Here is a 72,089-nt window from a genome sequence, read left to right on the forward strand (position 1 = left end):
TTATAGTACGCCAAAAGGATTCAAGCTGGGGACAGTGATATAATGGTCAAGTGAAGGTAGGGTTTTCTGCATTGTTTAGTTGGGAAGATTTTTTTATACCAGCTGGTTTACAGGTCCTACATCTGAAACAGCCTCACAGGGGAACAAAGCACCAGCCCTTTGCTTAAGAAATAGTAAAATACATACAAAAAATGTCTCTACCCTTTATACTAATAATAGGTCTCATAATCATATATATTTTCTAAACATATTTTACCGTAAATTATTCCTTTTCTGTTTTTGTTGCCTTTTTAAAACGATTACATTTTTGCACCACACTAGGATTAATGTACCAAAAGTAAAAAATAAGAATTCAAATTATAGCAGGAAAGATACCAAAAATTCTATACTGAGCTGGCACAACAACACAGGTATAGGTTATTGCTCTCTGTGGTTCTATGTGTAACAGTGTTTTTTCAAGGCAATCATAACCAAACATGATTTAGTGGAGAAAACTGCAGAATCATTTTTTTGTACATTATTGATGGTAAAGATTGGCACTGTTATTTGACTCGTAGAAGAATGAAATTAATTAAAGCTCATATTTCTGAAATTGATCATATGAATGATGGTCATGATGAAGACAAGGATGCATTGTTTAGTTTAGTAAAAGAGCCAAAAATGTTCTAAAAAATGAATTTAATTATGTTCAAAGGAAGAATTTCAGTTAAACAATGTAACTAATTCCAATAAAAAGCTAGAGCTGTTTATAATTTGTAGGTTCATCTAAGCAATGACTAGTGAATCGTTTTTCTGGTGCAAGAATTGTAAAAACCTTTAATGGGCCAAAAACGATTAACATCTCTGGCTCTCAAAGTGGAATCTTGTCTTGCAAAATAAATTTATTTTGGCACAATAACACATGACTTTGTATATTCATCAAGCCAGAAAAGGCTTTCTTGGAATAATAAATTACTGCCGTTCCCAAAAGCTTTTAGATTTTTTTAATTAGTTGTTGTCATCCAATAGATATTTCTTGTAAGCATAGTGAAAAGATGCATAGGGCTGTTCTGTTAATATCATATCATGGTGCTATGTCATTTTTACATAACTTGAAAATATATTAGTAATACATTAGATTTTTGCCATTGGTTAATGGTATGGGTTCTTCAGTTGGATGCTGGTAATACAAATAAAACAATATTAAACAAAAAAGTTCTTTTGAGATAATGTTAGGGAATGTTAAATGTTAATGTTAAATTTTTCAAATGAAGCATGATGAATATATATATATACATATATATATATATATATCTGCAAAAGATATAGAATGTAACGCACTCACTTGACTGCAGTGGCGTCGCTACAGGGGGGCAAGGGGGGGCAATTGCTGTTGCCCCCCTGCCGAATTTGGAAAAAAGTCGCAGTGCGACTTTAAATCCCGTCTTTTTTTTTTTTTTTAATGCGGAGGAGAGAGAGGGGCGCCTAGCAACCGCTCGGCGCCCCCCATTCTCCTCCACGAGGCCTCCAGCTCCGTTGCGGTGCCGGCATTTCATCCTGAGCGCCGAAATATGACGTCATATTTCGGCACTCAACAGTGAAGCAGCGGCCACCGCAGCAGAGAACGAATACAGAAGCCTCGTGCTCCCGTCGCTGGACCTAAAGGTGAGCGAACTACAAAGGGGGAGGGTAGATAGTAAGTAGGGAGAGGGGGTTAGAAAGTGATAAGGGAGGGAGAGGGGGTTAGAAAGTGATAAGGCAGGGGCGTCCAACATGCGGCCCGCATGCGGCCCTCCAGCCAGTGCAACCGATCTTACGCAGGCCGCACCTCGAGCATGTACTGGCTGACTTGGCATGATAGGAGTGTGATTGCTAACAGCAATCAAAGTCCCATCATGCCTAGGTTCCAGCACTTACACATCCGACCAGTAAATGCTGGAACCTAGGCATGATGGGACTGTGATTGCTGTTAGCAATCACACTCCTATCATGCCAAGTCAGCCAGTACATGCTGAAACCTAGCTAGCTGCCCCCCTTGTGTATTGATGCTGCCAGCAGTATGGGGTCTGCACATCACTTACAGCCACCCTGTACCAGCATGTACTAGCTGACTTGGCATGATAGGAGTGTGATTGCTAAGAGCAACCACAGCGAGCACAGTCCCATCATGCCTAGGTACCAGCATTTACTGGTTGCCTGGGTATGATAGGAGTGTGATTGCAGTGTGGACGCCAGGGCTGGCTTTGGGGTGTGCAACCTGTGATCTATGCCTGTAATTTAGGGGGTTTTAAATATACCTTTTAATTACGTGTTTTTTTGTGAATTCCAATTGATCCATGTGTGTTATTCTGTAGATCCATATCTGCTATGCTATGTTTCCATACATTATTTATGTATACCTGCAAATACAGGGTTAATATGTCTTATTCGGTTGATTAATACCTGCAATGCTGTTTCCATGTATTTATTTGATCTATACCTGCAATGCTACGTTTCATATACTATTGTATACCTGCAGATACAGGATTTGTATGTCTGATTCTGTTTATTTGAGATCACAAGTTAATTTCAGTTGATCTATACATGCAAAGCTTGGTTTGTGTGTTAATGTGTTGATCTATACCTGCTATCGGCAACTGGGGCTAATATTAATATATATGGGCAGCAAGGGCATCAATACACTGGGGGCAAAAACACTAAGGGGGGTATAAACGACAATGCAGTGTGAAAAATCCATCCTGATGTAGACGTCTGTGACGTAGATTGTGTCCTGCTGTTTGTGTGTTTTTGGTTATCAGTGTTGCCTGTCCTCGGTGTGTGTCTATAGGTGTTGGTGTGGCAGAGCCTGTCCTGGTGTGTGTTTGGGTGTTGGTATGGCAGAGCCTGTCCTGGTGTGTGTGTTCGGTTATCAGTGTGTCAGAGCCTGTCCTGTTGTGTGTGTGTTTGGATGTGGGTATGGCAGAGCCTGTCCTGATGTGTGTGGGTGTCTGTGTGGCAGAGCCTGTCCTGGTGTGTGTGTGTGTGGTTGTTGGTGTGGCAGAGCCTGTCCTGGTGTGTGTGTCTGGGTGTCGGTGTGACAGAGCCTGTCCTGGTGTGTGTGTCTGGGTGTCGGTGTGACAGAGCCTGTCCTGGTGTGTGTGTCTGTGTCACAGAGCCTGTCCTGGTGTGTGTGTCTGGGTGTCGGTGTGACAGAGCCTGTCCTGTTGTGTGTGTGTCTGTGTGGTAGAGCCTGTCCTGGTGTGTGTGTATGTTTGGTTGTCGGTGTGGCAGAGCCTGTCCTGGTGTGTGTGTCTGTGTCACAGAGCCTGTCCTGGTGTGTGTGTTCAGTTGTCAGTGTGGCAGAGCCTGTCCTGGTGTGTGTGTCTGGGTGTCTGTGTGGCAGAGCCTGTCCTGGTGTGTGTGTTCAGTTGTCAGTGTGGCAGAGCCTGTCCTGGTGTGTGTGTTTGGTTGTCGGTGTGGCAGAGCCTGTCCTGGTGTGTGTGTCTGGGCGTCGGTGTGACAGAGCCTGTGTTGGTGTGTGAGTTTGGTCATCTGTTTCCTGGCACTTAACTTACAGTAGGAATTATTTAATTTATATTTATCCAGAGATAAAATGCCCTCCTGAAGTTGTAGTGACTTCAGGGGACAAAACGTTCAAGGCCCTGAAATCATTTAGTGGAAAAGTAATTTATTGTGTTATAATATTTATTTCAAGGATTAGTCGCACTCAATTGTGGCTTCAGGCTTCCGATGTTGAATGATCAAGTATTATTTTAGCCCAATAACAAAAGTATAATTCCATAGCACATTACTTTTGGAAATTATTAATGCCCCCCCAGTTTGACTGTGGTATCTTGTGTGCCCCCCCTATATATTGTTTCTAGAGTCACCACTGCTTGACTGGAAGCAGTTGTAATATGCCCGGGTGCTAACAATCCTAAAAGTATGTACAGCAAATAAAGTTGATGCACTCAGCATATAAAGTTTATTAGCTTGGTGAAGGTCCAACGTTTCGGCTCACAATGAGCCTATTTCTCAAGAATTTATATATATATCTTGGTCTCTGCTACATGGAGCCATAGTTTTATGTTTTATTTTTTATGAATGTGTAAGATTACAATAATTACCAATGATATCCCCATTCACATCAATTAAAGATGAGCACAGAAAAGCAGCATGTCTAATTTCAACCAATTTTTTAGGAAATGTAAAAAAAAAATTTGAATTAAAATAAATAAATATATAAACAATACTGTGAGCTCAGTGATGTCAGTGTGACATCACTGGCATACATAAGATTTACGAGAGATCCCTGAAGGGATCCCTATCCATATTGCACTGATAAGAGTGCCATAATAATAATAAAATACAGTATTTTTCAAAAGCCCTTCCATCCCATTGCCCTTCACAAAACCCAAATGACTAAAGCCAGACGTATAAAAAAAACCTACCTTACTATGTAAGGTGTGGATGTGGCCCTCTAGAACATTATGTGGGGTGTATCTATAATTAGGGGATGTTGCTGAACATATTTTGGGTCATTGTTAATCAGTGGCACCTACAATGTAGAAGAAATTCTAAAAAAAATTGCAAAAAAAATGTAGTTTTAATTTTCAGAGAAAAAGGATGTATAATTTGTGTGGGTACATCAAACACAGAAAAATGTGAATCTTCATTACATCCACTTAGGGTAAAAAATGGCAAAAAAAAAATATTGGTGAATGATATCTAATCCTAACATGGTTATATTGCTTACAATGGAGCTAAATCAGTGGCACACCATTGCTTTGTAACTCATTGATACATAGTTGCCAATATTTGAAAAACATTTCCAGGGACACTTTGCAGCACAGCTATTACTTACTTGAACATTTACCACACCCACTGCTCAAAAGCTCCACCCACTCTAGTTATTATGGTGCAGATTCCCACCAACACTACCAAACATCCTTTGTATGGTGACACTGTCAGTATAAGTACAAATATAGTAAGATCTTGTGTAGGTGTGCTTCAGTCAGGGAGCTGTGTCTACACTATAGAACAAACATTACTTCTCAAAAATTATTATATTGGGGACAGGATTGACCAAAAATGGCACTCACAAGCTGTTTTGAGGTGAATATAGCACTGATAAGCTGTTTGGGGACAAATGTGGCATAGACAAGCTGTTCGAGGGCTCAAAGATAGTATTGACAAGCAGTTTTGGCACTGCTAGGCACTGACTAACTGTTTTGAGCACAAAGATGGCATTGATAACTTGTTTGGGGATAAGAATGGAGCTGATAAGCTGTTTGGAGGCGAAGGTGGCCCTGGCAATCTGTTTGTGGCACAGACAAGCCGTTTGGGACCTTAAAGATGGTACCAACAAGCTGTTAGGGCTTCAAAGATGGTACTGACAAGCTCCTTGGGGCTTGAAGATGGTACTGACAAGCTGTTTGAAGATAAAGATGACACTGACAAGCTGTTCGAGCACAAAATGGCACTGACAAGGAACTGGCAAATTTTTTGGGAAAGATAGTATTTGATGGGATTTGTCATCTAGAAGCAGCACATTATATTGATTTGTCTAATAATACTGAAAACAAAGAAGTTCCTCTATTGCTGAGAAGTCTCACGAAGTTAATGTATTTCACTAGTATACCTGTGAAGGAGATCCTGAAAGCCTCCCTTATAGGCTGGATTGGTGATTTCTTAAATACAAGACAACCAAACGTCTCTTACTGATCTTTGTTCTCTGTCAAGCTCACCCTAAAAGGAGTGAGTAGTGACAAAAATAATTTTAGGAAAGGGATATTTGCATCCACTGCACTGTATGTATATGAAACATCATTCAAAAAGCTGGTAAGATTTATATATAGAATCCAAACTTTATAAATATTTTACTGTTCAGTGAATACACAAAAATAAACCACCTTAAAATAGTATAGTACTTCACAACAGACATAATAAAAATGAAACACTGGTGTTGTTTGATGGCGCACCCCTGGATTTCCAAAAATATTTTTACTTACGTTTATATACCTTGTTTCTAATTATACGTTCATAAGTATGTAAGATATTTAAAATTGAGATCTGAGCAACTGTTTCTATAAACAAAACTGTAATAAGAAATCTCATCATCATTGGCCTGGAACAGGTGCTTTGTTAAAATATATATATATATATAAAAAAAACTGAATTCACTAGTGTGTTTTGTAACGCCAGTTTTAGTGTATATAATGCAATTAGATCTAAATAAGGAAGATGACATTCTTTGAGGACTATATTGCATAAACAGAAACCAAGCTTTTATAGTGTGCAGATTAGTTTTTTTTTTTTTTGTCATAAGCATAGACTGGAAAACAAGTAAATTTGAATACGAAAAGGGCTTGAATGCAACAAAAAAAACAAAACCGCAACATTTCACAAGAAAAGATTCCTTTGCATTGTTTTTTCACGCACTTAAAGACACTGATATATAAGCACTGCATTTTTCCTTTCACTGCCTTTTACGCACAGTAGGTATTTTCCACGAACACACTGTATTTAATTCCATGTTTTAGATAAAAATTCCAAATTTAGCAATGGTTTTATTATGAAATGTCATTTTACATTTTACGGACCGAAACCATCAGAACTGTGGTTAAGTGTGGAAAAAAAACATATCAAATATAACATTCAAATCAATATATATGTGTGATCAAATATATATGATGCTAACAAAAGATCATTCCTGGGATAGACTTGTCTGAGGATAGAAATATACTATGAAACCCGCATTCAAAACGAAACTGTTGATTCTATATTTGTAGAAAATTCTACTACTCGACATGACTGATACCAGTGATGGCAGACTAACTATTGTAGAAGATGTTCCAGTGCTTCTTTAACCCCTTCGTGACAAAGGCTGATTTTACTTTTTGTACCCTTCGTGACAATGGCCGTTTTAACATTTCTGCGCTGCTCGTGTTTAGCTGTAATTTTCTTCTTTCCCGTTTACTGAACCCACACATATTAGATATTATTTTTTTCAGGACAAGAAGGGCTTTCTTTAGATGACATTGTTTTGATTGTATCATATTATTTACTATTAAAAAAAGTATAAAATATGGTGAAACATTTAGAAAACAATGACTGTTTCTAACTTTTAGTTGAAAAATCTTTTACTCATCTATAAAAGGTAATAAAAAAAACCTGCTAAATAGATTCTACTATTTGTCCTGAGTTTAGAAATACCCAATGTTTTTATGTTTTTTTGCTTTTTTCTGCACGTTATGGAGCAATAAGTACAGGTAGCGTTTTGCTATTTCAAAGCCATTTTTTCCAAATCTGGTAATTCTTCCCCCCATGTGCCATTTCGGGTATCTTTGAACCCGGCCAATGCAATTTACCCCATCAAATCATATATTTTTGAAAACTAGACAGCCCAGGGTATTCCAAATGCTGGTATTTTAACCCTTTCCAAGCACTTATTCTACCATCAGCCTTTGTCAAACTTTATGGTAGTAATTTTTTTGCATTTGTTTTTTCACACACATTTTACTTTAGGTATGAATAAACAGGTTCTGGTATATGTCACTATCATAAAACACCCCAATATGTGTTTAGCAACATCTCCTGAGTACAGCGATACCTCACATGAATGATTTTGCCTGGTTGTTTGGGGGCAAAAGGGCCACATTTGGGGCATGCACATTTTTCAATGTTGAAATTTGGCATTTGGGGATCCACTGCCCATGCCCTATTTGGTACATCTTTGAGCCGGGCCATTTCAGTGTGCCCAATAAACCCATATATTTTTGAAAACTAGACACCCCAGGGTATTTCAAATGCTAGTATTTTAACTCTTTCCATGCACCATATCTACCACCAGTCATTGTCAAACTTTGTGGTAGTCATTTTTTTGCATTTGTTTTGTCACACACATTTTACTTCAGGTATGAATTAAAAATTTCTCGTATATGTCACTATCACAAAACACCCCAATATGGGTTCAGCAACATCTCCTGAGCGCAGTGATACCCCACATGAATGATTTTGCCTGGCTGTTCGGGGGCAAAAGGGCCACATTTGGGGCATGCACATTTTTCAATGTTGAACTTTGGCATTTGGGGATCCACTGCCCATCCCCTATTTGGTACATCTTTGAGCCGGGCCATTTCAGTGTGCCCAACAAAACCATATATTTTTGAAAACTAGACTCCACAGGGTATTTTAAATGCTGGTATTTTAACTCTTTGCATGCACACATTTTACCACCAGCATTTTTTCAAAGTTTGCAGTAGTATTTTTGTGTGTGTATTTTTCCCACACACACCTACTTTATGTATGAATTTACAGCTCCTGGTATATGCCGCTGTCACACGACACCCCAATATGTGTTCAGCAACATCTCCTGAGTACAGTGATACCCCACATGCATGGGTTTGTCATTTTTGGGGGGAACTAAAAGGCCACATTTGGTACGTGTGCATTTTTCTAATTGGAAATTAGATGTGTGGTCATCCTTCCCCCCGTGTTAATTGGGACCTTGTTGAACCTGCCCAATTCAATTTACCCCATCAAATCATACATTTTTTAAAAGTAGACACCCCATAGGCATTTAATATGCCAGTATTTTAACTCTTTCCATGCGAGAATTGTTTTAAGCTAATATGCTAATTTAGGACTTGCTCACAAAAATATATTTTTTATATATATATATATTTTTTTTGATCGTTGATTGCCTCCTAAACGCTTTTAAAATGGGCGTCCGCCGCCATACAAAGTATGGCGGATGTTGACGCCCCGGGGAGGCGTGCCGATAATGGCGTTGCTGAATGCCTCGAGGTCGAGGCATTAGAGCAACGCCGTTTCGGTGCAGAAAGCAAAAATAGATCGCTTTCTGCGCCCGTTTAAAGACGTGCCGGTCCTGGCACGTCTTTGTGGTTATCGACTTGAATTTCCGTGACGTGCCCGGACCGGCAATTGTCATCAAGGGGTTAAATAACTTTATTTTTTTTGCATTATTGTTATTGTGTTTTTTAGATTGCACAAGATGTACTTGATTTACATTTCAAAATTAGAGAAATTTGTGTTTTTATTTTTTTTTTATTTTTTAATGAGCTGTTTTTTTCCCTTAACCCCTTAAGGACCGGGGGTTAAGACATGGCCCCCAATGCCGATCTCAGCCTTGCTGAATGCCTCGACATCGAGGCATTACAGTAACGCCGTTTAAGTGAAGAAAGTGATCGTTGATCACTTTCTAAGCTTATTTAATTTTTTGACGGTTCAGGACCGTCAAAGGTCATTAAGTGACCGTTTTTCCATGACGGTCCTGAACCGGCAAAGGTCGTTAAGGGGTTAAAAAGAATGATGCTTAAAATGATTCTGTATTACCCCAAATTATTGCTGCGCTATAACACTCACCACGAGTTTTCATTCCATGGAAATTATGATATGTATAAACAGGAGGATTAAGGTTTTGAAAGGCTTGAGTCAATAAAAATGCTTCCATTTACAATATGCTTTTACATGTAATCTTATATTGGAAATTTCCTCCAGGCATGTTCAACATGTTTCAAGTTTTCTATCCCAGGTTGGAAAAAAGGTAAGGTCAGAAAGTGCTTTTTATAACTTGGATTTGTATTGCAAACTGCAAAAGTGGTAACAGAACCCCAAAATATAATTTGAGATTATTACAATATCTGCAATGTAGTGTGCAGTAGATAGCAACAGAACCAGATAGGATTTCTTTAGAATTTCTAAGTTCAAAGTTACAATTTATTACTGAAACATAAATAGTGCAATTGTTATAAAATACGGTTACAGTTATAACTTGATATACTCAGAGTCTTTTCAATTTTATATCATTACTTGAATATTTTACCACGTAACTTTAATTATTTGCAACATGTTTTAAAGCATCTACTCCAGAGTTTGTATGTCAACGTAATGACTGACTGTCTAAATATTTAGACATCTTTAAGGAGGAATACTATGACCCTTGGCAGTAGCGTACCAAGCGGGCGGCGGGGGGGTGCGGTCCGCACCGGGTGCCACTCATCAGGGGGGTGCCAACTCGCTGGCACCCCTCCAGAGACGGACAGTAATATCCGCCGCTGGAGGAGCAGGCTCGCAAGGAAGCGGTATGTGAGGTTTTTAACAGACCCCTGGCTCCCTTGAGTGATTTTAAGCCGGTTCAAGGATCTCCCTGTTTTTCCTGCTAAAATCTCAGGGTTGTGTAGCAAAGCACACATACAATATATATATATATATTTGGTCTAATATGAAAAATGGCTGTATAAATAGTTGCTGTTAGATTTGTGCACTTGTATTCCTATGGATTGCAAATTGAATGAAATTTGCATATTTTGTCAATTCATATGAATCTCTAAAATGAGCCAACCCCCCCCCCAAAATGAACTAAAATGAAGCAAAAAGCTCAGAATTTTCATTTGAAATTTGTGGGTTCATTCACTCCCACTCCCATACTCTCATTCATGTACACTCACATTCTCATTTACTCTCTCTTTCATGCTCTCTCAATGTCTACCTAAATGCTCTGCCGACCGCTTACGTGTCCCGCAACTCTGTTTCTCCTCTAGCATCTTCTTCATCTTCTTGTTCTTCCCACTTCTGTTGTGTTTCTTAATCCGCATTTCTGCATACAGGAAGTACTAGTCAACTTTCACAAAAAAGTGGTTCTTCCGGTGACACCTTCACCCTCTGATTGGATGATCCCGGGAAGCTCTGTCATTTTCATTGAAAAAGGCCTCCTGTGAGCTCTGCCGCAAAAATGATTTTTTAATCTGGTGGCATGCTCTCCCCCGATTGGAGGATGTTACCGCAAGCTCCAGCATTTTTGCGAAATTTCAGATGAATCTTTTATTTTGCTTTTGTCCTTTTATTTTCAGACAAGTTTTGTTTCCTTCCTTTTTTGTTTCGGAGGAAATTTAGAGGGCTTTTTCCATTTGGGTGTCACTCACCCTCACTCACTCTCTCTCTCTCACACGCTCTTACACATTCTCTCAATATCCCCCTACCTTCTCTGCCAACCGCAGTGTACACAAAAGCATAACTAGAAATAGTACTCCCAAACAGTTATGAGGGCCACCTCTGCCCCAAAAGAGTGTATCAGTGTGTCAGGACTCGGGTGATCAGGTCAGGTAGGAGCCCATGCGCAGGGGATACTTGGGGTTCAGTATGTAACCCACGGTGCATGATTATGCAAACAAAGACACCACAAACAGAAATCCAGGTAATGCAGTGTATTTCATGTATATAACAGGACCAGCAAATAAGGGTAATATAGTCTAAGCAAGTAACCAGACTTATGGCAAAATAAAATACAGGTAATAAGTCTTTTGGCAGGGAGCCCGCTTGGAAGGGCGCGACAGACAGAGAGCCCGCTTGGAAGGGCGCGACAGACAGAGAGCCCGCTTGGAAGGGCACGACAGACAGAGAGCCCGCTTGGAAGGGCACGACAGACAGAGAGCCCGCTTGGAAGGGCACGAAAGGCACACAGCCCACTTGGAAGGACACAAAGCACACAGTCCACTTGGAAGGACACAAAGCAGGGAGTCCACTTGGAAGGACACAAAGCAGGGAGTCCACTTGGAAGGACACAATAGCAGGGAGTCCACTTGGAAGGACACAATAGCAGGGAGTCCACTTGGAAGGACACAATAGCAGGGAGTCCACTTGGAAGGACACAATAGCAGGGAGTCCACTTGGAAGGACACAATAGCAGGGAGTCCACTTGGAAGGACACAATAGCAGGGAGTCCACTTGGAAGGACACAATAGCAGGGAGTCCACTTGGAAGGACACAAAGCAGGGAGTCCACTTGGAAGGACACAAAGCAGGGAGTCCACTTGGAAGGACACAATAGCAGGGAGTCCACTTGGAAGGACACAATAGCAGGGAGTCCACTTGGAAGGACACAATAGCAGGGAACCAGGAACAGTACAGGTGCAGAGCCAACGCAGGAAGGTCCATAGACTCCAATACAAAGGCCCTGACTGAAGGGCAGGGCAGGTTCATAAAGGCAGGGTAATCCAGGTAACAAGGCCCAGCTGGATGTAGACTAGGGCTCAACCCAGGTAACAAGGCACACCTGAGTTCTGAGTGCTCCAGAGGGCGGAGGGTGGCCACTAGTGGTCGCAGATGTAAACACCACAGGTATAAAAAAGCCATGGTTCAGGCAGCGAAAACAAGTGGTTCCTGACACAGTGCCATCTTAGCCCTCAGCTTGTCTGTGCCACCTTTGCCCCCAAACAGCCTGCCTATTCCATATTTGCCCCCCAAATACTTACATATCCATGCTAACACAAAATCACTTCACGTTCACACACACACAAATGCCCACACAAGCACACATACACATTCATACTCATATACTCTTACATGTATACATTGATGTTAATACACACTTATACATACATTCCGTCACAATCACCCCTTCGTTGCCGCATGCGCGCGAGCAGAAGACTGCTCACGCGCGGCGGCGGCTTGCTAGTACCCCTTCAGTGCCGCACGCGCGCATGCAGAAAACTGCTTGCGCGCGGCGGTCTTCTGGAGATCCCGTTAACCCCTCCGATGCGGGTGGTCGGGAGTCCGATCACCGGCATCGGGGACGGAAGTCCGGAGCTGGGAGTCTTGCTTCTGCCGGGCATCGTATTGCCCGACGAAGCAGTGACTCCCAGCATCTGGTACTTACCCGTGCTCGGTCTTCTGCCTTTTTTCCTGCTTGTCCTGTAGGGGGAACGGCCAGTCTGCCTCAAAGGCGGGGTTCTGGGTTTTAAATACCCCGGATATGCTTTGTCTGGTACCCTGTTGTGGTCTTTGTTGCAGTTTTGATTCCTGACGTTTGTACATTTGATATCTCTGGATTTTTGACCTTTTGCTTGCCTGACCATTCTTTGCCTGCCGATTTTGTACCGTACCCGCTCCGTTGCTGACCCGGCTTGTTGAACTACCCGCTCCGTTGCTGACCCGGCTTGTTGGACTACCCGCTCCGTTGCTGACCCGGCTTGTTGGACTACCCGCTCCGTTGCTGACCCGGCTTCTCTGATTATCTCGTCCGTTCCTATCTTGTGTTGCTGTTTTGGCTCCTTCTTCCGTATCAGCTGTTCATACCCTTGCACCCAACTCATTCCTATTATTATCCGCTTACACCTAGCCTCCTCACTGTTGGGATCATCTAAGTCCCAGCTCCCTGTCACTAAGGGTTTCCTTTGGTGATTGGGTTCCGGGCAGAATAACTCCTGCGGTGTGCGCTATCGTGTTAGTGGTCGTGACACATTCTCATTCTAACATAAACTCATGCAGCCTCTCCTCGCTTTTGCCGCTAGGTCATTTGACGCACGAATGCAGCAGGGTCACATTATGTGGTAAAAGGGAGGCTGCTCGCACAGTGTGTGAGCATCCGAGTGGTAAGCTGCGGGCCCTTGGCACTTTAAAGAGGGCAAGAAAAACTTTTTGCAATTATGTTACACAGCTGGAAATTTCCTTGGTTTTCATGAAAACACCTAAGTAACACAACATTTTTGAACAGGAGTATGTATGTACAGTATATACATGTGATATAGTGCTCTTGATCCATAACAAAGTATTTATCAAAATGTATATTATAGTATGACCCATCTCCTTATGATGAATGTCTCAAATTCATACTAGTAAATAGGTGAGGGGTTTAAGAAATTTGCAAACCCTGTTTTTTGTTTTGAAGTTCTAAAGCTTTCATTTTTGTCAAGAACTTATTTTGGCAACAGGAAAATCATTGACAAACCGAAAATACAGTATGTCACATTGTACGAAGCAATCCAGAAAAATGCAGCACAGTCTTGATACTTGCATAAATAGCCTAGAGCTATCAATTCCAGAATACAGTGTTATCAAATACTTGTTTTATAGAAAGATAACATTAATGTTAAAAAGCAGATAAAAACATGTAATCGCATTCTCTCTCTAAGTATATCTATATATATACCTTGCCTTCTAGCTCATTTAAAAAGAGGCAACGCTTCATGGCTATGATGGGTCCTAGCATTCATTCTTATGCATAACAAAATATATCCATATCAGACCACTGATGTGTTATTTTTCTAAAGCTTTTGTTGTATTCAAGAACCAAGTGTGACAGCATGAACGTCACTGTATGAATAAAACTGGAAAAATGCAGCAAATTTTAAAACTTACATAGGTAGCCTAGGGCTATAAATTCCAGAACACAATGTTATCAAGTATTTCTTTTATAACAAGATAATGTTAAATATGTAACATGAGATTAAAAAATGTAATTGTCTCTCTCTCTCTCTATATATATATATATACTGTATCAGACTTCGGACAATTTAATTAATTTTCAGACGTGTTTTGTTTCCTGCCAAAGTTTGTTGTTGCGCACTCTCTTGGAGTACTTCTGCAACAGAGCCGAGCATCCGCGAACACCACGGGGAAAGTCTATTCCCCGTTCCTCCAATCAAGGAGGGGGTTATGCGGAGGCTCCACCCTGTTGCAGAAGCACAGCGAAGAGCCAGAGGAAAAACAAGAAGCAGTGCTGAGCAAGAAGCGGAGAAGAGCTCTCTCCATGTCTTTCTTACTACTCTCTTAAGTTTCTCCCCTTTCTCTGTTGTCTACCTCTTCTCCTCTTCTCTTTTTTTTCTCTTCTCGCCTATCCTTCCTATCTACTAAACCAAACATTTTAGCTGTTGCCTATCAAACCACAACAATGGCCATGCCCTTGACCACAGCTAGACACACCCTCAGGTGCAACGATGTCTGGAAAATGCCCCACCAAAAGTGCAGATCAGTCAGATCAGGTTGAACAAAGGTATTACAGTTGCCATGAGCAAAGTTCATGACCTCTGGATGTATGAGACATCTATGAAGTCATACCTTGCTTGACACAGAAAGCATAGCATTTGTGGTCCTGAGCAAGCACTAGTCATATCCCAGTACTAGTAGGATATGATGGTCTCCGTGGTAGTTACCTGACAGCAGTGTTACTGTGATTTAATGATTGACATAAATATGGCCCAGTTCAACAGTAGCTCGTATTCTTTCTTTTGAGTGTCAAAGGTAGATAATATTTGGCTATTTGAGGTTGTTAGTAATCTCCACTCATTGGAGTGGAAGTCACATATTTCAAAAAGCAATAAATCATTTCAAGTGTGATTGTACCATTTTTTCCATTTTTATGTGAAAATGATATAATGTAATTAATAATACTATGCTGTCCTGGTATGAATCCATTTATTTAACCATGACCAGGTAGAAACAACATTTGGTAATCTAATGTTACTTATCATTGAACATACCATACCATGCAAGTTTGGTGATTCTTTACTGGAAAAAGAAACAATTGGAACACATAGTAAATATATGCAAAGATTTTCATTGCCGTATGTGAGTCTCTTCTACTTCCTTTTTGTTTTCTGCTATAAATTCCAATGGCATAAATATGTTTCAGGATGTACCGGTACATACGTGTATGCTTATGCTTTATCCTCGTGCAAGTTTAAATCCCCTCACTGTATTAAACTATATCCAGGGTAGCTGGGAAAATGTCCACTAGTTGTTTTAATCAATATATAGATCTGCCCAGGTGCTGCGCAGTACATAAATCTTAATAAAGGTCTGGTGGACAGACCGCAATGTCAATGGCTTATTTATATGAATAAACCTATGGAAAGTTCCTGAAGGCCAGTGAGTACGTGCTTTTTGTGGACTATATAATGCTATTCAATAAACTGGGATACAGGCCTTACATCCAAAAAAGCCATTTATATGGTAAATTATGTGCAGTTATGCATACAATATGTTCTTATATATACAATCATTTATGACTTTTGCCCCAATATTTTATATTGTGATTGGCAGTTCAAAAAGCATCAAAAGCAGTCAGACTCCAGAGGTGATATTTTTTTTCAGTTCAATGCAACTCAAGTCAAGTTGAATTAAGCTGACGTGATTTTGCTGAATTGCATGCACATTAAGTTTATTGATAGTGTGAGTTAGTAATACTAACTGCATTTCACTCACAAACTTGACTATAAATTGACGGAAACGTGCGTGTTAGTGCATACCCTCCAAATAATCAACATGTAACACTATACATAATAGAACCTTTTGTTGTAAATGCACAAAAAAAAAAAAAAAAAGCTCCCTAGGATGTCATAGCCTGGCATTCAGCAGAGAGGATAATAGCAGCATCCTAGGTAGGTTGTGTGTATGGCTGGGGGTGCTGCCCTAGGTCTGCCATGGAGCAGCCACCAATAACTGGATAAATCCCCTAAGTAGACAGCACATATCATTTTAAACCTACTGTAACAATAAATCATATGCTCGTGTTGACAGCTGAAATTTGCTGTGTCAACACGACAGACCTTTAAACTAGTGTGACCCCCATTGTACGTAGCATGGATGTTATGTGATATCAAGTAGTTTTCTGGGTGTAGAAAGGTACAGCTACACGTGTCTTTTAATATGTGAATCATCACCAATAAGGAGTATGTTATACCAAGAGAGTAACACAACACCAGCGGTCTATTGTCAAACACAAAAAAATCTGTTGTTTTTTTTTTTAAATAAAGAAGCAAATTAGAAGTACTCTTTTAGTACATAGAATTCTTACATAGACAACAGCGCATTGTACCTGTGCATGTTCTCGCTGATGTTGTGCACATATACACAACTAGAATGGCGGTGCCATCGTCCCTTACATCACAGCTTACAATACACATCTTACAGTTACGTGGTGTATCATTTGGAAAATTGTTTTTCCTAAGGATTATTTTCTTAGCTGCATTTATAAGTGTTTATAATAAGACCTCTCACAGCATTTAAAAGCTCTATTACTAAGCAATCATGCAGCAAAACAGGAAAAATCATACCAATGGAATAATTAAAAAAAAAATTCCATTTATATGATAAACATCAAGTAGAAAACATTGTTAAAATGTCGTTTGAATTTCTAATGTGTATTATTTTGTCATCTTGGTTCCTGTGTCATTCAACACACTTCAGTATGTCTAACAACACTTATAATGTGAATTCTCTTGTTGCAAGCACAAACTGGGCAATTGGTTTAGAGGAGATATGACATTGTATTGTTATTAAAAAAACTTAGAGTCTGAAGTTTGAGCCCAGAGTGGTGTTTAAAAAAGCCTTTTTTATTTAGCAAAATAATCCATAATGACAGATCTCTTATTACATCATCATAAACGGTTCACCACTAGGGGGATTTTCAGAAAATAATCTATTAGTAGTTATTAATCTTGCCTCCATTCTTCTTCTTGTGATAAGACCATACTAATATCTGTATAAAAAAAGTGATTAGAAAATGAAGCATGATAGTAAATGTAATAATGTGGTAAGGTGAGATAGCAAAACAAATACATCATCTAACAGGTTAATTTAAATAACCATGTGTTAATGTATCTGTTTCTATGTGGAATATAAATTTAGAAATAAATTATACACAGATAATGTTGTATATCTCCGACTACAGCAGTTAAAATAGCATTTATAATAAAATAAAAAATAAAAACATTTAAAAAGGAAGTGCCACTTTCTAGAAAACTGATTTCTATAATTACCTCACTGAGTTGGATGTTAATGTCACACTCTGATGTTCAGTAGAAAATTTGTTGAGGGCACCACCCTGCTTCAAGACCTAAGACGACATACAACCTAAATTCATCTGTGACTTTACTAGCGGTAAAAGTGTGCGGGAGCATTTATTTAACAGGTGGCCACACACTAATGTATTAAACTGGTCTTAATGGCGGGTGGGAGTTGTCATAGGCAATTGGCCTACTGGGAATTTGCCTAGGCAGTACAGGCCTGCACCAATGGCTCTACTTTGTGCCAATCCATTTTCACCATGGATAAAGGTTCACCCAACCAAGACCTGTTTGTACCGTTGGCTTTTAAGCTTGATGAACAGTCCTGTGTCATTAGCACAACTCAAATCTAGTAAAAACATAAAACAAAATAGAATTTGACAGAATATATTTTCCACAATTTTCTTTTATGTTGTGAAAGCTCAAATCTTACTTGATTCTTGCTATGTCTTCTGTTAAGAACAGTCTTACGCCTGCCACATTTATGTTTGAATTCCATCACTATATAAACCCCTACCACTTCTGCTGCAAGACAATTCCACTTACATCCTACCCTCTCAGTGAAGAAATACTCATCTTACATCTAATTTCAACATCTGAGAGACTCAATATAAAATGGAATATTTAGTTCAAAGTAAGTAAGCCTTATTTTACTAACAATTTCACAATACAAAGTCCCATTCTATAATATTTAAGATATTATCAAGATTAGTTGTTATTAATGCCTGAAAAAGAATCTGCTCAGTAATAGTACATTCTTGTTGTTTTAAAACATCATTCACCTTAAATTTCCTGTTCTTCCAGTGGTAATATTCAGCAGCAGGTGAAGCAAGAACTGTAATTATCTGAATTCATGAGAATCAGAGCTTTGCCTTGAAATTCCTTTTCTAGACATATGTTGCCTCCTTCACAAAGGGATAACCCGCCCTCTAGTGGTAGGAATACAGTAGCGCACGTTAAATGGACTAAGGGATTTCTCTTAGCCCTGCCCCTGGTTCGCGAGATGGCGTCTCCCTCTCTGATGAAGTTAGATTTCCTTTCCAGCCTAGCCTTATCTTAGTCTGCACGTTGCCTCACGGTGACTAATACCACAATAACATTGTCTAAGGATAATATAAATTGAGGGCTGTTTACAAACTCTATGGCGGTTCAATATAAAAAGGGGTTGGAAAGCTGGATGCATCACAATTACTTTGAGACCTCTCAGGACTAACAGCCCCTGAATTTCTTCTTTATTATATTGGACTTTGGATACCTGCTTCAGAGCATTTAACCTCGTTTTTCTTCTATCCAAACTGGAGAAAGTCATATGAATATTTTTAACTTTTTATTATTTTTTTTTTTAAGGAAAAAAGGGAAATAACATAGGTATTTAAAATTATTTATTGACTTTATTTTTGGATTATCGTTTTTTTTTGGTAAAGAAATATTCCAGTCTTATAATGGATCTTAAAATGGTTATTTATATCCTGGTGGTTTTACAACAAGTGACTACGGAATCAGGTACGGTATTTTTTTTTTTATATTTAAAATATTTATTTTTATTATTTCCATGTAAAATATTTGTATAATAATTATTTCAGCTTGTAGCTACATTTAGGTTTATTTGTACAGAAATGACAACGTTTCGATGTCTGCGGTATTGGACTCTTGATAGCAGTTGGCTCTGTATGTTCAGATGGTTTAGGAAAAAATCACGAGTTCCTATACATATTCCGATATATACTCATATATAAATAGAATAGATCACCTATAGAATAGCACCTGCATACTAATTCCTATGTAAGTGCTTACATGTTATTGTCCAAGGCTGGTGTGATCACAATAAATATCAGGGTATCAAAGACTGATTGATATAGAATTATTGATAAAGCCTAGAATTTACCGTTTTTTAAAAAATAATTCCTTTATTATTATCATTATTATTATCTAAAATACTGATATCTGAACCGGAATGCTATTCACTCTTGACAATAATTCTAGAATCATTGCCTGATCATTGATCTTTACAAAGAGCGAATCATATCGACATGTATATATTTTAGTTCTTTAATGTTCCTGACAAGTGTGATTTTCACTTATTTTATTAAATAGTCTATATAGTCTATATTTCTGAAGGGTAATCTGTGTGATCTGCTATTCACGATTGCAGTGTAAACGTGTGTAATTAGAAAAAAGATACCATTCCGAACAAGATGCATCATTCCAATAAAAGTCTAATTATTTAACCACGTTAATCTTCTGTTTAGAAGCGATTTATGAATGCACTTGGCAGCTTTCAGTGATCAGCTGCAGTGAGCTGTAAGCTCGTGTTTATGGGAAAGGATTCGCATTATCAGGCTGACATATAGGGAAAAAAACTTGTTCTGGGTGTTACAGCGTGATCACTACATTTATAGAGTACATGGGATCATGGAGACGGGTTGATTGAGCTGGGATTGTGCAATGCTGTGAAATGACAGGGTTTGCACACTAGATTTGCCCTGGCTTGTGTGAAATGCTCCACACAGGTATGCAGCAAGGTGTGAGAACTGTGCACTGGGGGAATCAGAGGTATCAGTGATCAGGTACCTAGCTGCACCATCAAACTTTTAAGAGTTAAGAAGTGATAAGTCATAATCATAAGGTAGGGTGAGTAGTAATTGTTTTTGTGCTGGCTCTGAAAATCCAACTATACAAAGTGCGTACACTTGTTGAAGTCAGGTTGGACAGCAACAATGGAGTGTAACTACTACTGATAGACAGTGGGTTCAAGTTTTTCCTACCTGAGCTCTGGTATGGGGCTGGTTAAGCTGCTGTAGCCCGATGTGAAGCTCAGCACAGCATAGTGCACTTGGGGACAAATAGCCTCTGGCATCCCAGATGTGGAGGACTCCCATCATGCTCATCCAAACGGGGTGATGATGGGCTTGTACCTCAGAAGTTAACATGGCTGAAGATGGGGTTTGCTATGTGTTACACATTCCTGTACATTCAGGTAGCTATTAACCCTTTGGGATACATAGCCCTTTGAAAGGCTTATATCAGTGCATCAGTTGACTCAGTTCTATGTGGAAGCAGCCTATGCATGATGAGATCCCAGATACAGCACACCACTCACCTTGTGTACACTGCTGGCACACTATTCAACCCATGAGTTCACGTTTTTAGTACTGTCTCATACACACACTATCTAGAATGTGTTGACTTGCATAATAAGGGACTCCAGCTGCACCTTACCTGCCCTAGCATATTGACTACTGTCACTATTTACACCAAACAACTCTAATTGAATGTCAGTCTCCCACACACACATTTTTAAAACTTTTTTTTTAAAACCCAGGTGTCCAGCCCAACACTGTACTAATGAATATACCACTCATTATTCTTGCTTAATCTTCTTTTCTGTTCTGGATCCTTGCGAATACATTCTGTAACAATGTGTCAGTGCATTTGGCAACATCTCAGTGACCTTCATTACTGGATACTCTGTTTCTGGTATTTACAACATTAAATTAAATTGCTTCACCCTATGTTAACATAATGTAAGATGAACCATCACTATGTGACGTGCTAAATTCATCACCACAATTTGCTCGGAGGGGTATCTAACATCCAGTTGTTGCCCCTAAAGCTCCAGCCTTGTTTTCTCAATCACTGATTTCTATTCCATTCTGTTCACCATTGTGATAGTAAAATAGTTCAACATGGTGTTAACACATTCCTTGCTTTGTTCTTTTTTTCAGTATCAGGCAGTAGTATCTCTCTACCAGAGGAAGGGACTTCAGTTGCAGAGAAAGATTCACCCCAGTCCTCTAGCGCCCCCTGGCAAAAGCGCAGATTCAAACGCTGCTCCTGCTCCTCACTCATGGACAAAGAATGTGTCTACTTCTGCCACCTGGACATTATATGGATCAATACTCCTGAGTAAGTTACTTGCCATACACTTCAGTCACTCAGCATACCTCTACAGTAGCTAAAAGCACTTGAATCTACAGGGTTCTAAATTGAGAGTACATTAAGGCTAGATATTCATGCAAGCAAGAGTAGCGTTTGTAAAATATTACAATTCCGATTAAAGTTAATATATATTATTAACAGTATTTTCTACTATTTTGTAATATATTTTTTTCTGTAGAGAAAGGATGTTGAGAGAGGTTTGTTTGCTCCAAAATATGCCCTTTTAACAACCAATATTTTAATAATCCAATAAAATAATGCGGGGTTTACATAGCTAATATAAGGTGCTGGAAGCACATTACTGTATACTGCTTAGATACAGTTAAACAGCGATAATTACAATATAATGTGTAGCAGGCATTTTATATGGGACAAAATATTGACATAATGAGATAAATGTTCCAGATTGTGCAACTCTAAACCATTTAAAAGTTGGAATTGACAGCAGATAATGACCACTCGGCACGCCCTAGTCTGCCCAATTTGTCTAAGTAAAACTAATGCTTAGCAGTTATTGTGTTTTATGGCGATTTTATAACCCCCGTGCCTATCCCAGCATTTATAACTGCTATGCTAGATTTTCAGACAGGGTACTTGCAACAACACATACACAGCTTTCTGTGGATTTCTGATGAAGAACTAGAAATTCTAATGTATGTTGCTTGCAAAACTCAAGTTATGTGTGATTTACAGAGACATGAAAAGCTGGAAAAACTAATATTATATAGGATCTATAGGGCTTAGATGTGCTACCTCTGACTCTTCAGCCATTGTGGTTTATGTCTTCCATAATGTGCCACCAGCTCAAATTTTATAATCCATGGTCTTCAACAGTATTTAGCACACCATCATGGGAATTTTGGTTTTCTGTTAGCCTAAACATCAATGTGAGTGATGGTCCTCCACCCCAATCCACCCCAAATATCTTACTCTTTCTTATCAAAAGCCAGAGCAGATTTAAAAGTAGCAAGCAAACCTTGTCTCCCCACCGACAAAACCCTATTGCAACCTTAAGATGTTAAGGTTTCAAAAGTATTTTGGTCGACTTGACAAGTGTATATAGCACCAATTGCTTAGCACTGATAGTGTATGAAACTGTAAATATTTGCCTTGCTTCTTGCCTCTTAGGCATTTACAATGATATGCTCCTTGACTGTGATTGAAGAACCATTAAGAAGTTATTAATTAAAATACAGGTCACAGCCTGTGTAAGTTACTGGTATGCCGCTGTGAAACCAAGTCTTGTAATTTACAAAATTGTATGTAATTAAATGGGAAGAAAATAAAAGCTTTCAAGCACAAAGGTTATAGCAGCGTGCGCTGTGTGGGAAGCCTTGATTTTATAACATTTGCTAAGTACGACATTAAGCCAGGTATTCAGAAATGAAATGCGTATATGTTAGAACTGATCACATGAATTGACAAACAGCTGTGCGAGCCACAGCTTGGTCAAACGTGCCAATCATAATGATATATATATATATATATATATATATATATATATCAGGTTTCTATTGCCTCTGCTTAGTTAATTGTAAGTGTTTTTGCAAAACAGTAAATGTGATCATTTTTTATTTTTTTAGGAGAACTGTCCCTTATGGTCTTGGAGGACCTCGCATGAAACGCGCAGTGCAGGACACAGACAGTGAAACAATCCTTGAGTCTACAAACCGGTGTATGTGTGCCAGAAATACAGACAAGAAATGCTTGGACTTCTGCCAAACTGCAGGAGAACTCAGGTGTGTGCAAATATTCTATCTAAAGAATTTCTAAAGCTAACTTTCTGTACACCTGTAGCAGAGGCTTTCCTTATCTGGGAAGTATGTGTTATGAAAAGGTGTTTCTACATTATGTGACACAAGTTCTTGTTTTCTTTCCTTCTTTAGAATCCAGTCTTCTCATGGAATTGGACAAAAACAGGTTCAACGGGTCACTGACTGTGGTGGTCTCCATCTTGGAGGGCTATGCATCCAGAAACTTCACAGAAACCAAAAACTAAAAAGGTGAGAGGCCAGCTTATATATTTGCTAAACTCTATAAATAGTGCTTCTTATGTACATTGACATCTCCTATGTGCATTATAAACTTAATAGGATTGTTATGCCTCTCCCAGATTAATCAACTTTGTCACATTAAGTGTTGTCTGAATCATTCGGAAACAACCCTAATGTGAAGCTGCCATGTTGGTTCTAATGGAAAATTATCATAACTTCTATTTATTTTGGGAGTCTCTGGTGCTCAAATGATTAACGTGCTAACATAAAAATGATTCATTAAAAAAAATTAGTTCCATTAATTGCCAAAAATGGTCATTTGTTCAAAAACAGAATTGTCACATTAGCCAATAAAATTGCATCACAATACAAAATGGCAAAGAAGCGTCAAATTTTACAAACTAAAATAGATCATGTGTGGTCTTACAAAATGTTACTATTGGATGAATGTGAAACTTTTTTAATTGTTGAAATTGTTTGGAGCTCTTCCTCAAATCTGCCAGACATTCATTACATTTTCTAAAAGCATGACCTTGTTTAAGGATTCACCAACTGAATTATCACCCCAATAACATACAATTATATTTGATATATTATGTAAAGATTAACAACATCTTGATATTGTTATATTGTCAGGATTATAATGTTTAAAATATCTCATAATATATTTATATTTATTTTTTTACAGATCTGAAGAAATGAAACACTCGATTAAAAGCTCATTTGCCTTTGCTAGGCTTATGAGGAAGCTTAACGAAAAGAAAGATGAAACACATCAGTGGACACACAAAAAGAGAGGAATTTGGAAACATATTAAGACAACATCATAGTAGTAAATAGATCACTGATATTTGAAAAATATGCATGGGAGGCATTGCTGTCAAAGAGCAACTTGTCCTAAATTCTACTTGATGGTCCAAAGCATGGGAAACAAAACTACACCTTGAAAGCTGGCAATAGGATTTCAAGCCTGATGAGTCTGTGTCTAATACTATAAAATAAATATTATTCTGGGGAATTTAGCGCACAACTCTCCAGATAGGAAGTACAATGTCGCTGGAACATTTGCTCGGAAGGATGGATTTTAATCAAATGTTGAGTGATCAACCAAACAAGCAGGATTTAGAAAAAAAAGACACTGACGATAAAACACTGGAGCTTCCGAAAAAAAAAATTCAAACCTTTATCTACATACAGGGATCCTCATATGAGGATTTCTCTGCATTGCTAATGGACAGTGGACATTCATGCATACGTGTCTACCTCAAATGCAAAACTCAGAAGAGCTTCCATTCTTTGCTTTAATTTGGCTGAAAAACACAACTTTTGTCTTAAAACTTTACCTTCTTTATCAAAAAAAGTCACTGGAGCTAATCAAATCCTTGACAAAGACTTCTGGTTTGTTTAGTGGCTAGTTGGTGTAGTCATGTCAAGACACAAAGAGTGGAGTTGAGTTTGGTAAATTACTTACAAACTGAAATTTGGTCAAATGTAGCAGCAGTAAAACTGCTTGCATACGAGTAATTTGCCGTTTCTTAAATAAATTTATTATTATGAATATTTTTTAAAATAAATATTTATATTATTTTTAAAGTGACTATATTTACTGTGTTAAATATACATTGGGCAGGCCATATTGGTCTATGCATGTTTACTGTATTTCTGTATGAAAAAAGAACTTTGTGCCTTGAATGGTAACTATGTTAAAATAAATATTTTATAACCCTATAGGCTGTATACTGTACTTTTTTCAGGTAATTTTCAAAGGGATACAACACATGATGACTTTGCTTGGGGTGACAAATTATTAAGGCTGTGGTGCATACATGGTTTTGATTTGGCAAGAAATACCAACTACTTCAGTCCCCTTTGGGGAAGTCTACAGTGATTTTTGGATTAATTTTGTGACAGCTGTGTCTAATGTCACAAGTCGTGTTACTGTTGTTTAGTTCACATTGACCTAATAGTAAAGACTTTATTACTCATCCAACCAAATCTACCTGGGATGTTTCAGTTAGTTTCTCCCTGTCTATCTGTAGCTCCAGGTGCATATGGCCAATCAACCTTGTTCTATGGTTCTCAATATGCCTAAAAATCTTGAAGCTATAATTGATTAAAAACTGTTTTAATAGGATTCCTTCTTCGCATTGGCTAATCCACTTCATTCCTATCACTCTCTATTCTACCTGCTGGGTATTATTATTATTTTTACTATTAAAGTAGCTATGTCTCTGGACACACCATCCGAGGATTTGCCGGAAGCTCTGCCATTTTGCGGTCACGTCCTTGACCCATTGTCCACTAACTGCCTATGAAATGTCAGCAACACTCCTTCCTTATTTCACTACAAGTTGATTTAAATGCAGTTTGCAATGAAATCACAGCACTTTAAGGTTCAGGAAAAAATATTAACTGAGATTGTTCTATCATTCTTGGCCAATTTGCTTATTGGGGCAAGAGCATCAAACCTTGAAGGTCACAAGTCTGTTCGAGAAGGAAGAGAAGTGCTAGAACAAGAGGTCATAATCTACAGCTAGATGCTTAGATGTAATGTAAGGAAGGTTTACTTTATTGAGAGGGTGGTAGATAAATAGAACAGCCTCCCATTTAAACACGCATGTGATAGATGGATAGATAGATAGATAGATAGATAGATAGATAGATAGATAGATAGATAGATGGCTATCCTGAATAAAAGACAAGATCAAGAACTGATTATGTTTTGAGTCTTTACATCACAAAAGTTAGGCAGACTATATTGGCCATATTGTTCATTTCTGCTTTATTTTATTTATCAACATGTGATTAGACTATTTAACTACAAATCATTTATGGATATTCTTGCATCCTCTTGAAAAAAATTTGAATTTTTATTCCTTGAGGCTATAAATCTATACTATTAACTTTCTTCCTAAATGTAATCTGTGTTCCCATTGCATTTTGTTGTACAAATGCATTAATAAAATGTATTGAGCAAATGTATAAACATAATTTTATATGACATGCAAAACTGTAAATAAATTCCCTGCAACTACAACAGAATTTGTGATTTCTAGAAAAATACTTAACCTTTTAAGTGCCAGAGGGCCATTCAATGCAATCTTTAATGATAGCTGCTGGCTGCATAGTTAGACCAGTTATGCACATTCTTTTCAAGTCCACCTGTATGAGCCATATGAGTCAGAGAATCACTGCCTTTTGGGCATTTTACTGTACATGCGCAAAGGCAGATCTTCAGTGTTCTACACATTCTGATATTGGCACTGCAAAATATACGGTACCAAGATCCCAGGTCATATTTTATTTCTTAACTGAAAAAGAACTTGTGATAACAATGCCTTAATTTATTCTTACGTTATATATATTACATTTAGGATGTTCATATACACTATATGGAAAAAAAGTATCAACACTGCATTTACAAATAGGCATACCTGGGAACTCTCCGGGTTTGACACAGAGATCTCCGGGTGAAGCACCACTTCTCCAAGTGGTCAATACCCGAATCCTCCGGGTCGCAGGGGTGTTTCCCGCCCCCCCCCGTCAGCGTGACTCCCACAGGAGTCAGCAGGAACTCCGACTGACGTCAGCGGGACCGCCCACCATCGTCAGCGGGACCATCCGCTGACATCAGTGGCCAGTCCTGGCCACGTCCCACAAGGAAGGCTCTTGGTAGAGTGAAGAAGTTCCTAGGCATGCAAATGAGTCGTTCTATAGAGCTCAATGAATTCAAGTTCAAGCATGGTGCTGTGACAGGATGCCACCTTTGCAATACGTCAGTTTGTGAAGTTTCATCCCTGTTATGGTTTCTATGGCCAAGGCAGCTGCATGCAAACCTCACATCACCAAGTACAATACGAAGCATCAGATCAAATGGTGTAAAGCACCACTGGACAATCTCTGTTATAATCTCTATAATTTAAGAGTCTTTAAACACACACCTGCATAATTTTGAGGGAACAGGAGAAAAATGAGCTGTCACTTTTGAAGTAAAACCCACCATTACAGTTTTACTTCTCTGGAAGTAAAAAACGATTATTGAGAAAACGACTCCCTTAATCATTATTCCAAGAGAGATACGAGCTCCACTGATGATGCCTCAGAAGACCAAGACATATGCGTGGATTTATTGTTTCTTGTAGAAGTAATTGAGATCTGGACTGTAAGTATGGACAGTTTCAGCCTGATATTATGATGGAGAATTTTCTTAGTGGCACAAGTGAACCTTAACATTTTTGAAATGCTCCTGGGTGGGGAATCACCAAAGGGCACACTATTATGATTTGACATCTCTCATCTGAGAAGCTTGCAGAAATGCTTGTATAATGTGATTGGAAACCTTCCTCTATTTCATATCTACAGCTGTTTCCTCTATGTTGTTACACCTACAGAACACTATCGCATGCAAAAACCTTCTAGAAAACATTATTTTGTGAATGTCAGTAAGACAGATTTATTGTGTCATTGGCTTTGTAAGCACAGCTGTGGAATTCTTAAGTGGCAGTCCAAGAGTATGGTTTCAAACCTCTACTTGGATTTGTTCAGTGCGTGGAAACTGGAAATATTTCTTTGTATAAAGACCTGTTACAGGTTCACACAAGTGAAAGAGCTATGGTGAACATTTAATCATTGTGCACTGTCCCAGTTTACTTTAGTAACATGCTGTATTTATGTTTGGAAAGCTTTCATTAGTCGCCACAACATGCACATCTACTATATACCCATGGAGAGCATGAGAAATAGAGGAATTTGTAGGGTGTTAAGTATTGCATACATTGTAAATGACCTCAGGTTCGAAAAGTTCCTTATTAATTTGGCCTGAACTTGTTCCACTGCTTTAGTGGGTGTTGTCCAAATGCCACAAAGCAAACAGAAAACACGCAAGGTGAAATTCTCAGTGCAGACACACCTTGGTGATGCCCTGTAGGATTTAGAGATGACTGTAATGTCTTTAGTGACATCATAAGAATTTCTTTTTTTCATAACACACAAGCATCTAATTACCAAATCCTAACATTAGCAAGGCCTCAGTTTGTGTGAAAAGGTAGGGTTTATGACTAGAAGACATGAGTTTAAGAGGAATGTATGATAAACACCTACAGTGCATATTAACCCCACTGGTGTCTGTATGATGGGAATGACGAAGATGCATTTTTAATGTTAATATGAAAGAAAAAATTACATTTTTTTTCCACATTTTTTTATAATATAACAAATATTGGTGGTTATGTACATTAAATATCATTTTGGAGTCTGAATAGCAGTCTAAACAAGTTGTTTTTGTCAGGATAAAGTCCATGATAAAAGGTAAGTGTAATCATCCAGTAGGACAGTGAGAAATGACAGAGTCAAATGGGAGTTGTATGACAGCTCAACGTGACATGGTGTTGCTGCTGTCGTTAAGAAACAGTTAGCTAACAGATGAAATCTATCATCTTTTGTTGACACCACTACAATAATCCCTTTACTCTATAGATGAAAGGTCAACCTTATCATAAAAGAAGAAATTTCAGCTGCAGACAATGTGACAGTTGCATACATTTGTTCTAATTGTACATATTTTAGATGACAAAGTCTTCTTACATTTAGTTGAAGGATATGTATTCAAATACTAATGCAGGTGAACGGCTGCCCCTCCTCACACGTAGCGTTTAGAGGGCTCCCTGCAGCTATTGTGATGAAAACATGTTCACACTTGTGACTTTGAGAGCAACATTACCTTTAGTAACACAAGACCACCAGCAACAAAAACACAATAGTTTTCTCGTGGTACATTAGATCTATATCAACAGTAAAAATATGTATAGTGTAAAATTATCTAGTTATATTAAAAAAAAAGATTATTGCTCATATTAGGCCATTTCCTTCTAGTAAAAAAATAGATACAGTGTGTGCAATGCATCATGGAACTACATGTTTTCTGCAACATGATAATGAGCCAACAATAAAAAATGCATGTAATTTATGATTCATGAATCTCCTATTTGTATGGCTAGCTCTATGTATAAATTAAAATTGTAATAAAAGGGATTTATTGCTTGCCTATATTATACATACCTTAAAAGTGTCGCTTTGGGAAGGGACACCTTCTGCGCCAGTTCTAGATAATTCTGCAGAAAGGGCAGGAAATTATATTCGTCCAAAAATGTATGGACCAAAAACAAAACGAAAAAATCATTGGAATTGTTTTTGGTCCATTTGCACAAGTCTAACTATTAAAAAGCCAAAAGGATCAGTTAAGATTTTGGGTGTTCATGTTTTCATAAATAATAAGTTAAGGTTGTAAATCTGTAATTAATTTATGCAGCAACTACTATATACTATATATAAAAAAAAACTATGCAAAAACTGGTAAGGGTCTCTATGGTGGCCCAGCTTGCAGCATGAGAGAGAAGCTGTAAAAAGCTGCATGTTTCAATGAGCGGGTAAAGTCACAGGCCAAGCAGATGGAGCTGTTTGAGGGCCACATTAAAGATCATACCAACAGGATACAGACAGAGCCGCTATCAGGAAGGCACAATGGGGTTGGGGGGCCCGCTCTGGGAGAGTCTGCAAAGTTTTGTCTATTAAAAGAACCCTGCGGCAGCTCAGCCTAGCTCATGATGCCATGGACCTGGACCACCAGTTGGAAGGGGCTGGAGAAGCCTGTGACACTTCAATGACAACCCCGCAATGGACCGAAGCCCTCTTGTAAACGTGATCCAAGAGCGGCAGCAAGGTTGTTAAAACCAGGTAAAGAAAATTGCAGTGAAACCAGTGTATGACAATTTCTTATGAGACCCCAGTGCCCTTCTAGTTCCTGAAAAGCTTGTCTGTGTCTTTTTTGCCCCAAGCAGCTTGTCTCTACAATTCTTGTCCCCAAACAGCTTGCCAGTGCCCCAAAACAGAATGTCTCTGCCATCTGCCGAACACTTTGTCAGTGTCCCCAAACAGCTTGTCTGTGACATATGCGCCCTCAAAAAGCTCACCTGTGGCAACTTTTTACCCAAGCATCTGGTCCCTGCCATCTTTGTCCCCGAACAGCTTGTCAGTTCCCCCTAACAGCTTGTATTTGTCATTTTTGCCACCAAAAAGCTTGCCTGTGCCATCTGTGCCCCCAAACAGCTTGCATGTACTATCTTTACCCCAAAAAGCTTGTCTGTGCTATTGTTTGTCCTGAAGCAGCTTGTCTGTGCCATCATTTACCCTAAACAGTTTGTCAGTGCCCAAAACAGCTTGTCTGTGCCATTTGTGCCACTAAAAAAAGAAAAAATGGTTCAGCACTCAACTCCCAGGAAGCTGGGTGCTAGCAGGAAAAAAAGGGTCAGCATCCCCATCCCATCTGTGCCACTAAACAGCTTGTCAGTGCCCCCAAACAGCTTTTCAGTGCTCCCAAACAGTTTGTCTCTGCCATCATTATCCCAAAATACCTTGTCAGTGTCCCCTAACAGCTTGTCTGTGCCATCATTTCCCTCAAACAGCTCACCTGTGCCATATTTGTACTCAAGCAGCTTGTTCCTGCCATCTTTGGCCCCGAACAGTTTGTCAGTTCCCCCAAAGAGCTTGTATTTGTCATCTTTGCCACCAAACAACTTGCATGTACCATCTGTGCCCCCAAACAACTTGTCTGTGCCATCTTTTGTACCCAAACAGCTTGTCAGTGACCTCAATCAGCCTGTCTGTGCCATCTTTGCCCTCGAACAGCTTGTCCATGCCCCCAAACAGCTTGTCTGTGCCATCTTTGCCATTAAACAGCTTGTCGGTGCCCCCAAACAGTTTGTCTGTGCTCATCAAGATGAGTAGGAGAGAAAATCTTGGAGGTTTGGGGAAGGAGTCATCTAGGGAGACCATTTGTTTTGTAGGCCTAATGGTTTGGGGTTAGTTTTAAATTATTCAATATTTACCTGCTCAATAGAGCATGTAGACTGTGGGTTCTCATTATTTAAATACTTAGACCAATTTCTGCTTCCAGTGAGGTTCTACAATTTAGAAATCATATATTAGACCAAAAGATGATAAAGATGAAATCCAGCATTTATCAACCTACAAGTTTAAATATCTACAGAATATCTACCGATAATATGCCTTGTATGATCAGTGCTGTCAACTATATATGCACACAAAGGGACTGCATAGACAACCTGAAAAAATAAATCACACAGCTATGGTGTAAATGTTACCCAAAGGCCTTGTAATCTTTACTCATCAAAGACTTTATTTTAAAATACATTTTCCAATAAAATGCAGTTCTGGCAGGGACTCAAAACCTTCAAATCAGCATAGGGTAATAATAGCCCCCTCCTCACCTCTTACCTGCGCTTCCTTGCTGACAGACAATATAGGATGAGTTTGGAGAAGAAAGGTCTACCAGTGGCACTGGAATGTGAAGATTGCAGTGTGGGCGGCAAAGAGACAGGCAGGCCAATTAAGGTCTTTTTACAGGGGATTACAGTGTTCAGGACAAAAGAAATAAGTGCATAATTTAGTTTTGCTATTTTGTCTTTTTGTCATATACACCTTAATAATGTGTAGTAATAATAATAATAATAATAAAATATAAATGCAAGGTTTATATAGTAAGTGTGAACTTCCACATTTTTTGCAGAATTAAATTATTTGAATACAACTAACAGGACCTTATGGTTTCTATTTGTCAGAGTAGTTATTTTAGATTGTTTAAATATTAACCTCATGGAAACTGAGATCTGTGTCTCAAAGTGGCAGGGCTAACCTGAATCAGGTGCTAAACATAATGAGATGGAATAATCACGTACATGCCAAGAACTGACTTACTATGTAAGTTACCATAGAAAGCAAGTGTTGGGGTTTTTAGATTTATACTTATTTTTAATCAGTAAACACAGATACATTGTTGTTTTGTGTGTGTATGCAGGGCCGGCCCTACCATGGAGCAGAGTGGGCACTTTTGAAGAGGCGGCACTTTGCCGCCTCAAGCGGCTTTTTTTTAAGCGGAGGAGAGAGAGGGGGGCCAAGTGGTTTTCGCTTACCCGCTCAACGCCCCTCGCCCTCCTCTGCAAGCCCTCTAGCTCGATCTCGGTGCCGGTTTGTAATGCTGAGCGCTGGAAAATGATGTCATTTCAGGCGCTCAGCAGTAAAGCAGCACGCACCGTGGCAGAGCAGGGACACTCGCCGCAGGACTGCTGAAAGGTAAGTGCAAGGGGCGGGTAGGGTAGATAATAGGGAGAGAGGGAGGGAGAGGAAGGGTAGATAATGACCCCTGGCGTAGGCAGGGGGGGCAGCATTTTAATCTTCGCCCCAGGCGGCATTATGTCTTGGGCCGGCCCTTTGTGTATGAATCCTAAAAATGTAGAATTTGATAGATCTGCTTTAAACAGAAGAAGAGGTTAATAGAAATTATGTATTAGTAGTAGCATTTTATATTATTATTTAAAAGCAGCCCTTTCCTTTATATGTACTGGTATATATATATATATATATATGTAGGGTATTGACAAATTGAGGCATAAGGTAAAGAGTGCTCCTGCATAATCCTTATATAAGAACAAGGCTATACAGTAGAATACACATGCATTAATAAAACAGTATGATGACAGTACTGCGTATATATTTTGTATCTCATACTATAATATAATATTTTCTCTCCATCTCACACTGGTAAAGTGTGTTTTACAATTATTACATATTGATCTAAATCCATCTGTCATGCCTTAGAAACACAGCTGTAAGCAGCGCTATCACACCCTGTAGTGTTGTACCTGCCTGTTTGATCAACTATGAAAATTAGTATGAGTGACAGGTAAGTATGAGTGACCAATCAGATAAATAACTTGGTGCTATTTTAGTAAAAGTTATGCTCGGTATATCAAGTAACAAATACTGGCTTTTTGTTTTGAACATTTGCTCCCAAAAACATCTTACTGTTAAATGTTTTTCAGAGTAGATAAAACCTTAAAACCTCTAAAAACCTTAAATGTCTGCCTAATAAAAAAACCCTGCTTCCAGTGGATGCAGTAGGAGAGTTTTAAGTGCACGAAAAAATGTTGCTGTACTCTGTAACAGGTACATTAAACTTGTGCCAATTTCGGCAATTCGTACAAATCTCCTAAAACAATACCACCCACTCCCACAAAATGGAAGAAAACAAAGCAAAAAGTGTTGCATTTGTAGGCACTTTTACTCACACTCTCTGAATGTCTCCATTCCTTCCGTCGACCACTTACGCATCTCACAACTCCGCTTCTGTGTCTTGCATCTTCTTGTTCTTCTTCCTTTTGTTCTTCTATTTTCTCTCTTTTCCTTTTTCTCTTCTCTTTTCTCTCTTTTCCTTTTTCTCTTCTCTTTTCTCTCTTTCTTCTTCCGCATCTCCGCCAACATGATCTCTAGGCAAACTTCCATAATCAGGCGTGAGGATGTCACCTGCAGTGGTGCCTTTTTGCCTTTAGATCTCGTGTGAACTTACCGTAAGCTCCACCATTTTGGCGCAAGTTCGTCGAGAGGTTATGGTGCAAACGAACAAAGATCAGAATAAAGAGAGGATTAGTGGAAGGTGACAAGAAGATGTGAGACATGGAAGCAGAACTGCTAGACAAAGAAGCAGAAGTGGGCGGCAGAGAAGGTAGGGAGACAATCAGAGAGCATGAGAGTGTTGTACCTACCTGTCCGGCCGGGGTCCCACGGCGTTCCTCGCGCACGTCCTCCTCGTGTACTGACGTGCACTCGGCCTCCCAGCCACTGACAGCCTTGATCGGGCTGCCGCAGCATATCAGCGGCAATCGGAGAGACGATGCGCCGCTACATGCTCGCGGCGCCCGACCAGTACCTCTTCTGCCTGTGTGGCGCTTCCGCGGAAGTAACACAGGCAGGAGGTTTTGTTGTTTGGTTGCCATCGCGACAACGCTATTTTTGCGCCGGTCGCGATGACGTCATCTTACCTGCTCTCCCGCCATTGGCTCTATTTAAACTTCCTGGTCCTATGTTTCCTTGCCCGTTCAACGAGTCCATATATTTGTTCTCAGGGTGTTTGTTTCTCTTGTGCCTTCTTATTGATTTTCACGTGTACCAGACCTCGGCTTTCGTTCTTCTGACCTTGATCCTGTGCTGCCCGCCCCGACCTCGGCTATTGTTCTTTGACTTCGCTCCTGTGCTGCCTGCCCCGATCCCGGCTTGTTTATCGGATATTCTCGCCATTCCTGCATTGTGGGTCCATCACCTGTGGTGACTGATCCGACGTAACAGAGAGAGTGTGAATGAAAATGAGAGAGGGAATGAGAATGAGAGAGAGGGAGTGAGAGTCAAAGAGTGAGAGTAAATGTGGGCTTTGGACAACAAATTTTGTTTCCATGCAAAACAAATGGGCAGGAAACGGAATTCGTTGTGCGAAAAAAAAATGGGCATAGAAAGAACCGAAAATGTGTCCGAATAGTTTTGGGCCCATTTGCACATGTCTAGGGTATATAGGCTTAAAGATAAGCAAAATAGGAAACTTAACAGTAGTCAGCAGTAGCCATACCAAATTTAAATAAGCCTACCAATATTCCACTCTAAAATCTAACAGTTAATATTAAGTATATCTCTTATACGCAAATAGGTCCTAACAAGTCTTATTACTGAGTTCCGTGAAGTTGTAGGACAGTAACTAATTGACTTAATAAGAATCTCTTACAACTATACATACTATACTATGTCACGACTTGAGACATTGTTATAATAATACATTATTTGCATAGACATTGTGGGGGTTGTTTGTAAACATCTGGATGCAAATAGGTACATAGGATCAATCATACCAATTGAAGCAATGCTTCTAATTTAGTTTAGTCTTTTTTTAAATGATGGTTTTATCTTGAGCTGTGATATTGCTATTTTATAAGTCAACTCGTTCACCATTCATGATTTCAGGAGTTTTAAAAAGAGTTTAAAAAAAAAAAAAAAGTGACAGCTTAACAATGATTATGAATGATTATGAAATCTTTCTGACTGAATAACCTTTAAAATGGGAAACTGAAAGACAGCAAAACTGTTTGCAACCAAAATGACATTAATGTTGCGTGCAGATGAAAAACTAGGTTCTGAAGATTAATATTTACTTAAGACAAATGTATACTGAATTTTACCTTTGCTTTCAAGATTTAAAATTTCAGAGATTTATTGCATTGCTATTTCTTTGTCATATTTTGCAATCACCTTTTAATCCTTTTAATTGTACAGTGGCCCAAAGGCAAAGTCACTTAACAGAACTTGTCCATCTTATTCTGTGTGGTAGAGATCTGTGCCAACTTCTGTTCTAATGTTCTGTAGGGTGTGGACCTTGTCAGCAGGAATTTCATCCAGTGGCTGAAAGGTGAAGATCACTCATCGGTTTCTTTGTTAACTAAGGATTTTCCTACGTTAAGGCAGGTATTCTCCTTTTTCCTGGAAATGACAATTTCACTTATCTGATTACAGATTTATATTCATTTCCGTATAGCACTGATATCTTGTCAAAGTTACCGATTTTCAGAGTTCCCATGATCTATGTCCTTCAATATTCTTTTTTGGATTTTTTCAACAAAATGTAAAGAAATGACAATGGGATTTCTTGCGCGTCGGAGAAGCTATGATTGGCATGGGTGAATTGTAGTGCAATAAAAATATATAAAGAGTATCACCACCCATCGTAGCAAATATAAAAATAAATACAAATATATACTCCTTAATGCACAGGCACTGCCCAAGGAAAGCACTTTCTAATGCTTAAAGAGAAATTAGGTTGCATACACAAAAGACAAATATTTAAACTAAGTAAATGTGTACAATCATGCTCTCACAAGAATAATAGTTCTCCCAACACCTCTAAAAACGTGAAAGCAAAATGTCATAGTATCACAGCAAAAAATCTAAAACATAGGTATAGGAGACAAAATGTGCAAATAACACAATAAATATATGAAAAAAGAACCAGATGTGCTTTCCACATTCTTCTCATACAGTCTCCTATACAGTTGGGCCCGTCAACGCGTTTCACCATTCGCTTCATCAGGAGGAATAATCCATAATAATATATTCTATCAATTGCTAGGAAGGTCCTCCTCTTATAGATAAAATTTACTTCACTTCCACATTCGTCAACGTTTGAACGTCCTGCAAGGACAAAAAATTAAACGTCATTACCATCAACATCAACTCATACAGTGTAATGGGGGCATGAAATTTAAACAACAGACCTCCAAATATAAAAATCCATTACACAAACTGCAAATAAAAAATAACAATATCGGAAAAAGATATTGTTTCAGATATAATTTAATTTATATCTATTGGTGAGATATATTACCCCATAAGGTCTATCCGTCCCCTAGGGTCATCAAAACAACAACAAAAAAATTTAAATGTATATAGTACATTTAAAAAGATGATCAATCATTATTTCATTCCTTGATTGATGTCCACGGGGGACTTATAGTGCCTCATGGGGGTCGCTAGTCAATATTTAAGTGCAATATTTATGTATGGCATGCTTCATTTAAAAAACATTATATTTGGTCAGGAACGCAAACTTAAAATCATTGAGACCCCTTTCCTTCAGGAGGTCTTTCCTGTCCATTTCCCCTACTTGTTTAATGCTAAATTTAACGCTAAGATCCTTGGTTTGTTTCTCTTGAACAATTCCTTTTGACTCTCATAAATTGGTCTTTTCTGGCCAAGTCAAGAAGGATGATGGCAACTAGAGTAAACAATAAATTTATTGGCATCTGTAGGTTTGAAAAAAGTGAACCCTTCCTAGAAACTAATTTCACTCAAAAAAATCAACTGTATGTCCATGAATGTTAGAAGTAGATTTGTGCATTCAGATTTGTATGAATTGCAAATTTACAGAATTTTGGTAAATTCAGCGATTTGTACAAAGACTAGAAAACGAGACCCCCCATGAATCGGACGGAAACGAAGCAAAAAGCACAGAATTTTCTCTGTCGACCACTTCCACTTCTGCATCTTTTTAATCTTCTATCTTCTCCATTCTCTTCTCTATTTTATCTTCAAGCTTTACTCTGCTATCTCTGCTATCTTCTTTCTCCATCTGCATCTGCGCGGATATAATCCGTAACCAGCGTGAACTTCTGTAACCCCACCCACAGGACTTGCCCAGAACCCTGATGGCACCCACCGGACTTGTTCTAGCACCCAAATTGCATCCAAAGGATTTGCCCAGCACCAAAATTGCACACATAGGATTTGCCCCAGCACCCAGATTGCACACACACAACTTGTCCCAGCACCAGATTGCATCCAGAGGACTTGCCAAGTACCCAGATTGCCCACATAGGATTTGCCCCAGCAACTGGATTCCAAAAAGACACAGGACTTGCCCAGATTGCATCCACACCCAGCACCCAGATTGTACCCCACAGTAGTCTTCTCTCAGTGTCTGGGCTCCTCTCAGTCTGGCTCATGTACATCAAAACACACACACTCTTTCTACCCTTTCTTAAATTTTTGCACCTATTTTCTCATTATCTCTTATCTTTCTGCCCATGTCTCCTCTTTCTCTTTACCTACTTTATCTCTCCCCTCTCTATATCTCACCCCTCTTTATGTTTCTGTTTATCTCCCTTCTATTTTATGTTTCCCCCTTTCTCATTATCTCTCTCCTTCTTTTCTTTATCTCATATCTTCAATTTTTCTATATTGTTCCCTTTTCTCCCTATTTCCCCTTTTCTGATTATCTCTCCCCTTTGTCCCCATCCCTCTCCATTCACCTCATGTCTCTCCTTTCTTCTCATATCTCATCCCCTTTGTCTCTCTTTTCTTTTTTCTATTTCTCCTCCACTTTAGCTCTCTCTTTCTTCTCTTCCTTTTGTCCCATCCCTCCTCCTCATTATCTCTTCCCTTTGTCCTTATCTCTCCTCTTATTCATTATCTCTTCCCTTTCTTGTTATTTCTCCACTTTTTTCCCAATCTCTCATCTTTTTTATTATCCACCTTCTCTCTGTCTCTCCCCTTTCTCTCTACTCTTCACTAGCTCTCTCCTTTACTTACCCTTTTAACTGGGATGTGAGTGCTAGGTCTGTTCATACAAGAACCTGTCACAGTAAGGGTTCTCACCCTTCCCCCGCTACTATTTGCTTTCTGCTTAATAAACAGGTACGCACCTCTACCTGATCACTTGTTAATTAGCCAGCCCCTTTTGCTGTGCATCTGGCTATTTATGCTGCTAAATTCATCAACTCACTGTCCTTGTGTGGTTTCAGACCTCCCTGCAATCCTGCTGTTGCTGCTTTTGATTCTGTTGATTCCTGTGTATGATCCTGGCCTGGCTTACTGAATCTCCTGATCCTGGCTTCTGTTTCTGACTCTGCTGCCTTCTGTGTTCCTGATCTGGCTGGTCTGACTACCCGTTTTGGCTTTGACCCTTGACTTGTATTTTTAAATTCGATTCCGGATTGTGCTTCCATTTATTTTTTCTGTTTTTCTATTATTTAAAAGGTGTTTTTTATCAGCATCTCCTGTCTCATTGCTCCATCTTGGTGCGCACGGCTTCAGCATTAATAGGCGGTCTGTATACCGACCTCATGCTCCTTTTATTTTGAGCTGGTAAGGGGGAGATCTATGACCTCCCTAACCAGCCTTGCTCTTCCAGAATCGCCGACGGGCAGTTGTCAACAGTGTTTTAGTTGAAGGGAACATGGGAGGCACAAGATTATGTAGGGTGCTATGGCCTCTTTTGGCCCCCTAGGGATGCCACTGCTAGTAAGCAGTGAAACATTGCACTTCCTATTTGGAGGTAGATCCATGATCTTCCAAACCAGCCCTGCTCCTCGTGCTGTGGGCAGTCCAGTCGCCCGCAGAGGAGGTACTGGCCCTGTGCACATTTTCTAAAATGCGGTTCTTCCGTTATTTCTTTGGATGGATAATTTAAAAATATCTCTTATTTTAAAAAAAAACTTTTCAAAGTTTCCTCAAATATCTCATTGATGGGACCAACAGTGTTTTTGCTATAGGAGACTGTATGAGAAAAAGTGGAAAGGACATCTGGTTATTCATATTTATTGCATTATTTGCACATTGACCCTGTATGCAGCTGTCCAAAACCTGGATCTTTTGTTGTGATACTGCGCCATTGGTGCTTTTCTTTTCTATTTTTAGAGGTGTTGAAAGTAAATATGTTTTGCAAATGAACTATTCTGCACTATTATTCCAGTGAGTTCATAATTGTACAAACCTAATTAATTCAAATATTTGATATATTGCATATATTGCATATATTATTGTTTTTTATTTCTTCTTTTTCATATCCACTTGTTTTTTGATTATCGTTCAATGCCAAATGCCTTTAAGGAACTAGATTTCATCACCTTGAAGAGAAAGTGCCACAATCACAGGCACAGACCATATGCTTCTTTGGTCTGAACAAAATAATGGGTTGTCCCATGGTAACTCGAGTGTCTGAGAAAGTACTGTAGCGTAGAAATTGTGAATATACGCTTGCTGATGTCACAATAAATGCAATGACTCTATTTACTCACTGAAGATTTATATTAAAGTGATGTAACTGAATGCCGAAACTCTGGGCGGAAACAGTGTTTTGTTTTGTTTTTTTGCAAAAGTAGTTAAGGTAGTAAAACGGTGAGGCATGAAATGAGGGTGTGAGTGGAACAGGAAAATCATTATTTTTCTTGGGTTTAAATATAGTAAGGGTATCCAAGAGAGGTCTTTGTTCTTGTCCATCCCAAATAAGCCTGATCTGCTAGAACATTAATTATCTGTCAATGAAGTCCACTTGGCAACATTCTTATACTTAAAACATGCAGATTCTATTGTGATGCATAATTATTTTATGTCTTTGATAAATTTATGGAAAAACAACTTACCAACAGAGAACCTTAAAGCCAAATGTTTGACCCAGAGTAGGAGTGATACTATCCTGCAGACCACCATCTCCCACCAGCAAACATTTGTCTTTTCAGAACGCCATCCTCAACCAGCTCACATGTTATATGTGCATGCAATACAAAGATTAATTACCTTAAAAAGTATTATGAAAATACCACAATGAGCTGGTTTTAAGGAATTTGCTGGATTCCATTTCACAGAAATTCCAGGTGCTTGTTTTTAAACATGAACTCTCATGCAATACAGGAGTTTTCCAAGAATGTATACTGGTAATACAGCGTCTGGCAGCAGTCACTGAGAGCAATAAGTGCTTATCAAGCAATCATTTTGAAGGATATATATTTGTTGGGAGGCAACATTTAAGTATTAAATGTAAAATATTGTTCCAGTGTGATTGCTTCATGTATGTATGTGCTGGGCCACCATCAAAGGGTTACAACCAGTACAGCCACTCATGGTCAGGTCCCTCATGGAGCAGCACAGGCCATACCTTCCTTGCCTGTTGTGGTTACATTGTCCAGAGATGTGCTAGGTAATGCTCATGACCTGAACAGACCAGCTCTGAAGCCCCAGACGTTACATTGCTTTTTCTGGTGCTGGACCCGGGCCGATGACAAGCAAGAGAAGAAGGCACAGAGGGCTATGCACACAGTGGGCTAAAAGGGACAGGGAGGTATTGGCAATGGAGGGATATGCATTGAGTGAGGAGAAAAGGGACAGAAGTTTATGGACACCGGAGGAGAGAGGGGGACAGAGCATTATGGAAACTGAAGTAGGGAGGTAAATGGACACTGAAGGCATGAAGAGGTAAATTGGTGTAGACATTGAAGGGTGGAGGGAGAGGGAGGAGTATCAAAACTAGAGGGGGAAGCAGGAAGAGGGGTATGGGCACATGGAAGGAGGGAGGCCTAGGGGTATGAACACAAAGGGGGAAGAAAAGAAGATGGTATGGACTAGGGGCAGAGAATTAGGAGACTTCATAACATAATTACAGTATATATCCTTAATTCATTGTGATAGTAAATAGAGATCCTAGCCAGACATAGTGGAGTATGGATATGAAGGGAGGGGTCATATGAGATGAGAAGGAGATGAGAAGGAGAGAGAGGGTGGCAGAGGGGTATGGACACTTGAAAGGAGAGGCAGGAAAATTGGAAAAGGAGACATGGAAAGTGAAGCGGTCTCAGAAAACAATGGAAGTATTTGCAACTCTGGTGGGGGACCCAAAATTCCTGATGGCAGCTCTGTTTAGTTGCGTACTGATCCTGATCCTATAACCTAAGATTTAATTTTATCGCTGTAACCTGAACATTTTTTGTCATCTTATTGTTCATAGAAGAAGACATGGTGACATTATGGTGATGCTAAATTATTTTGATATATTTTCCATGAAAAAATCATCTAGAAAAAAAAAAAACTGAGATTACTTTTAGGGTTTTTAGGGAAGCAATCGTTTCAGATATAAGAGCTATATTAACCAAACTTTTATAGTGAGAATAATGCTTATGTAAGTAATGAATGTAACATTTATTTTGTTTGGGCTGTGACCTTCAGTTTCAGGCATGTTATTAAGTGTGCCTTGTCATGAAGATGTCAGATGCATATTTATTGAAAAAGAATAGTGATGGATCAAATAGCAACCTGGATGCAAACCTTAAAAAGTTAGAAAGATGTCTGCCAACACTTAAAATACGTAAGAGCCAAAGAAGTATTCAGTTCAAATGAAACAGAAAAGAAGACTAAAGGGGACATGATGAAACTGGAATAGGTAACAGAGAGTGAGACAGAAGATGAGTGGGAAGAGAGGAGAATGGGAATTTAGCAGGAGATGGTGAGATAAAGATAGAGGAGAGAATGACTGAAGACATAATGAGCAGGGATAGGGGGCTATTAGAATCTTTTATTTCCACATGGATTTTGGTGTATGGGTACATTTTTTGTCTCTGATGAATAGATAAAGGGAACTAAAAATAATTACAGACCAGTAGTAGGAAGTGAAATAGAAATGGGGCCTGCATATGCATACATTTTCCTGGATCCCACACTTCTTATGGTGGCCCTGCTGGCAGATGTTGTAATCCTACTAGCTTTAGTTAACAACATTCACCTGCACTGCAAGACATTAGAGGTGTGTCCCTTTTCCTAATGTATTTGATACATTACTTGTTTTTATAATGATAATGTGAAGAATAGTATGACTCAAATCTTTACAATGTGTCTGCTGTCTCTTCTTTTCCAAATTGTATATAATGATACAAACTGTTATTCATATTTAACAATAGATAATGCATTTAAGTCATCGGTGGATATAGAAACATAGAAACATAGAAAGTGACGGCAGATAAGAACCAGTAGGCCCATCCAGTCTGCCCAACATCCGAGTACTTTCCTTTAGTACTTGCCCTTATCCTATATCTAGCTTGGCCTTATGCCCATGCTTGCTTGAAAGACCTTACTGTATTAACATCTACCACTTCTGCTGGAAGACTATTCCATGCGTCCACTTCCCTTTCCGTAAAGTAATATTTTCTGATGTTACCATTAAACCTTTGCCCCTCTAGTTTATGGTTGTGTCCTCTTGTTGTGGTAGTATTTCTCCTTTTAAATAAACTATCTTCCTTTACCTTGTTGATTCCCTTTAAGTATTTAAATGTTTCTATCATATCCCCCCTGTCACGTCTTTTTTCCAGGCTATATAGGTTAAGATCCTTTAACCTGTCCTGGTAAGGTTTATCTTGTAATCCATAAACCATTTTAGTAGCCCTTCTCTGCACTTTCTCCAACATTTCTATATCCTTCTGGAGATACGGTCTCCAGTGCTGTACACAATACTCCAAGTGAGGTCTCACCAGTGATCTGTACAACGGCATGAGCACTTCCCTCTTGACTGAGGTAGCGCCAATGCGACGCCCTCTTTACCCCCCTTCCCACAATAAATACACAAACACAAAGTAAATAATATAATGCTTTATTATAGTCAACTATGGAAAAATAAGGCCACGGTGCAGTCCGCTTTACGCCTTCCATACCGTGACACAGATATAAATAACTTTATTCATAGTAAAATGAACTTTATTTGTAAACACATATAACATAGTATATAATATAGCAATGCACGTGCCGCACCACCCGACTTACTATGACACGTGCAAGCCTTAAAACTAACAATTGTAAACCAAATATAAAGGCTACAAATCGTAACCCTAAATTGTAAACAACCGAACCGGCTGGCACAGGCGTAAAACCGTAAAAACGTAGAGACCACCGGCGTCCCCTGCACGGCAGCCATTGTCACGGCTAGGATTCACCAAGGCACAAGCCCAAGGAGTGTCCTGCACTTAGGCCGAGGGCCTGTGCACCATGGGTCAAACCACACCTAAGGTGGTTAACCCTTGCGCTATGCCAGCTTGATAACCAACCGCCAAGAAACAGAAAAAAGAGGGGTGGGAGGGAGGGAAAGCTTTCCTGGTCAATCGAAAAAGTGACCTAAACGGGGTGGGCTCCCATATATATAGTGACCCCCACCCCTAAGCACAGTAAGGTGATGCACACCTATCAATCGTCAGCTCAGGGCCGTCAATCAACATTGCCCGCCGGCCCCCATAGCTGACTCAGCAAATTTACTAAAAACAGGAAAACGGGAGGGGGAGAGGGCTGCCTGTCGTCCCCTCAGTCATGCGCCCTTTTTGCTCCATGCTCTCGCCTGGGGCTTTCTTTCTACTGCTAATACCTCTCGCTATACAACCAAGCATTCTGCTAGCATTACCTGCTGCTCTACTGCATTGTCTGCCTACCTTTAAATCCTCAGAAATAATTACCCCTAAATCCCTTTCCTCACACGTTGAGGTTAGGACAGTATCAAATATTCTATACTCTGCCCTTGGGTTTTTATGCCCCAGGTGCATTACTTTGCATTTATCTACATTAAATGCCACTTGCCACAGCTCTGACCATTTTTCCAGTTTACCTAGATCGTTTGCCATTTGGCTTCTTCCTCCAGGAACATCAACCCTGTTGCAAATTTTTGTATCGTCAGCAAATAAACATTCCTTTCCATCAAGACCATCTGCAATATCACTAATAAAAATATTAAAGAGAATGGGTCCAAGTACAGATCCCTGAGGTATCCCACTGGTAACAAGACCTTGTTCTGAATATACGCCATTGACTACAACCCTCTGTTGTCTGTCACTCAGCCACTCCTTAATCCATTCAACAACACTGGGATCTAAACCCAGAGATTGCAGTTTATTTATAAGTCTTCTATGTGGGACAGCGTCAAAGGCCTTACTGAAATCCAGATACGCAATGTCTACTGCACCACCGCGATCAATTACTTTAGTCATCCAATCAAAGAAATCAAGAAGATTTGTTTGGCAAGATCCTCCTGAGGAAAACCCATGTTGTTTTTGATCTTGAAACCCATGTGACTTCAGATGTTCCACAATCCTTTCCTTTAACATTGTTTCCATTAATTTCCCCACTACAGATGTAAGACTAACTGGCCTGTAGTTGCCCGACTCCTCCCTACTGCCTTTTTTGTGAATGGGCACAACATTCGCTACTTTCCAATCCCCAGGGACAACTCCCGTTACCAATGATTCGTTAAATATATCAGTTAACGGTTTTGCTAGTTCACCCCCGAGCTCTTTTAATAACTTGGGGTGTATCCCATCAGGCCCCATCGATTTATTTGTCTTTACCTTAGACAGCTGAAGTAGAACCTCCGCCTCGATAAACTCACATATTTCAAATGAATCAGTCTTTTTTCCCAACTGAGGTCCCATTCCCTCATTTTCATCTGTAAAAACTGAACAGAAATATTCATTGAGGCAGTCAGCTAAACCTTTATCATCTTCTACATATATTCCTTTTGTTTTTAGTCTAACTAATCCTTGTTTAAATTTCCTTTTCTCATTTATATATCTAAAAAATGTTTTATCTCCATTTTTTACTGAGAGGGCAATTCGCTCTTCTCCATGTGATTTGGCAGCTCTTATAACTTTCTTTGCCTCTTTCTGCCTAATTTTATAGATCTGTCTATCTTCCTCACTTTGGGTATTTTTGTATCTACTAAAAGCTAACTTCTTGTCTTTTACGATTTTGGCTACTTCTGCAGAGTACCACAGCGGTTTCTTTAATTTTTTACTCTTACTGACCAGCCTAATACAATTTTCTGTTATCTTCCATAATACAGCTTTTACAAAATCCCATTTCTCCTGAACGCCATTTAAATTGTCCCAGTCTGATAATGACTCCTCTATACATATTCTCATTTTAGAAAAGTCAGCTTTTCTAAAATCTAAAACTTTTGTTTTTGTGTGGTGTGACTCAGTCACTGTTCGTATATTAAACCACACAGACTGATGATCACTAGATCCCAAACTTTCACCTTACGAGTTGGTTCCTCAACTACCTGTTTTAAAGATAATCCCAGTAAGGAGTTTAGAATATCCGCACTCTGGGTACAACCAGCTACTTTCGTTTTCCAGTCCACATCAGGAAGATTAAAGTCACCCATGATTATAACATCCCCCTTCACTGTCATTTTAACTATTTCCTCCACTAGCAGATTATCTAGTTCTTCTACTTGTCCTGGGGGTCTATAAATCACACCTATATGAGTTACTTTACTTTTGCCAAATTGTACTGTAACCCAAACCGACTCTAAATTCTCCTCACCAACTTGTATTAAGTTAGATTTTATGTTATTTTTCACATATAGGGCCACCCCTCCCCCTTTCTTGTCCTTTCTGTCTTTTCTATATAAAGAGTACCCCGGTATTGATATGTCCCAGTCATTTTTCTCATTATACCATGTCTCAGTAACAGCCACTATATCAACATTCTCAGTTGCCACAACTGTTACAAGTTCATGGATCTTATTCCTTAAACTGCGAGCATTTGTAGACATGACCTTTAGCTTGTCATTTAACACCGATGCTGCAATCGCTTTCTGTCCTTGCTTTGGGGGGTAAAATATATGCTTCTCCCTATAATCTGTATAGACCAAGCCCCCAGATCCACCCACCTGGTTACTAAGTAAATCTCCTTCCCTTTCTATACTGTCTAGCCCGGTATTTATTCCCTCCCCCCCATTCCTAGTTTAAAATCTCCTCCAACCGTCTATCCATTCTCTCCCCAAGCACATTGGACCCTCTTGCATTTAGGTGCAATCCATCACGACTATAGAGATTGTACCCCAAAGCAAAATCAGCCCAGTGCTCTGAAAACCCAAAGCCCTCCTTCTTACACCAAGACTTCAGCCATGCATTTAGCTGCCTAATCTCCCGCTGCCTTTCTGGTGTAGCGCATGGCACAGGTAGTATCTCTGAGAATATTACCTTGGAGGTCCTTTTCTTAATCTTACTAAAATTACCTTTCAGGACACTGCATCTTCCTCTTACTATGTCATTGGTGCCAATGTGCACCAAGACAGCTGGATCCTTGCCAGCCCCTCCCAATAATCTATCCACTCTGTCCGCAACATGCTGAACCCGGGCACCCGGGAGACAGCAAACCATTCGGTTGCTGCGATCAGAGCTACAGATTACCCTGTCTGTTTTCCTGATTATTGAATCCCCTACCACCACAACCTGCCTGGGCTTTCCTTCCTTTCAGATCCCCTGCACATTGGATGAGCTGCTCTCCCGGCTGTTAGACAGAACAGCTTTTTCCGGAAAGCCCACCTCTGAGTCAGCCTCCCCAACGTGCTCACTTAAAAGGGCAAATTTGTTGGGAGGGAGCGACTCTGGGTTGGCTTGCCTCTTCCTCTTCCCTTCCCCACTGCAACCACGTCTTACTGTTACCCAGTTATGTGCCTGACTCCCTTCTGACTGATCTCCTCCCTCATTCCTAGGGGCCCCATCTAAACTTTGCTCAGTGAGCAAGAGACTCCTCTCAAGATTGTCAATCTATCTCAGTGTTTCAATGTGCCTCTTCAGAGCACCAACCTCAGCTTCCAGAGAGACCAATTGATCACACTTACCACAGCGATATGGACCCAAGAACTGCTGTTCCAAGCATGCATACATATGGCATAATGTGCACCGAGTGAAATCTTCAAGCTTGCTCATACTTTATGAAGGGATGTGAGCACTTACAGAATTGAAACAATTGCTTTATGTCACTTACCCTCCTTTCTCTTACACTCTTGTGTTGCACAAACCGCTGTGGTGCACAAACTGGTCACTTACAGAAAGCAAGTCACTTAGAAAATGCAAGCCCCTTACAATTTATTGTTAACATGTTTTATTTGTAAATTAGGATACATTTTTGTGAGAATAAGCCATCTCTCTTTTATTCACCTTAATTCACTGAGAGATTTTGGGAGTGTGTAGATTAAGCGTTAGGTGAGGCCTGGGAGGATGCTCATGATCATTTGCATATCTAAGTGAAGAGCATTAAGCTCTGTATCAATTACTGTCACTTGGTAGTTTGTTTTGGATTCTCGGGGTATTTACACAATTCAGAGAGGACTTTGGGAGCTTTAAAGAAGCTGGACAATAATTTGTCTGGATTTGAATGAAGATAGCATTTTTTATTCAGCTGTCATCACATTTGAACATTTCAAAACATTATCATCACAGTTAATTATATATATTCACTAAAGAGAATGTTTGCAGTGAGTTGAACATTTCAGATCCCTGATATAACTATGTGTTATTAAAGCCAAATTCCATTGAGCTTTTTCCTACAGATGGCCCTTTCTGATGCATTTCTAAATTCATGAGGAGATCTTAAAAGAATATCCCAAATTAACTGCGGATTATTTATGGTCAATTGCAGATAAAAGCTCACCAGAGTTTACCTACCACCATGTTTAGGGATATCGGAGAGTTGAATTGCTTCCACACTCTGATGAAAAAGGTCCCAATTGTGAGACAACTGAGATCATTTATCTATAACACCCATAGTGACTCTGTCCATTTTTCTTTATGAGAGATGTAAACATGCATTACAATTTATAACCAAATTTAGATTTTAGGTTTTTCATTAACACCAGTTTGAAAGAAATTAGCTATTTCATGAGCATATCAGGGAATTCCCTGGGATTGACCTGGAGTCTTTGGGCTTGTGTGACTGCCTAATTTCTCTACGAGTGGAGAGGTGTCTTGCCAGGCCCACTTTCTGCTCAATAAAGGATGTCTAGGACTAGCCCCACTCTTATCTGTAACCAGCCAGACCACTTCATAAAGCCACTGGACAGAACTCCTGGTAGTCTACACTGAGAAGTTCCCAAGTATTTTCAAGACCTCAAAAATGTTGAAAATGTAAATCAAAGATCAGCAGTGGTGAGTGGTGTTGCACAAAAAGAGATTATTTATAGCTACAAATATCTTCAAAAATTTTTTTAGAAATCTTTCCCAAGATGTTCACATGTACCTACATTTAATGCAGCATTCTCTTTTAAGATAATTATTTGGACCTTTTTAGTCTAAGAGATTTAAACAAACATACATACACTGATTGATGTTATCTCCAGGTCAATGTTTCATGTTTATTGAGTTAATTGGAGTATGCCTTTGTTTAACTACCTGCGTTAATGAGAAAGAGAACATGCCCTTGGCTTTACTTATGGCATAGACACAAAGGAAAGACAAGACCCTAATGCAACATGGGATTCAGTTTCACTTAGTAATCTATGGCCTTATATCATCACACGCAGTGTTTGCTTTCCTTAAGCTGGTTTATTTACATTTCACCTCTGCTTGTTTACACGCAGGAATGCTAAGAAAAATAACGCAGCTGACACATTTATCACATTAAAATTCTACGCTTGAAAATGCTTTTGATCAGCTCAACTGGCCAAACATGGTACGTTTTGGTTTCCCTAGGGAGTTTATCTCTACACTTATGTGTCTTTAGGTGAACCTGGGTTTCTTATCTGATCCAATTAGAATTTAAAATAGGACTTTATGTTGGCTCTAGAAGCTCTAGCAGTTAACATTAGAGAATTATATATATGATTTCCCTACTGGGAGTTAACTATCATCAATATTATCGTTATTATTCTTTATTTATTAAGCAGTGATATATCCTCTATTAGGTGTAAGAGTATTTATTTTCTTACTGTAGGTCAGTCATTGAAGAAGCATCTTAATACATGTATCTGCAATCAGTGGTGTTGCAATGCATCATGTAAAACTACAGCAGTCTGGGGATGCTAACTTAATACTGTAACCAAATAGAGAGCTATAAGAGAGTCATTCTGAGCAGCTGTGTTTGTTTCTGTTTTCAACAGACTGACCTTCCAATGATCTGCTTTAATATCTTCACCTGTTCAAAAGAAATACAGTTTTGGCATTAAGCAAATATTATACTTTTATATACCTATATATATATCTATATATATATCTATATCTATATATATATATATATATAATTCAGCCACAACATTCTTTGAGTCATATGAGCAACATTCATCCTAATTTAATGCACCAGACAAAAATCAACCGACCTAAACAATAGTGTCTTATGAAGGATCAATACCACTGAGCGTCTTTTGGAAGAAATATTCAGCAGGCCGTGCATAATGCACACTTTTGTTAAGGAGACGGCTTTCAGGAACTCTTACGGACTTAACTATTCATTACAGGCAGCCAAGAAAGCTCTTTTTGCAGCACAAAAAGTCTCATTAAGTTTATACTTTCATGATGGATTGTGAAATCAGGGAGTTAAAACTGCAACCAGCCTACCAGCTGTCACCAGTGGTTATTAGATGCTCTTTTGTTATTTTAAAGCAGATCTGCCATGGTGGGTGTTAAATGTATATAAAGAATCCCCATCAAATGGTAAATTTTCATATTATTCTCGAAATTGTTTTTCAAATGGCATTTTCTCCAGTATTCTAAACAGAAGAAATCGGACTATTTTGCCTTAAGTAGAATATATAAAGCAGGACAAAGCAGGTTGTGGATTCCCGTCAGGAGATGACTGACATTACAGTATTATAGTGCTACATAGACATGTGTTTGACAATAATTATATATATCATTTATATGGCTTTATTTTTGTTGAATAAATCATGACACGGTGTAATATGTCAGGTGTTGTTCACCTGAGGTGGTAGTAACCTAATTTTAAACGTGCTAAGGAACAGATGATTGTTGTTAAGTCCTGATATGTAAAACCACATAATTCAAAGAGGGTGTACTTTCTTTTTCACATATACTCATTAGAACATGGTTTCAATATCTCCATGGAGACAATAAATAAGCCTACACATGCTTCTCAAGAAATGTATAACATGCCATGGTAAGCATGAAAAAAACATTATACAACCTTCACAAGTTCTAATGATGGTTTGAAAACATTTCCATGATTAAGATCTTGGTGCTGAAAACATTTAGGGCATGTACATCACAATGAAAAATGCTTTCCACAGTTTGCAGACTACCCATACAACGTACACACTGATGGAATTTTAGGGCTTGGTCTTTTAAAAAGAAAATATTAAAAACAATGGAAAAAAATAAAATGAGAACTCTAAGGAGCACTCAGCTTATTAAAAGAATGTTGTACAAGAAATGTATTATATATTCTCGTGTAATGTAATATAGATGGTCATATAAACACTCATAGATTCTGGCCACACGGTTGCTCCCGCCACAAGGTTGTACCATTTTTCTTGAAGAATCCCCATCTCTGTTTAACCTCAGAATGGATCAACTAAAACAAATTTAAAGGTGAGTGGAATATTTCGGCTAACTGACTTGCCTATGCGTCAAGAGGTGGCAACTCAAGTGAATTGACTGCGCATAGTATATAGTTAACATAGGAAGATTTTTTAACCTCTTAACTACTTTAGGACGTATTATAACTTCGTAAGGAGCATTGTGTTGTAGGTGACCATGAGGAGTTAAAAATTCATTCCTTGGTTGAGAATTTTATTATATTTTTAAACATTAAAGTTCTATCTGTTCTTTTGAAAAAAAAAAAAAGTAGGAAAAAAATAAAAAGAGGTATCATTGTGAACAAAAGTACAATATAAAGGCAAAAAAGCTTCAGTCGCTTGGCTGAGAAAATCCCCCCACAAAAAGGTATAGATTTAATTATGCACTATGCAGGGCCAGTTCAAGCTTTCTCGCAGGATAAGCCTACTGGGGTTGGCCAATCGCAATAAATAGTGAGGTTAGTGGGCAAAAATGTTTAAGACATCTGCATTTTCCCAGGTTAGTAAGTACACTTATTTTTTATTACCCACAAGTTAGTTTTACCACTCCTCTTTTAATAATGCTTGGTTGCTTTAAAAATTAGGTATATAATATAAGAATAGCAATATCTCCTCCTTAAGAATGAAAGTCTTAACCTGAAAACACTAAAATCTCCATGAAGAGAAAGGAACAATGAACCTTTGAAACAAGAACCAACTCTTTTCAAAACAGTCTGATTTTACTAGTGCACATAACACCTAAATGGATTTGAGGATCTGGTCTTTTCCTTTTTGTATTCAATAGGTTTCATCATAGCATACTAATATACTTTGTTGGCGCCAGGTATGGTTAAATGCCATAATTACAGCAAGGAAACATAATAGATATTTCTACAAGTATGATACCATTTTAACCTCTGATGCACCCACTTAATGTTATGTTTCTGATGATCAACATCATCATTGTAGGGTTCAGAAAAGATGTAGTTCACAAAACTTTTTTATTTTCCTTTATTTATTGTGGGAGCACAGGTGGATGTCATGTTTTAATGTCCAATCCCTACATGTAAGCAGGGATCTGACAATTCTTCTGCCATGCTGACGACCAGGTCTAACAATGGATCAGCTACCAGCGAGCAGAGAGTTGTTACCATGTTAACTGGCAGTTACACTAAGGTAAGCTTACTGTGCAAAGTTTAGGTTTCCTTTCAAAATAACGAACTAAATAAATGGATTAATGTTTACCTTAATTCATTAATAAGAGCCATTTGTGCTATAAATGTTATTAGTCCGCTGCCTACCAGGCATACATATGTACAGTATTCTCAAATACGAGTTATCGTTGCAGATTGAGGGTAGGTAAATGTAAAACATATTCTTTACAATTTCATCATAGTAAATGACCCCAGGCCGGCAACATTATGTATTTTTTGTTTAATTGTTTTTTTTATGTTTTACTATAGTTGTATTACAATCAGTTATTTACTCCCATGATAGACGCAGTTCTCAGATAGAAGCTGATATTGGCACAAATTCATTGGTATCTTGGTTCCCAAGTAATCCACTTATAGTTCCGAAAAACAAATACTTTTTTCACTACAAATATCTAGCTACAGTTTGACAAACACTCTGAGCAGATTGGTTCTATTACCCAGCACAGCATTTTTTCTATGTACTGATTATTTTTGTACATTGTGTTCAATGTACACAGAGACAGTTTTTGATTTTTAGGGCTGTAACCAAAGTATGCTCGGATTCTGAAATATACTGGATGTAATGAAAATTATTATGTACAAAACAGAGAATCATATATTATAGTGATATGAATTAAAGAACTTTTTTTTTTATCACCCCTTGGGCTGATGGGGGTTCTTATTTCTTATCTGTGTTTATGGTAGTGTCTCCCCTGAATGTATAATAGATTGTAAAATAATATCTGAATAATATAGTTCTTTTTAATATACCTATTGTAAGTACATTTCTATTGAAAGGGCTCAGTACACAATATCCTTTGCAGTGGATTTGATCTGATCCGTAATCTACGTGATAAGGTTTGTTAACTAAGGATTATCAGGGAGGGGAGATACGTGTGTATGCTACAGTATGTTGGTAAATTGTGTCACATAGATTTAATATCCAGATATAATTGCTTTCCAGTGGGATTAGGTGTTTGTCGATATAAAATGCCATGAATATTATTTAATCTATTTAAACTTGTTTATAAAACAATACTGTAGATCCTTACCATTGATAAAGATGTATAGCACCGAAACATTGGGGACAATTTCACATTGGTCTCTGCATGTTTTTTATAATTCAAGCTGATGTCTCTTGTATTTGTTATATAGCTGCACTATTTTGTATGGTGTGCAGATTATCTCCTGCCTGTGCTTGCATGATATATTCAATGGGGTTCCAGGGAGGTTATAACAAGATCCTCATGTACATGCTTGGAAAACGCTCCTATTGATTGGTAGTATTTTCCTGGCACTAATTGGCACTAATTGAAAGGTAAACGTCACCTGGCTTATTATGATTTAAAGTTGCACCCCAGTATGTCTATATTTTTAATCCCTTTACCATGGATTGGAACCCCTCAAACCATCTAAAAGTATTGGTACCACATGTTTGGCAACCTACATACGTGGAACATCTCCAAAAATCTATTGGTTTTTATTAGATTAATTATTTCTCTTTTTCCCCAGAAAACGATTTGATTTTTAGGTAGTATATCTCATAAAATCAAATCTTTATCTTTGAAATCTTTATACAATGCTTTCAAATAACTATTGTATTATAAAACAATAGGGATACTAAATCTCTAATTTTGTTTTCCTTTTTTCTTCCATTGTGTTAAAAGATTCTTCTTATTTTTAAAATATATAACCAAAACTATTACCTACACCCAATGTATCTATACTACATGATGTGTACAATTGACTATCACACCTATATGAGCTTGTTGGAGATCCCATTCAAACACCACGGGCATTAATATGGAATGCTCCCCTCCCTTTGTGGCTATGACAGCCTTCAGTCTTCTGGTAAAGTCACTGAGCTCTTCAGTATGAGGCATTCTACTGCCATTGTTTGTTTTTAAGGAGATCACTGCTCATATGCTTTATTTTATACATCTGTTAGCAATGGCTGTGACTGAAACTTAATAATTAGGAGGGGCTGCCATATACTTTTGGTAATATAGTGTATATTAAAACTACCTGCACCCAATTCCTTTTGCATCAAGACAGCCTCACAACAATTAGGTGCGTAGCAGAGGTATTATGAAAAACACTAATCAATTTATCTCTGGCATTATATCCTGCCAAAGATCCTTTAGATTAAGAAATCAACCACGTTCATTGCATTAATTCATATTTAGTGGCCAATACCAGTACAATATATTTTCAGGATGTTATCTAATTGTGGCTCCGCACCACAATTGTAATGACAACAAAAATAATATCAAGTGACAGACACATACCTTACATAATATGTTCATTGTTTGTTTGAAAAGTTCAGCATGATTTAGTTACATATTTACTAAGGCTGAAAAACATCAAGTACACCCAATCCAGTATATCTCTAATTGCATTGATCCAGAAGAACAATAGAAAACAACCTTAAATATAACATTTCTTAATTCCTAAGTGGTTTGGGTCCCAATCAGTGACTTATTCTGGGCTAGGACAGCAGGGGCAGGAGGCAGTCCCTCTTAATGAGCCAGTTACACGAAAGTTCTCCGATCTCCCTAATGGCCTATTAACACAATGGAGGAGCAAAGCGAGCACAGCCCCCATAGGTTCATTAAAGACGCTGAACACCTTTAAGACACAGAGCACCAGGACATCATATCCAAAGGCTTTGCAGTGAGGGTGGTGGCCGAGGTAAATGCTGTTATGTATTTACCTGTTACTGCAATTCCTTCCAAAATCAAGACTTCTCGACTGAGAAAAGTTAACCGGAAGTGATGTATCGCACGGCAGCCATCTTCTATGGCTGCCGCCATTTTGTTGGTGGGATTTTCTCAATCTCCTGTTTGGTGCCAAATTTGAATATTTAAACCCCTGGCTTTTACCCCACAGCACACAATTGTTGTACTAGTGGGCATTATCTTTGTTTTTGGTGTCTTCTTCGTGTTTTTGGACCTTGGCTTGTTTTTTGACCATACTTGACCGCTCCCTGCCTCGACCTCGGCTTTGTTTTGATCTTCCCTTTGGTACCTCGCCGCAGATTTTGATCCTGACCTGGGATTTGTGAGTCTCGCCTGGCTCCTGTAGTTTGCTCCTGATTTCTCCGTGTTGTACCCATTTACTCCCTTGTGATCAGTCAGTGTACCTTCTATCACCCTTCTGGTTTTGATGAAGTGTTCCGGGTGGGCGCAGCAAAGCCCTGGTGGCCATGGAGTACTCTGAGGCCCAACCTACAGAGGAAAAGGGGCTGTCATCTGTGAAAACCCCATCTGGGCACTGACCCGACTTTGCATAGAGGATCCTTTAGGACTTGGCATAACAAATACTTTGTGAGTCCTGTTGGCAATCCCACTACTTTATATGTGATAAACAGAGACTCCCACACTGACGCGGAACCTCAGGGGGTTTACAAACACCCATAAGTACATAACATGTAAACAGTATGCAGGCTGAGGGTTAGGGTCACACTACCTACATGTTCACACTAACACATGGACACAAGGTGGTAACACAGCCATGTTTTCCAGGACATATATACATTTGCCTGCAATGTATGGGATTATTTCACTTTATGTGCTGGTCAGCAACATGTGGAAAGTATAGGAGTCCTATGGCTTATGTGGCAACTGTAGGTGGCAAACAGGCAGTTTTTTGAACATGTCCTTTATGATATAAACCAAGTTCTTCAAAAGCCGTTTGGATTTCATTTTTTAAATGTGGAGGATCACGATATAAATAGAAACACTCCTAATTTTTTTTTACAAACCTTGGCTAGTCTTCCTTCCTTTGCTGACAATTTATGTAATAAAGGTGGAGAAAAAATCATCTGAAATTAAAATCTCTAGTACACCTAATCCCTATTTATCACTTTGCTATTTAGGCTATGGCTTGACAGGAATAGAAAGTTTCGTCCTCCCCTGATGTCATATGCATAGTCATCAGAAATGCATTCTCATAAAAATCCTCTATCCTCCCACGTCATTAGTCTATCCTTTCAGCCCTTTGCAGGTGTTATGTCTAGATGAATACATGGAATGGCTTGCTGGAGTTTCATGAGGCTTTCTCCCCACCTTCATTTCGCTTGTCTCAACGAGCTTGGTGTGCCTAAATATGCTGTGTTTATTGTGAGCTGCACTAGCCTAGTCATAGAGACTGATAAGTAAAGCATTGACTGAAGGGGCTGTACAATCAAGCATGTTTGCCACCCAACACATTGGTAAAAACTGGCTGCTCCTTTTGTCTGACGTCAAGCTGAGTCCTAGTTTCCATGCTCTTCTGTGTCTTACGTCTTTGTGATAGTCACACAAGTATCATCTCACATTGTTTTAAAATGGTGATGATACAATAGCTTTTATTAAAAACGCTGCCAAAAAGGGTACTTTGAGGCGTTTTTCTGACTAAAATAGTAAAATATTTAGTGATTCATTGGGTTATCTAAGTGTTTTGATATATTATATATCAGATACTCACCTGGCAGTTACTGCAAAAAACATTGTATTTCACTTAATGGTTTGAAGGTGCTATTGCAGCAAGAAAATTGATAAATTCTCATAAAGGGAATAGTTCTCATCTAAAGCATTCCTCCCATTACCTGCTATTATTATATATAGAGGTACAACTAACGTGTGGGGCTGTCTATAAGAGGAACCGTCACATTCGACATTTTATAAACAATTTGTTCTTTTCCTTTTCACTTAACAATATGAAAATTGCCTCAGTTATTTTCTGTTGTACTATAGGTGAGAGTTGGATAACTTAAAATAACTGATACTGTATGCATAGATAAAACCAGATATTACTGGGTGAAAACTGGTTTGCAGATCTGGAACCAATTATGGTGTTATCTTAGATTTGACAGTTAACCTGGCAGAACTATGTAAAAATAGACTCTTTTCTAAAAATTATAATTTTTTTGGTTGTGCCATAATGTAAACTATGTGCAAAGTATTTAAAATGTTCCAGTGCAGTTACAGTTTGTATACAGAGATTCAATTATTAATAGTAGCAAAATCCCAGTTATGGCCATTACAGTGTAAAATATTACGTTCTATTTACTAAATTAATAAATGTTAAATTATACGCAATGGGGAGAAATCTGAATCATGCTATCAAAACAGTAAAATATAATGAGTTTTTATACGTATTACCAATTTAGTACAAAATAAAGTATAATAAAGAATCCTCACAAAGCAAACCAATTCCAAAGAACAGTTGACATAATTAGTTTGTTTGTTTTAGTTCTATACAAACATTCCCTGGCAGTGTCAATAATCTTTGATTTTGCCTTTGTAGGATACATTTTTGGGCTATTCTATTTTTCTACTGTGTCACTATTAACAACAGCTTAATTTCATGTTTGAAATAAGTTTGTACTGTATCTTAATAAAAAAAATTTTTACTCAACTACCATACTATACTGTGGTTGTAGAAAAAACTCCAGGGGCCATGTTAACCCAGAGGCGGAAATTCTACAGTATGGCAACAAAATGTTCCGGAATTGTCTTATAACAATTCTTGTCCTACCCATTAACCCATTTTAATTTGCATGGTGCAAGATGGGTATGAATGGCATTCCATAAAAGCCCTCACAATGGCTTACATGCAATAACCTCAAACTGTCTTGCTCTTGTTACTCGGATTTAAATAGAAGTCACCAATCTATTCCTGTTGTACATGAAAATGTTTTTATTCTTTTTCTCCAGATCCTAAAGTTCAGATAAAAGTCAGGTCATTGATTTGAATCATCAAGTATTTCATGTTCCTTGGAAATCTGTCATCGTTGAGTGAAATATTTCATCTTCTAGTTTAAACAAATTGTTCATGTACAAGCAGTTACAAGGTCTTTAAAGCTTTTGTATTTGTAGACCCATTAGAACACATTACAGTTATCAGCATACGTGTTAAAATGTTTGAGGTAAAAAAAAAAAAAAAATCACAAAGCCTTGAAAATCATGTGACAGATATAAACAACCAAGTTTGGGTTATTATTTGGTGTGTTAATTATGCTGATAATGATTTCTTGCACACAGCAATGTATAACTAATAAGTAATTAGTCAGTGTGTTTATAGAGAGGACTGAAGAAACCCCTGATCATTTTAATAACACTTGGAAGTACCACCTAAGAAGTTACTTTCCTTAAAGATATAGTAATAAGCAAATCACGCAAATTAGAATCATTCACCAACTGCCACTCACCACCAGGTTCCACAATAATACCTTCCCATCATCAACTGCCAGAAAAATTTCGATGTACCATAACATGCTTCCTTGCTCCTGTATCTTAATATTGGTGGTGCCTTGTTTTTTCTCATAAGGACTCATGCTTTGGAAAATAATAAAGATATTACTTTCTTGAGTATTTGCATATATTGATAATAATACAATCAATATAAATACAATATTTTGTTCTCGTTCTACTAGATTTTTTTTAAAGAAAGCCAAGACTAAACTTGATAAAAATATTGCAAAGTTTTTAAAACTCAAATTAAGCAATGTGTTCGTTAGAAATGAGTTTTATTTATGTCTGTAAGAATTGCCATCTTAACTACTTAAAGGGAAAGACTCCTTTAGTTATGCAGGTTTTGGTCCACAACAAATTATGTCAGGTAAATACTTTGATGTAATATATCTGCTAGATGTATTCCTAGATGTAATTAATAAAAATTTTACTTCTTCAGCCAGTGACCTACTTCTATGATGTGTTTAGAAGGGAAATATGACTACCTTATCTTGCACCAGGGACCTGTAAAATGAAATAATTAACAGGATGTAACAGCAAAACATAATAAATATATTAAATATATTCAATAGAAACATTTGTTGGGTGTATTATTATTTTCCGGCATTTTCATTGTTGCTTCCTGTGTTGGTTTCCAAGTTAAAGTCTCCTGCCAGAGCTCCACCATCTCCTGGTTTCAAAAGCTGGACATTGTCCATTATTGAGAGGCTTTCAGAGATAACAAATGATTGCAAACTACTAATTGTTTATACATTTCAGTAAACTCATTTGTTAAATCATAACAGTTTACTGTCCATGACAATCACAACCAGGTGCTTCAACAGACTCAACCTTCACAAACACATTGGACTTGTTTTCATAAACCAGCTACACCAGAAATGTGCAAACAGCTTCCTGTCAAAATGTCTTAGATTTATAGACATTTTAGCCCACTTTATGAGACAAGCTAATCTGCGTAAAGCACGTTTTCTAAAAGACTACACCATTTTATGGAGAAATATCCACTTTGGAATGGGAAAAAGACATACAAGTCAATGTCAGGTATTTAGATAAGAAATATGTGCTGAGTAAACACTGTTCTCAAGTCTATGGCATGTTCAGAATTCTTCTGGTTCAGTGGTAGCTCCCAACACAATGGATTAAGCAATCATCTGGGCTTTCAGTATTATGAATTTTATGACACAGAAAAGTTCAAACTGACTTTATGGTATATGATTTCAGTACTCTATTCTTATGAATGAAAATAATTCAACTACCTTATCGTCTGAGAAACCTTAGAGAACCTAGCTAGAATTAATATGTGGCAGTGGCTACATTGACCATGATAATTGTCTAAAGTATCTTTAAATGCTGTAGCATTAACATTACCCTTCACTGGAAATAAGAGGCCTAGCACAATTCCTGAAAAATAGCCTCCACTAAACATTACAGTAGGCACTATGCATTCTGGTAGGTAAGGTTCTCCTAGCATCAGCCAAACTCAGATTTGTCCATCAGGCTTCTAGATAATTGTTCATCACTTCAGATGTTTACACTATTCTAGAGTCCACTGACAGTGTGCTTTCCACCACTCCAGTCGACGCTTGGTACTGTGCATAGTGATCTTCAGTTTGTGCGCAGCTGATTGGCCATGGAAACCCATTTCATGAAGCTTCTGACGCACAGTGCAGGGCAAAAATTTCACAAACTGACTTTTGACAAAGGTGGCATATTTAAATTCACTGAGCTCTTCCGTTTAAACCATTCTACTACCACTGTTTGTCTATAGCCTATGTGCTTCATATTACACACATATTTCAATGGGTGTGGCTGAAACACATACATTCAATAATTAGGAGGGTGTCCACATACTTTTGGTCATATGGCGTATGTATGTGTAGGTATATATATATATATTTCATTATTTCTAGAACTATTTTTGCTTATTTAAAGAGACAGAAAATGTGAGCATGCATTTTCAAAATTGTCTTGAGCTGGCCCAGGTATCCCAAGCAATACCTCAATGGCACACCAGCCTAGCGGTGCACCAGACATACAGTATGTCCTATATATAGGGTGACCACATCGGCCATGTTTTCTAGGACACATATCATTTTTACAAATTACCACCTGCACAGGTAAACTGCTCTCCTTCAATGCATGGGGTATGTAAAATGAATGTGGGAATTACTCAGATACACCCTTCACAAACTGCAGGGCATCATTTTACTTGTGTATGTGAATATTGTATGTATTCTGGAAAACGTGGATGATGCAGCCACCTTTCTTATGTCCAGGAAAGTATAGAAATATTATTTAGGTGAACCTGCTTGCTGCCTTCCATTTGGTGCATTCATCAAACATTTTTCCTAAGTATTTTTTTATGTGACAAACTTTTAGTTAATTATAAAAAAATGTTATTATGCATACTGTCCCCTTCTGTTCATATTACAGTTATGATTATGACTCTCAGAATATATATTTTTTTATTTAGACAATATATCAAGGCCACATAGCATAAACCCATTAATACCACACACTTAATTAGCACAAGTTATCAGAAGTATGTAATGTGAATATACATAACATAAAACAAATAAAAAATAACAATAAAAAGCTTAATGGACTATTTGGCGAGAGACTAAAAGCAACATTTAGAATTCAAAATAAATGTTAGCTTTGTTCCTGCATAGTCTGTTTCATGTACAGCCAGCCTGGAGGATACACTCTCTTAAAATGTCACAGAAAATGTGCTTTACAAAGACAAATGCATGGTGCAGCTGCTTGCTATTTGTAACTGATTAAATCTCCAAAAATCAGTAACAAACAACCCATGCAAGAAATTTCACAACAGTTTGTAACGTCCAAGGACATACTAGTAACTTTTGGCCAACACCACACTGGTAACAATGGTAGCAATAATTCAAAGTTTACAGAAGAAGCTCAAAAAGGTTCCAATAAGAACTGAAGGATTTTGTTTTTAGTAACTCTCTTTCACATGAATTTGCAAGAAGGAAGGGATCTTGTAGTATTGCCCCTATTAGCTCATTTATAGTAGTTTTGACCATGTCATTTACTAGTTCTTCCCTTGTAAAATTTTACTTATCATAATACTAGAGAGTCAGGTAATATTAAACATTAACTAAGACACACTTTTAGACTTGTAATGTAAATTGCCTAGGACTAGTGTATAACAACAGAAGCAAAACAAAGCAGGCAATGTAATGCTGCTGTTATTTAGATTAGTTCTATAGGGATTGTAGAATGGGCCATGCCTATGAGATTAATGCAGGTGTTTTGATCACACAGGAGTGTTGATGTGATCAACCTTTCCATATTCTCATTTCTTTGCTGTCTTGAAGTGGCAACCGTATCTTTAAAAGACAGATCTTTTGGGGTTTATTCACTAAAGGGTGACTTGGCAGGTTGCAGGAGAATTGAGGTTTCAGCTCTCCTATGTTACTATCCATTATGAAGGACAACTCTAGCAGGTTCCTCCAGCATGAAGGCTTGAGCTGTCCCTGTGTAATATATAATTTAATAAGCAAGGAGACTGAACAAATCTCACTGATTTACTATACATTACATAGGCCTAGTCAAGGTCTTCCTGTTGCAGAAGCTTAATCGTAATGGGCCTTCAAAATGCATATTGACGTAAAAGTGATTTTTGTGCTGGGCTTGGCTGAATTGGGTACCCGGAGGACTGTCCCACAGAAGGTCTCCCTCTTTCCTGATCTTTTGAGACCCGACAAGAGTAACATTGGAAAGGCTGTTCTTGATCATGAAACCATGAACACGTATACACGTGCTTCTCTGTATTTTAATAACTGATTCATACAAGTGAAAAGTTTTAATGAATTTTGTTAAGTCTTAGGATTTTCTTAAAATTGGCAGTTCATTATTTGGGGGATTCTTAACCATCCAAACCTATGGGGAAGCAGGAAATAGTTATTAGGTCATGTAGCATGAAATTACTTTTTTTCATACAATTTTCCAATACTTAATGTATTCATGTACATACATTTCATGGAACATTACAGTAAGGTCACTAACTACAATGAAATTAAAACATTAGACCCAAGACATGCTTTTTAAAGTTAAGCTTTTCAATTGAACTAAAATTGACAATAAAGGTTATATGACAACATTATATTACACTGAGATATATGTTGGTTTCCCTGTAATAGAATGCATTTTTAATAGAATGCATTTGTTCTAAGAACCATAAAGTATGTTGGGGAGGAGTATATTAGGCTTTGTAAATGTTATTAGCATAAAGTAATTGAGAGGTGTAAATATGTATACATTTCATTACGTATGAAAAGTTTTGTTTTGGAAGAAAGGAAAGCCAATAAAGTAACTTGCATCATGAAAATGGGAATGAGGTGTGGTGTGTTACATGGTAGCAACATTTAGTATATGAGCGGGGACTGACAAGTTAGTTTAATGCCAACTAAAAGAAAATTGCAAGAACCGAGGCGAGGTGATGAGTGAGGGAATTAGAACAGTGCAAGCACCCTGAGTCAGAAATTAACGTGTACCACATTGTTACATATGTTTTGCAGGTTAAATGGAATGCAAAATATTCTTTGTTGATGTGAATGAGACGTTCATAAAAGAATACAAGAGTAAGATAATTGTCTCAGCCTTGCCAAACTTTAAGTATCAGTAGAAGATCCAAGAAGAGGGAATGCAGTGGGTGTAAATATTAAAAAGAAGGCGAGGGAAGGAGAGATATATTTGAGAATTATTGACAAAAATGTTGTACCACATACAATACTCTATTTGAAACACTGGAATGTTGCCTTAGAACATTCTTTACTTACTGCTGTAAGATTTATGTAAAGTGTTGGAATTGCCTTTCTTTAAGACTATTTGAATGGGGGCATACCCTGTTCCTAGGCCTTGCTTGGAAACAAGCTTACTTGGAACAGCAGTGTAGCTGCAAAGTGTTCTCAACTTCTCATCCAAATTGGACTAATCCTAAGTGGTGACTCATAACCTCCCTTCTGTCATCATCACATGGACTTATCTTCATTCTTAAAACCTTCTCCGCTAAAGTCATTTGAAGGTAGTAACTCCTCACAGATCCCAATCCCGCCACCTATTCTGTCATTCTACTCCTCCTTCTATGCTCAGGGGACACCAACACCAACCTTGGTTCCCCTATTCCTGCTTATTTCTGTCTTCACACCTTTTATAAAAAAGAAAAAACATAAATTGCAATGCTGCCAACCTATCTTCTGCTCATGGCAACCCCACTCCCCCTTGAATGCATATGTGCAATAAACATACTGATGGTTACCAATTTGAAGTGCCCCACTTCTCAAACATCTGCCTTTTTTATAGAACAGAACACACTGCACCAAACCAGTGACCAAAGAGGAGCAGCAACGATCCAATAGTGTCTTAAACTGGATAAAATGCAAAATGTTTAAAATGGAAAGTACGCTTTCACCACAATAATAGAAAAAAGCAGAAAAAACCCTTGGAAATCTTACATTTCCAATAAAAGGGTGAAGCAGGTGTCTTTAAAAATAAAAACCATATGTAAAAAGATGAATATAGTGTAGTACAGTGAAAAACAAATATGTAAATTGTCTTTAAATGCCCACACACTGTATTCTGGGCAAACCAATGCTTAATGGTAAGCTCTCGGTAGGAGGTCTTCAGGCATACTGGCAATCCCTACACTCTGAGGAAGCCCACAATTGATTTAGGGTGAAATGTGTTGATAGCAAATATTGATGGCTTTGCTTTACCCCAAATTGGGTATGTTTTTATACACTTATTTAACTTTGGATACTCCTCCAAGCGTTTCCAGTTGGATCCCAGTGGCTCTACAACAGAGGTGGCCTCCTCAGGCTGGAGTGGACTGACTATTACTACTCACTTAAATGTAAGATACTTATGTATATTGGAATAAATGTTATTTACTGTACATATTTGCCTCTATATATCTATACTTCTATACATCGGTCAGTATTCCTGAAGATCCGTACACCCCCTATCAGTAGCGTACCTAGCGGGGGGCGGTCCGCACCGGGTGCCACTCATCAGGGGGGTGCACCCCTCCAGAGACAGACAGTAATGTCCGCCGCTGGAGGAGAAGGCTCGCAAGGGAGCGGTATCGGAGGTCTTTAACAGACCTCCGGCTCCCTTGAGTGATTTTAAACCGGGTTCAACCCTTGAACCCGGCTTAAAATCACTCAAGGGAGCCGGAGGTCTGTTAAAGACCTCCGATACAGCTCCCTGGCGATCCACGCGGCAACTGCTGCTGTGCGCCGGGGTTTGTTGTCAGATCCCGAGGCACAACACTGAAGCCGCGCCAACCGCCGTCCGTGCCCTCTGACCCGGAAGAAGACAGAAGAAGAGGAGCGAAGAAGACAGAAGAAGAGGAGCGAAGAGGAAGAAAAGGAGCTGACTGCTATAAGAAGAAAAGAGGAAAGGTAGGAAATCATTCAGTGAGAGTGGATTGGTATGTGTGGAATCTGTGGATTGGTATGTGTGGAATCTGTGGATTGGTAAGTGTGGATTGGTAAATGTGTGAGAGTGATGGGTGTTATGCTGTACCATTTCCAATGTCTTTTTCATTATATAATTATGCTCTAAAGTACATCATAACTCCCATCACTCTATACTGTTCCATACAGTGGCAGAGCTGGGAGACAGAGGCCTTGCACCCCCACCGCAGGACTCCTGAAAGGTAAGTGAACTTCAAAGGGGGGAGAGGGTAGATAGGGAGAAGGGAGTGAGACGGGGGGATAGGGGGTAGATAGGGAGAAGGGAGTGAGAAGGGGGCGATAGGGCAGAAGGGGGTGAGAATGGGTAGATAGGGAGAAAGGAGGGTAGCAAGAATATTGAAATAAAGAGTCAGAATGAGAGAGTGAAAATGAATGGATTAATGTGTGGATGAATTGTTTGAATGAGTGAGAGAATTAATGAATTTGTGAGAATGCATCAATGAATATGTGTAATTAATTTGTGTGAAAGAATAAATGATTGTGTGATGAATTGTGTGAATGAAAGTGAATTAGTGAGTGACTGTAAAAGTGTTTGTGTTAATCATAGGTGTATAGATGATTTGTCAAAAAGGCAAAGATGGTATAAGCAGGGTGTTTATGGGACAAAGATGGCACAGGTAGCGTGTTCATGGGACAAAGATGGCGTACACTCGGCTGTTTGGGAACAATGCTGACTCATGCTGGGCTGTTTGGGGGCAAAGATGGCACGTCCTATGTGTGTGTAATTTGGGTGCTGGTCAGGTTCTATGTGGGCAATGTGGACGCTGTTTTTTTTGGAGGGTTATTAAAGAAAGCACTATTATATGTTCAGTAAATGTTATTTAAACGTATTTATTTTACTTATAAGTTATTAATTTATTTTTTCAGATTTCTTGTTGTTTACAGTTGACATACAGTTTACAAATTGGTGCAATAAATATTCTTAACATAATTTTGTAGATGTCTTTACATTTGGTGTGGGGGGGTGCCACTTACAGGATCCGCCCCGGGTGCCAAATACTCTAGGTACGCCCCTGCCCCCCTGCGCTTACCATTAAGCATTGGTTTGTTTGAAAGGGCTTTTTAACCCCTTCAGTCCCCTATGGACGTACCGGTACGTCCAAATAACGTATCCCAAGAATCCCCTATGGACGTACCGGTACGTCCTGCCCTTCTTGCCGCTGCACAGGAGTCATTTGACAGCCTGGACTCCCCCTGACGGTAGACAGCTGCTGTCCCATCTGCATGAAAGCCGGAAAGCTGTTACATTTTAAAATGCCGATCGTGCAGGGGATATCCTGCCTCCTATGAGGCACAGACGCTGCGATCTCTATGCAAGTCTGTGGGGACTTGCATATAGATCACAGTCTGATCGGAGCAGGGGGGTCACAGAAACCATGATTCTCGCCCTCCTCCCATGCTGAAAAAAGTAACGGAGAAAAAAAACAGTCATTTAAAAAAAAAAAAAAAATCATTAAAATAATACAATAAATAATAATTTAAAAAAACAATAAAGTGAGCTAAGTGATGTCATTGTGACATCACTGGCATTAATAACATTAATAACACACCATTTAAAAAAATATATATAAAACTACAACAAAATTAAAAAAATAAAATAAAAAAATTGGTGACCATCAGTATGTTTATTGCACATATGCATTCAAGGGGAGTGGGGTTGCCATGAGCAGAAGCAAGGTTCGCAGCATTGCAGTTTACAGTAGAGAAAATTTGAAAAAAACACCCAATTTTTAAAAAAATTTCCCTCTGAATCCTCACAAAATTAGGTAAAGCAATGGAAAATCCCCTCCAAGTTTATCAATTCAGGTGTCCTGATTTCAGAAATACCTAATTTATATAGATTTTTAAGACTTTCCCAGCACTTATAGGGAACATACTATAGGGTGTACATTTTTTGTAGCATTTTTATGCTTATGGCTTAACGGGTTTGGGGGTTGTGAACGGGGGAGGAGGGTTATACTGGGTATAATGGGATGTACGTTTTTTTAAAACTTTACGGCATTTTAACTCAAATGATACTTTCATGCAATGTAAAGCTTTCTCTGGACACCATTAATGAAGCACCTGTATGGTAGGTGGGGTGCTTTTCTCTATGGTTTGGTCAGAACCTGCAGAAAATACAGAAAGGGGAAGCACTAAAAATCATACACATTCAGATTCTGAGGTAAACACAACAAAGAAAGAGATCAGCACACACCCAGTAAATACTATTTAAAAGCACCTATCTGAGGCATGAATATTGGGGATTCCATCAGACTATAAGGCAATATATTGCTCACCACAGCGTCAAGCTACCCCCAATTTGGCAAATTCTATCTAATTTGACATAGCTATATTGCTTACCAAGTTGCTGAATCAGATTCCTTGCTATGTTGTGTGTGTATATACCGTATTTGCTCGATTACAAGACGACCCTGATTATAAGACGACCACCCAAATCTGAATATTAACTTAGGAAAAAAAGAAAAAGCCTGAATATAAGACGACCCTATAGGAAAAAAGTTTTACCAGTAAATGTTAATTCATCTAAACTATTTTTTTTTAATAAAAGCTATGATTGAGAAAAATATTTTGGTTTTATTTTATTCTATTTTCCAACCTGCCCCCCAGTTATGCACATCTGCCCCAGAAATGCCTTATACCCCCTATATGCCACTGTGCCCCATGATATGCCTTTTAACCCTCCAAATGCCACTGTGCCCCATGATATGCCTTTTAACCCTATATGCCACTGTGCCCCATGATATGCCTTTTGACCCCCTCTGCCTCCAGAAATGCCTTATACCCCTATATGCCACTGTGCCCCATGATATGCCTTTTAACCCTCTAAATGCCACTGTGCCCCATGATATGCCTTTTAACCCTATATGCCACTGTGCCCCATGATATGCCTTTTGACCCCCTCTGCCTCCAGAAATGCCTTATACCCCCTATATGCCACTGTGCCCCATGATATGCCTTTTAACCCTATATGCCACTGTGCCCCATGATATGCCTTTTGACCCCCTCTGCCTCCAGAAATGCCTTATACCCCTATATGCCACTCTGGCATTTAGAGGGTTAAAAGGCATATTATGGGGAAGAGTGGCATATAGGGAGGTTTAAGGCATTCAGGAGGCAGAGTGGCGTATAGAGGGTTAAAAAGGCATTTCTGGAGGCAGAGTGGCATTAAGTGGGTTAAAAGGCATTTCACAGAGCACTCTGCCTCCAGAAATGCCTTATGCCCCCCCCCAATTTACCGGTGCTTCTAACTTCCCTGTCATGTAGCCGGGGCAGCGTGTAGATCCCACGCACTTACGCTGCAGCCGGAACCGGTGCGGGGAACTCTGATCTCTGACAGCCGGGGAAGGTCTGCGCGATGGACGCAGACAACCCCCGCTGCTAGCCACACCTCCTTCCTGCTGCAGCGGAAGTTGTCTACGCGAATCGCGTAGACATCTACACGCTGCCCCAGCTACACACCGGGGACTCAGAAGTACCGGTAAGTGGGGCAGCGGGGGAGACAGGAGGATCCAGGTCCCCTGCAGCTGCGGGCGGATCTGGATCTTAGTCGTCTCATTGTCAGACCTATTTGAGGTCTGATTATAAGACGACCCCGATTATAAGACGAGGGGTATTTTTCAGAGCATTTGCTCTGAAAAAAACCTCGTCTTATAATCGAGCAAATACGGTATATATAGGCCATTTCAGCAGCATCCCAAAATCTGAATTTAAATGCTTTTAAGGCTGTGCTTTCCTGCCAACATTTTTTGTCCATATAAGCATAGGTTTAACACAGAATCCAAGACATAAAGAAAGTTGCTTATTAGTTATAAGCTCATACAAAACCACAAATGTTCAAACAGAAAAAAATCATACTTTTTCTATATTTTGTTGGCCCAAGTTTTTAGTGTCTTTAAGGGTGACTTCACAGAAACATACAGTCATTTTTCTGAGACAGTTGTTTTTCCAACATCGGCTTTCAGTGTTAATTTACACACCATATAATAAAGCAGATATTCTTGTGCTTTCTGCCCTAGGACTGTAATGTAACCTAAACTTGAGAGACTGCAAAATCTAAGCTCAGTGTCAGCAAGTCAATCATGTATTAAAATATCTGACTGTAAAAGAAGCATCGCACCAATGTCTCTATACATCTAGATGGGTTTAAGGCATTTCAGATATGTGAAGAATGTTATATGGAAAGCAGCAACTTAATGCATAAAGTCATGAACACACATGTTTTTAGGAAGAAAATGTGGTGTCTAAAATTATTTATTATTTTATTGAAATCCTGAATTTATCTAGCGGGGGGATTAAATGTCAGATTTACAATTTTTTGTTTCATTCTACAATTGAACAAAGTTCTATATCCCTCTTATTTTTATTATAAGTCTTTGTTCATGTTTACAGCTGTATACGTATGCTATTTTTAATAATTTTTTCAAAATTCTCATTTAGCACTGGTTTTGCTAGACTGTTAAGTGGGGTACCTAAGACCACAGACCTTGCAGTAGGCATTGAAAGCCACATATTGGTGTGACTCAAACTTAAGAAAAGGTATTATAGCCCAAACTAGACATTACTTACCTGCAACGAGATATGGTCAAGTTCTCTATAACCTGCAACGAGATATGGTCAAGTTCTCTATAACTAACCAAAGTTTTTTTTTCAAAATCATAAAGGTTTAAGAAATACTGAGCATGTGGTGGGAACACACATAGGACATCACCATCATACCTCATTTGACCTTGTTTTTGGCCAGGATTTTTCTATTTCAAAGTTAAGTTTTCAGTCTCAACTTGCCATTTTTTGGTGTGACTACTTTCGCATGTTCTAGTGATTTTTGTTAATTTGTGTTCTGACTAGGCTTGTCCCATGACCTTTTGCATGTAATGGGGATCATGGCCAGTTGGGGATATCCTCTGATCTCTCCTTACTATTTCCTATGGAGCTGTAAAATCAATGGAGGTCCTTGGTGTTGCAACTGGGGCACCTAGTAATGCTCTGGTGGCTTGTGGTATATGGTGGGTGGCCGTTAGTAAAGTCCTGCCTACTCCCACCTATGGCCCTAAAATGTTGGGGTATTCCTGTGGACTAACGGAACCTGACATAGTATCTCATAGTATCTCTTTACTGACCGTTACTTCTTCCTTACAAGAAAGGGCAATGTGGCTTCCTTCTTTTATTGACTGTTGCATGTGACTACAAAAGGAGCTTCTTACTGGCTGATCATGTCGCATGACAGGAAGTGATAACAACTGCAAAAATTCCCCTTGGTGCAGAGTGCAGGAGATGGAGACCATGCACCAAGTAGGGCTCCACATCACCCAGCACAAAAAGCAATATGCCCTGTCTGCCATAGTTTCTCTTCATTCTATCTATTCTTTTAATTTGTCTCCCTTTATATAAGTGTAAAGTTCAGCCTTCAGTTAAAGTTCAGCCTTCAGAGTTTGATGGCAGATAAGAATTATTTGTCCTACCTAGTCTGTCACTTTTTCACTTGCCACTAGTAGCCTTTGATCTTAGATTCATAGCCAAATGCCTCTCCCATGTTTTAATTCAATTTATCTTGTACAACATTGAAAGACTGACCTTAATATGTTTTTATGAGACTTGTGCAAATGGACCAACAACAGGTTTTCGATTTGGTCCAATCGTTTTCAGACAACTAATTTTGTTTCCTGCCCTTTTGGTTTGGATGAAAATTGGAGAGCTTTTTACATTCGAAAACAAAATTGTTGTCACTCACCCTCATTCACTCTCTCATGCTCTTTCACACCCTCTAACACACGCACTAACATTCTCCCACACTCTCATTCACTCTCTCCGTCTCTCTCTCTGAATTTCTATCTTCTCAGCCGACTGCTTCCCTCTAATATTAGAATTAGAACAATGCTAATGACTGAATGGCAATGAATAGGTTAAAAACACAGATCTAGATTTACACCTATGTTCCATAAGGTTGTTGTTGTTCTCAAGATAGTAGTTGCATTCTAGTAACTGTTTACTTTATTGATTCAACCCTAAGTTTCGTCAAACCCGAAGCGTTCCCAGGTATGGTTATGGTATATCAATAAAAGTGAAATTTTCACTAAATTTGTTTTTGTCCATTTTTTCCCCTTAGATCACACCTATAGATCACACCATTTTATTTCCAAATTCTAATGTTACTCAAACTATCTCTATGTTTTTTTTCTTACCTTATACCAGACTATAATAAAAGTCTGGTTTCCATCCACTTCATGCTGGTGGTTCACAGGAATATATTAACATGCTCAGACGCTACCAGTGGAACATTTTGCAATCTGCTGCCATTGGCCAAGGAATGGATTTTTGTCTTTTTTAATTTTTTGTTTGAATGGTCCCTTCTGTTGGTTAAAAAATGAGCCCTCAGTGACTTTGATGATCCTCACTGGATGTCATCAAAAGGTAAAATTTTATTTTTTTAAAGGCTGCCTTCTATGGTTTTGTGAACAGTGTGGACATTGATTTTCAACATACTAGAACATAAAGGGTCCATTGGCTGGACCTTGTCCACACATACTTGTCTAGCTTGTGGGCAGAAATTTTAAAATCCATTTATTTTATGTTTTAACATTTTATTTTCTATTTATTTAATCCCCTCTATGCCACAGCACAGGAGATGCCTGCCCGATGGGTTAAATGTACTATAATCTCACATCCCACAGTACAGGAGAAGGGGATACATGCCCCTTTTAATACATAATAGCCCACATCTGACTAAATGCTCAGCCATGGATGGGCTTCAAACCTTTATTATTAACCCCAACTGCTCAATGGGTGAAGGAGCAAAGTACTCTTTGTTCAATGGGGTTCCCCACTAACCCCATTAAATAAGAGGGGTTAATATCAACCCTTTTTTGCATAACATTTTTTATTCCTAAATTTTGTAGCGGAGGACATATAAACCAATGCACAATAACTGAACTGAAGCTTGGAACAAAAAGTCACAAGCACTTGCATCTACTCATAAGCAATTCATATATTAATGAATATCAGCATTGCTTTGCGAGTGTTGGCATGTAAGTTAATTCCCCTTTAGTGGAGTCTGTGGTTAACTTGACAGACCACTTAACATTTTAGTGAATCAACCCCTCTGACAGCTGTATGTTAGTGGAACTCTATACAATTCCAAAGCGGTGCCCTGGTCACAGCTATGTATAAAGTAGCAGGCATGTGTGAATGTTTCATA

The 72,089-nt window shown here is 38.7% G+C and overlaps 1 protein-coding gene across 1 annotated transcript; it reads left to right on the plus strand.

The window, feature by feature from the left end:
- Positions 1 to 12,515: 12,515 nt before the first annotated feature.
- Positions 12,516 to 24,308, plus strand: LOC149302699 (endothelin-1-like). The gene is made up of 5 exons (XM_089482318.1): positions 12,516 to 12,645; positions 21,271 to 21,451; positions 23,068 to 23,223; positions 23,371 to 23,487; positions 24,167 to 24,308. The coding sequence occupies exons 1-5, from the start codon at positions 12,516 to 12,518 to the stop codon at positions 24,306 to 24,308; spliced, it is 726 nt and encodes a 241-aa protein (XP_089338444.1).
- The last annotated feature ends 47,781 nt before the right edge of the window (positions 24,309 to 72,089 follow it).

Source organism: Sceloporus occidentalis, unplaced genomic scaffold, assembly GCF_023333645.1.
Source record: "Sceloporus occidentalis isolate IW3139 unplaced genomic scaffold, rSceOcc1.0.p SCAF_18, whole genome shotgun sequence".
Taxonomy (NCBI): Eukaryota; Metazoa; Chordata; class Lepidosauria; order Squamata; family Phrynosomatidae; genus Sceloporus; species Sceloporus occidentalis.

Excerpts from the sequence above, each read along its gene's own strand:
- LOC149302699 (XM_089482318.1), top strand. The coding sequence starts at position 12,516 with ATGCGGGTGGTCGGGAGTCCGATCACCGGCATCGGGGACGGAAGTCCG. Across the intron at positions 12,646-21,270 it reads CTGGTACTTACCCGTGCTCG|TATCAGGCAGTAGTATCTCT; the intron begins GTCTTCTGCCTT and ends TCTTTTTTTCAG. Across the intron at positions 23,488-24,166 it reads AGAAACCAAAAACTAAAAAG|ATCTGAAGAAATGAAACACT; the intron begins GTGAGAGGCCAG and ends ATTTTTTTACAG.